The following is a 60,948-nucleotide window of genomic DNA, read 5'->3' as shown; positions in this document are numbered from 1 at the left end:
ATTGGTCACACTCTGATTCAAACAACAGAAAACTCTCAAAACACACGTTAAGCACACAACAAAATGAGGCGATTTGCACCAGCTCGAGTAAAATTAAACTTAAAACAACAACAAACATAGGCGAAACACAAAGTAACAAGAAAGATTACGCACAATTGTATCTCGTCAACGTAAACACTGGGTAGTTCGACAAAATTAGGTACACATTGAAATGTCTGCACAGTTATTCTTGAAACAGAAATTTCGTTCACTAGCCAAAATTGTTCAATTTCGGCGACGAACGTGATCAGTCCGCTCGGGGTAATTCGCTTAGTTCGCACACTCACGTCCCGCTGTTCCGTAGAGCATCGTCGCTCGTCGAGTTTGGGGGTAGTCGATCTCGTCGTTCTTCACACTTGCATAGGTTTGCTTGAAGGTTGAAGATCCCGTGAAGGTTGAAAATGTCGTGCAGGTGGATAATGCCGCGCAAGTTGAAGAATGCCGTGCAGGTGGATAATGCCCCGCAAGTTGAAGAATGCCGTGCAGGTGGATAATGCCGCGCAGGTTGAAGAATGCCGCTTCTGAAGTATGTTAGCTTATTCGGCTAACTAATATACAATGAAGGAATATTTATATATGTAGATAGAAAGACGGACTATAAATTACACTTAAGAATATGCAAGTTTAATATATACTCAATGTACAAAGCCTACTTATACACACACTAAGAACAACGTTCCGCTCAACGAACCGCACGCGCACACGCTCGGACACACACTACCGCACTGAAAAAAAAAACCGTCTCGCTCGTTTTCCGCTCTTTTTCTGGGCCCCACAAAGGGCATCTGCTCTGTATCAAAGTTGACACTCTCACAGTTACAAACACACAAATACGCTCAGAAAACACGTAAACACACAGAGAAAAGACGAACACGTGCGAGAGCCTCTCTTCCAAGAAACGCCGGGGAGTGGGAGCGGTCCAGCGTCCGAGCCTCGACCGCCCCTCCGAAGCGGGAACACTGCTTCGGGGCACAGCGCGCACCGCCGCAGCTGCCGCCCCTCGTAAAAAAAAAAGGAAAGGGACGGACGGTCCTCGCAGAAACAAATAGAAAACAATGAAAATGGCGCCCGCTAACAGAACTAGCTCTTTTATCGGCGCTACGCTATGTACAGTTTTTACAAACGCGTCGAATTCACCCCCGCGATCATAGCTGAGCGTCATACGCCGTGAAAGTATTATTTTTTCCGAGGACAGTTACCGACAGGAATGCCTTGCCTGAGAGTGTGATATCCGCAGGTGACTTTCTGAAGGCAATTCATGACGTATTTTAAGTACTGTATAGGCATATTCTCCAATTTTGTTTGTTGTGCACATTTTTTTACTCCTCACAGATTGCTCTTGCATTGTATTTTATATCTTTGTGCCCTTCCTGTTCGGACCCAAGGAAATGGTCTGCATTATTGTGTAAATAAATAAATAAACTAAATGACGGACTTCGTATCCGGAACTTAATGTATCTTACATGAACTGGCGCGACCACGAATAGTGGCACTCTCCGCGCTTTTTTTTTTATGTCAGGAGTGACACTCCTGTGCAATCTGAGGAGGCTGAAGGTGTTGGACGCAGTCTCTAGCATCGTGTTGCCTGAGCGTTCATGAACTGAGGGGCCAGCAGTGATAAAAGCTCTCTTGATGTTTTTCGAGAGCACTGGCTTTACGGGACAGTGGCAGAAATATATTGTCTAAATTAAGGGGCCCAGGTGGAGCAATTGCCGACAGACCACAGTAAGGATAATCCCACCCGTACATAAGACACCGCCACCACAGCTCTCCCAATAAGTAGTGCAGTGGATAATTAGGATAGTTTCTTGGTTCTTTCACGTAGTTATCAAACAAGTGCATATACCATTGTTTGCGTTTCTTTGTTCAATTATAATTTAAAGTAAAAGAGTGACCTGAAATCGACTGTTGCTTACTTTAGAGTGCACGCATGCGCTGAACGGGAAGCGCCAGGTAGGACCCAGACTGCCGCTCAGTGTTTAAAGCAGCCAGCAGCAGTCGTCGCCGTCGCTTGTGGATAACAAATAACGCTGTTTCAATGAATGCGAACGGTCACCGAACATGCTTCTGGATAAACTGATTCAAAATGAAGTATTCAACTCACAGGAGAAAGGAGGGACGATTAGCGAGAAGCGCCGGTCCTACGCGATGTCCGCAACCCAGCTACCAAGGGTTTCGAAGGCGCGCGGTCGCATCGGCGCTTCCTGCAGAGTGTTCACGCTGTGTAAACAAGCAAGGGTACAACCGGTACAAAATTGAGATTATTTAAGGTAACTAATGTGCAGCTTGCGTTTCATGTCATGCAAACGACCACTAGCAGTTTGCACACAGCGATGCAAGCAAGAGTACCATGGAGTGCCTTGCCTGAGAGTGGGATATCCGCAGGTGTCTTTCTGAAGGAGTGCACTCGTCCTCATCGGTGCATTCGCGGGGAAGCTTTGCGCTTACGCGGTAAATGTTCAGTGGTGTACTATGATCCTCAAGCACTCAATTATGGTGTACAAAAAATATTTCCTAAAAAAAGAAGCAAAAAGTTACCAATACACATGAAAATGTTACATTTCCGAATGACAGTCCACTATAGAAGATAAGAATTTCGTTGATCAGGGTGTATTGTGTACTGCATCATATTGTGTTTTTTTGAAGTAGCAATATCACTGTACCGCGCTGTCTAGTGCTTGGTGGCCTGCGGCTCTCTCAAGCTGACATTTATGACAGCTTCTACAACCGGCGTTGAGTGCTATATACTGTGTATGACACGAATGAAGGCATTATATTATTATTAAAATCAACATTCTCAAAACCAAAACAGTCCGGCGTTTCTCTGGAGGGGGCGAAGCAATGGCGACGGCTGTGTGTCAGAGCGCATAGTGCGGGCTGTGTTCGAGTTTGGGAGGCACCCACAAGAATTCGAATGTATTTGCGTAGCGTCACCAATTAGAATGTATCTCAGTCGAATGCTGTTAAAAAATTCGTCTAGCACCACAAGGCGGCAGTCGAGTCGAATGACATTCGGTTGGAAGGCATTCGAAACGCCCGTGTGGCAGGGGCATTACTTGTCCCGGATCGTGACGTTTTTTGTAGTTAACACTTAATCAGGTGTCGAAATAAGTCTGAAAATTAAGTTGGAGTAATTAGATTTGCGAAAAATTGTATTTTCTAGGTATTTACGCGCAAATTAATTTCTCAAAGGTACTACAGCATCTTCGCCACTGCCATCATTTCCAAATGACACTTCTTTGTCGTGTGACAGCGCGAACCGAAAGTGTCATTCGTTCAAGAAAAGTGCACTTCGAGAAAGCGTCGCTAAACATGCGTGTGATAAGGGTACTTGGCTCGTTGTGGAAAACCCGTTCGGATCCCACCGGCGGCATGTGGTTGTTTTTTCTTCTGCTTTTCTATCAATTAGCTTTAAGCGATAACATATTCAGTAATATTCTAAATTGATCAACACCACAAAATAAATATATTAATTAAAAAAAATCCCCTGTGCCCCTTGGTTTCTGTGGCTGTTGGCTTCTGTCATATTTATAACGAGCCCCTCATCCCCTTCCCTTCTTTGCTTACCCGCCGTAGCCAGTAAGCCGTGGCAGGCATAACTTAAGGCCTGCTGGCTGTTCGTTCCCCCCCTGAGCTACGTCGCGCGAAAGAGGCCCACATAGAAGTTCCGTGCAGCACGTCTCGAAGCTACGAGCGGCGCACTCGCGTTGAAGATGAGGCCAGGAAGGTACACAATGGTTAACCCCACCTGTACCGAGAAGTCAGAGTGGGGGACGAAGGAGACGACAATGCGATCGGTTCTGGAAACACGTGACACTCCTTTCATTGCCTCGGGGAAAGTCACGGCATGTCGCGACATGCTTCCGAACGCACATTTTTTTCTAGACGTTGACTGTGCCTACACCTCCTGCTGCGCGTGCGGTTGTGTCCGAGACGGTGTTCTAATGCCATCGCTAGAGTGGAACATGGATTACGCTTCTGCCGTGATATGCCTAACAGGTGCTGCGTGCCCAGTTGCCGGATTAACTACAAATCGTGTCCCAAAAACCACGTTTTCAAGTTTCACCGGGATGAAGAAGAACAGAACACCTGGATTAGGGCAATACTACGAGAGAACTTCGTTGTATCACCGCACTCCAGGGTAAGGGCCGTTTCACGTGCATGCGATTATCGCCTGCGACGCTGCGAATTCGGTCGGTCTGCGACTGGAGAGGGCCGTCGGTCTAGCCGCAGACGGCCTGCGACCAAGTTCCGTCCGGTTGGAATTCAGTCGCAGCGTCGCTCTGCGACTGACCAATGGGCAGCGCCGAGACGGCACGTGACGTGACGTCACGCGCCGTCTCGGCGTGGGGTCACGTGGGAGCTGTTCCCGCGGCGTAAGCAAAACTGTTTATTCTAATCAGAACGCACGAAATATTGCCTTGCATCTAAAAACACGCGGGTCATAACATCATCAACACATTCCGTGCAGCGGTTCCGTCCGGTTGGAATCCTTACGCAGCGTCATGTGATCGCGCTGCGACTGACCAATGGGAAGCATCGTGACGTCATGTCACTTGCGGTCACGTGTAGCAGAACGGATGCAGCGGCAAACACAAAGTGTGTGTTGGTTGTTGCGCGCGCACGTGGGCACAAGAACATTTCTGCTCCTCGAGGTGTTGAAGGCACGCGCGCGTGTTGTAATGAACTTCTCATCGATGAAGTGGAGAGGCGGCCACTTTTGTGGAACGTGAAATCGAATGAGTACAGAAAGAATGCAAACAAAACTGGGCTGTGGGAGGAGGTTAGAGACGCCTTGCGATCAATCGACCCCAACGGTGAGTACCACTTCTTTTGGTCCATTTTTATTTTAGTCTGTTTTTTCTTAGCGCTGTTAATTGTAATGTCGAAGTTCTGATCATGAGTGATTGCACCGCCCTTTGTTTGACAATAAACGATAGCCGGCTCGGAAGGTCGACGCAGGCAACATGTTCAATGCACGCAGCTGCACGTGCGGATTCTCGGCGTTTTAAACAGTGGTACTCTGCACTGCTTTGTTGAACGAGAACATAAAAACGCCAATGAACCATAGTATACTGTGCTCTGCTAAAAAAAAAATAATATCGAAAACGTCTTTTGCTCGCATATTTTTTCAGGCCTTATAATTGTTTACACACTGCGAAGGCCAACCACGTGCACAGAGTGGGCTCTCATTTCAGTAAAATTTCTAATCCTTAAAGGGGCACCGCGATGATTTCCTCAGTACCAGTTAATATCATTAAATAGATTCGCCATGCTTTCCAGAGACCAGAGCACAAAGAATTATTGAAATCGGAGCACGCAAACGAAAGTTATTCCACTCTGAAAATTCAAAATGAAAAGCTCAGGAGAAAACGCATTTCACTCGCCCATTTCACTCACCCAGTACCGAGATAGGGCGCTACCAATCAGAACCGCGCCTAGAGCACACGCAGCGGAAGCGTGCATGCAGTTGTTGCTTTGTCGGGGCTGTAGAAAGCCGCGCATTTTGACGGCGTCTTGCCCCCGTGTACGCGGCTAGAGTGTACTAGAAAGGTCCCCTTTCTAGTACACTCTAACGCGGCGCCGTAGTGAGGGCAGGGGCGACTAATAACAAAGGAAGCTCCCCGAAGTTTCTTTTTTAGTCGGACTGGAAGGCTGTCGGCAGTAGCCCCCCTCCTCCCCAAACTCGACTCCCGTCTCCTGTCCGGCCTTTCTCTCCACAATTTTGGGCAAGGTGTGTCGACTGGCTTTTTTTTTTCGCTGCCATCTTGGTATGGTAGCACGGTCACGGCCGGTCCCGACGCGTGCGCTTTCTGGTTTGAGCCAACGTTTTTTGAACAGCGCTGGCCGCCACGAAGGTTTGAAGCGGAATGGAAAGTGTCGCCCCTAGCTGTATTCTTGTTAGTTTTCGTTCGCTTTCCCTGCTTCTTTCCAGTTTTTGTGGCATCCGAAAAGCTTTCAGTACTCAGAGACATAATATTTTAGATCCATTTCGCAAGTATAAAGGAACAATATGCAAACTGGACGCCCAACCAATGAGAAAGGCAGCGCCCTATCTGGATGCCACCTCATTTCCGCTGCCGCAAATGGCCGCCGCGTTGCGACACCATCGGCTGGAAACAAGCATTTCTAGCGAAGATTAAAATATCAAATATTGTGATTTCAGTGATCTCATTGCGCGTTCAAGACTCACAATGTCCCTTACTCTGCATACAAAAAATAAAGACCCCATGCTTTATGTACGTCGCAGGGCACCTTTAAACAAGAAAACTGACACTAAGCGTAATGACACCCAGTCTTGTTCACGAATTGGGACTACACGCCTGTGCCCGGTTAAGTACCGTAAATTTTGCCGCTCAGCGCGAGACGAATGCCTCCGAGTTTGTGTTACGGCTTCCGGTAGCGGCGAAATGGAAAAATAGTCGCGTGCTGTAGACTGTCGGTTCGCTATATAAAGGCACTCAAGTGACCGGAATCATTCTGGACCTTTGAAGTTACTGTGGCAGCTTTGCCAACATTTGTGTGCTCAAACGTCGAAATAGCCTTATCCCGGCACCAAACCCGTCCAAGTTTTGCCTTGTGCTGTCACTATTTATTGTGGTATGCATTTTCACTCGCTGAAGTGAAGGCACGTTCAGGGGAATATCACTGAATATTCATTCAAAATATGAAGGAACCAAGCACTCGCCGAAACCAAGAAACGGATATGGGAATGTTTCTTAGTCATACTTGGCTCATTTTGCTGCTTTTAATAGAGTGTAGTTCTGTCAGTTTTGTTTTACACAAACAACTTGGGAACGCACTAGACAATTTCTGGAGCATGTGGGAAAGCGTTCATACTTCAAATCAGATAATTAGTTTCATTTGTAGCTAACTTTCATACATTTTTCAGTTACAGTTGATTGTGTCCAGCAGAGATGGAGAAATTTGAAAGACACATATAGGAGGAAGCTCAGAGACCTCGAATGTGATTCAAGGAGTGGCGCTGGAGCGTTGCCGAAGAGCAGGTGCTGGGTGCACCTTGAAAGGATGCGATTTTTAAAAGACCAGATGGAAGTACGTCAGTAAGTATTACTCCAGTGCAACTTTCCCACCCACATTTCATTTTACTTCTTTGCGATAGTTTCAAGCGGAAACATTTAGGCATCATTTTCACAGAAAAAAATGAATGTTGCATGTACTGCTTCTCAGGGTGAGTACGAGTTCTCAGGGTGAGTTCATCCACCACAATAACTGTTCAGTGTGATGCCTCAATTTAGTTTGTGCAGTTTCATTGCAGCTGCGATTTCGTGAATGCTAGGTTTGCGACATAGTGATCAGTAGAGTCACAGGTGTATTCGCAGTGCTGCTGTGAAAATCTATCACTACATTCTCTTAGTGATCAATGTTTACGTAATGTGACCATCCTGCAGAGGACACAGCAGCATGGAGGTGGTGGCCGTGCAAGAAGCGCTCGAAGACCACCCACGACTAGGGTTTCCAGCTGCAGATTCAGCACCAGCAGGCTCTTTCCAGGACATTTTTTTGTGCCCTGAACTGCCGCAGCCCAGCACCTCTCAGTCTGTGGCTGTGGATGAAGATGAAGGCACGACGAGCCAGTCTGCAGGGAATGGCCCGCCGCAGCCCAAAAAGCGGAGGAAAGCACGGGAAGAGCTCGATGTCGTGAATGCACAGCTTGCGACTGTTCGCAGTGCATTACTGGCGCACAGGCCAGCAGATGCCGATGAACACTTCTTGCTGTCGTTAAAGCCATATGTGGCAACTGTGCCAAGCAATATGAGACACCATATGCAAATGGAACTTCTGAACATTGTAGGGCAGTACAGTCAGGGAGTATATCCCACTCACCTGATGATAAATCCAGAATAAATAAGTAATAAGGGTGTAATTACTCATTGAGATCCACCCAAGCACAGCCATACGGCTACAAAGGAAAGCTATGCAGCTTTCCTTTGTAGCCGTATGGCTGCGCTTGGGTGGATGTCAGTGAGTAATTACTCCCTTATTACTTATTTATTACGTCATTTATTTATTTATTTATTACCCTTATTACTGATTATTTATTACTTATTTTACTACTTGATGATAACGACAGAATAAATAAGTATTAAGGGTGTAATTACTCACTGACATCCACCCATGCGCAGCCATACGGCTACAAAGGAAAGCTGTATAGCTTTCCTTTGTAGCCATATGGCTGCGCTCAGGTGGATGCCAATGAGTAATTACTCCCTTATTACAAATTTACACCACCTTGGGGAATTCCCCTAAACATTTGGTACATCAGAATAAATAAGTGTGAAGAGATGCGGTATGTATGGCACCACATTTATTTCACTGTGCTGCAGTTCTGAAAAGAAAAGATGGAGCAAAGAAGCCATGGCAAGTTATTACCTTGTAGGGCTCACAGAACAATAGTATGAATGTGCTTTACTCAATGCCGTGTGTTCAGGGGGAACAGCTGAAACAGGCTTTGTTTTTTTCGCATATTATGCCTGTGTTGCAACCTATTTCAAGACAATATTATCTGCACTGGAAAAGAGAGAAAAACACAGTAGCACTTGCTCTTTTTGGTACAAAAGACGCATGAATGAGACCTGTTGACCACACGTGGCACACTGATGACAAAGACAAGCAAAACTGCGCTACCAGGACATTACAGTCACAAATATCTTGTTTCAATTGCTTAAAAAGAGAAGAGACTGCCCACTGCATTTACGTAGCATAGCCATGGTTTCTGATTATGCTATTGAGGAGCACAATGAGGTGTTGCTCACATTTAACTGGGCTGTGCTTTTTGCAGTGTTCGTTTATTTCCGAGGAATAGTGGGGGATATTTCGAGGCATTTATTTCTTTCTGACAAAAAAACAAACACTATTTTCGGTCTAATTATACAGTGCAACTTCACTGTCATCAGATGTAAGCTGCCCATGGCTCTTTGCATTGGAGCCCTTGATGAAAGTGCACATTATTAATGAAATGCTGTAAAATTCCTTTCGTTGCTTTGCTCCCACAGCAACAAAGGATAAGATGATCTGCCTGCACCGCTAGCATTCAGGACATCATTGTTGGCTAGGCAGAGCTCATAAAGAGCCCCTTTATGGTCTGCTGCCCAAGAGTTTGGTTTTTGGTGGTCGACATGCGGGTTTTGTTAACACATATACCTCATGGGCGGCTTGACAAGCTCGCATCTCCTTATAGACAGAGGCAATGACAGACTCAACACAAGTGGTACGGGAATACAAGGAATAGGCAAACACTGGATAGAGCATAGATAAAACTCCACAAGTATAATCTATATATGCATACAAATATTCACAAAACAAACAAATCGTCGCTCCCTTCACACATGTCAGACAAATAATGCGAACATGCATAAGTACACATTATATACACTATATACACAAGCACATCTACCATTGTGTTATACAGCAGTCACAATGAATGAGTACTGAGCAAGCAGACGTCTACAAAGCAACCAAAACAGGTCCCACATTTGAACGCAGGGCTCAGACAAAAATGTAGCGATGTTATTGGCATTGATCATAGCCATAGCTTAAAAAATGAAAGTTCAAGAAAGCACCATGGCATTACTCCTGATAAAAGGATCATATTGAGAAAGTGTGCACACCAGTGCTCCTTATTGCCCTTGTATAGACACGAGATTGCTGTGATGAACTCTACACTTTACAACACAGACTGCCACGGTGGCTCAGTGGTTATGGTGCTCGGCTGCTGACCCAAAAGGTGCAGGTTCGATCTCAGTCGTGGCGGTCGAATTTCGATGGGGGCAAAATTCTAGAGGCCCATGTACTGTGCGATGTCAGTGCACATTAAAGAACCCCAGGAGGCCGAAATTTACTGAGCCCTTCAATAAGGCGTCCCTTGATCACCTGAGTTGCTTTGGGACGTTAAACCCCCAATAAACCTGTTCGAAAACCTTGCTGCACAGCTGACAAAATATTATTTCCAGCAAGATAGAAACTATGTGTTCAAGTAACTTGTAACAGGAAGAGGAGATAGAAATTGGTCGATAGTTAAAGAGTTAGGTTGTCCCCCTTTTACTGGTACGATGCCGGCCATCCACCAGTACATCACTCGAAAGTATAAAACCCGAGAGAGAGATCCTCATTAAAAAGGTTTATGGGGGTTTAACGTCCCAAAGCAACTCGGGCTATGAGGGACACCATAGTGAAAGGGCTCTGGAAATTTAAACCACCTGGGGTTCTCTTAACATGCAATGACATTGCACAGTAGATGGGCCTCTAGAATTTCGCCTCCATCGAAATTTTATTGTTAACAAGATCTTATTTGTGGCCGCAACCCGGCAGATGCACGCTGCCATGGTACAGAACCGGCAGCACTAGAAAAATAAGAGCAAAAAATGTCTCGCGCTTCAGCTGCTGCCCTAGAGAAATTATGGCCAGCAGGAGGCTGCAGGCCCAGCATCGCTGAGCCTCCATCAGCTGCCAGCGCAGAGCGCCATTGTCCTTCGGTTACGTTACCGAAGTGGTCCTCGTGGTCCACGTACTGCCCATCGATGTAGTAGGCGTCCTCGGTGAGGAAGTTGTGCAATGCACATGTTGCCAACACCACAAAATCCGCATTTTCCGGCTTAAAGGCCCGTTCACACTTGCCCAAAAATTCGGCGAGCGAAGCGGATTCGCTCGTCGCAAAAACAGGGACCTGTTCTCACTTGTTCACGCGCGGGCGAGGCGGATCCCACGCGCCACTGCTGTTTCTCTCTTTTCCAAACCGCGTCGCTGCTAGCGGCATTCACAGATATAGTGAGAAAAGAGCATAAATTTACGCTGTCTACGTACCATAAGCGTATGCATGCTTACGTACGTTAAACGCAGGCACATTCTCACTTTTAGTTCAGCGTATGCTAGCACAAATGCAAAAGTAAACTCAACTGTAATGGCGCCATCTGGCTGTCAGGGCGGGAACCATTACTGTCAACAAGCCGACTCTGCTCTTAAGCCAATAAGCGGCTGATTCGTCACTCTGAATAAAAAAAAGAAAGCAAATTTATCACTTATACGTTTTCTTGGAGGCGAGGTGAGAGGAAGCGAAAGACCTGTGCCGCATTTCTGGCCAGTGAACGTACTGAAAAAGGCAGCAACAAGGAGAATTCAATCCGAAGCGGGGGGTCCGGCTAGTCCGGCTTCGAAAGGCGCCGCCATGTTTGTCGCCGCGCGGCGGAAATGGGCCCAGCCCACGGAGCCCGATCGCCCTCGCCGCGCCGCTTTCCGCGTCGCCCGGCGTCAAAAGCGGCCGAATCCGCTTCTCTCGCTGGATTTTTGGGCAAGTGTGAACGGGCCTTAAGGTTGATGAGACGCCGAAAAATGCGGAAACGCGAAGCCATCACACCAAATGCACTTTCGACGCACCTCCTGGAAATAAATAGCATATATTGATAGATGTTCTGAGAACAGCATTTCAGACCATAATTTACCTCGCCCGGCTCAGGCGATAATTGAAGACCCTTTTTTCTTCTTCCTGGCACCTGCCAGAGTAGGGCCTGAGGAAATCAGGTCGAAGCTGAAAGGCTTCGTCCCCAATAAATACGTGGGGTGCGACAACTGCAGAGCCGGGAAGTTGCTTGGGGGCTGGCAAGCCAAGAACACCTCGCTCCAGGCAATTTCCGAACCTGCATGCACTTAGTGTGCCGCCGTCACTCTGCCGACCGAAGCCACCGACGTCAACCATAATAAATTTAAGGTTACTGTCGGCAACCGCCATCAGCACAATGGAGTATGTGCCCTGCAAGGAACCAAAACAATAAGCATTATTGCTGAAACCTAACAAAGCACTGGTAGTACCTTGTAGTTGTAGTACAGGCTTCCAGAATTGGGTGGCGCCTGTATTTGTACATGCTTTCCATCCACTGCGCCCACGCAGTGGGGAAAATTCCACTTTTGGTGGAAACCATTCGCAATTTCGCACCACTTTTCAGTTGTTGGCATCTGAAATAAAAATTTGCCATGCCATCAGATGCACATTTATGAGCGGGGGTGGTGTAAGAGATCAGATTGTTACATGTAGGCAGTGATGGTATATTTATAAATTCAAGCGCTAATGGAGATTTCAAGGGTATATTGAACACAGATCTCAAGTTAACACAACAAGACTAAACATCTTTCTTGCACCAGCATTATAACGACACTGTTCATCTGCATTACACAAGTTCATTAATGCTGTTTTATTTAATACTTTCAGTGTATCTTACAGGGTCAGTCTACTCACCGAGATGAGTATATAAATAATGGCATATTCTGGTAGTTGGCACCCTATAACATCAATAACGAGGGATCTGCGCCCGGTTTAGGCGGAAATTTATATTTTATTTCGGCGTTAAAAGTCGCGTAAAAATGCATGGTGGCGACCCCAAACGTTCATTTTGTTCAAGAAAGTGGTAGTCTTTTTTTTTGTTGAAGCATAAGTGAATATACTACGTACGATTTGTATGCCCCAATGTCAGAGAAATGCACGTTTTGTTCTAGTAAACTGTAGAAGGCGTACCGCTCACTTTTTCTGTCAATCACATGAATATTTATAGTTACACGTACGCAAAACGCAGGCACATTCCCACTTTTAGTTCAGCGTATGCTAGAAGAGACGCAAAAATAAACTCAGCCTATAGTGCCATCTGGTCGTCAGGACGGGAACCATTGCTGTAAACAAACCGACTCTCCACTTAAGCCTAGGAGCGGCGGAATCGTCACTCTAATTATTAAAATAGAGCAAATTTATCTCTTATATGTTTTCTTATAGGCGAGATGAGACGAAGCGAAAGACAGGCGCCCCATTTATGGCCAGTGAACGCACTAAAAAAGGGAGCAACAACGAGACTTCAGTCCGAAGCGAGAGGTCCGACTTCGACGGGCGCCGCCATTTTGTCGCCGCGCGGCGGAAATCCAGATGGTTGCCAGATGAGACTACCATCTCATACAGATGTGTTCCCACATTAATAAATTCTATTTTAAAATGTTCTACCGCACTCCTTAGAACCACAGCTGGCTAAACGGTAATTTGAGTAAAGAGCTATCGGTTGCCGCAAAGAAAATATGGTCGATAAAATTCAGTAGACTGACCCTTTAATATCTGTATTTTTTAAAAAAGTGAATAGACATGCAATGCGTAAACACTCATAGCTGCATAGGCTTCTGGCACTTCCCATAGCAGTACCGTAGAACTCAAAACAAAACTGCTGTACGAGGCTAAACAAAAGCAGAGTAGACAGGACGAGCGTTGCATTCCGGTTTCTCAGTTAAAAGCCTGCGCTCATCTGGCACTCTTTAGTTTGTTTTTATTCACACCATGCCCACTGACCCCTCATCACACATTCCTGGGAGCTTTTGTACAACTGGAACCACTGAATTATGTCTGCAGTCATTACTTGCCAATTTCCTCACGAAATGAAGGAAGAAAGCATGGGTCATGTGGCCATCATCCCCCAAAATATGCATGCATGATAACGAAAGCATGTACAGAGGGCAAAACGCATGTCTAGAACACGTTCTTGGCGTGGTTCGGGCTGAACACGCGATACCTATAGAAAACATTTGAATAAAAATGGTCTGAATGTAAGCATGCGCAGTTAAACTCATAGAATTTCGTTTTCATTTCTTGACTTCCTGGTCGCAGCGGCTTTGGGAGGTGCGGAACGCACAGTTCGCTTGTTCTAGACATGCGTTTTGCCCTCTGTACAGTCTTCAGGTATACATGCCATAAAGCATACCTTTAAGCAGAGAGGTTGCGACACTTTCCACAGAAGCCGACATGTGAAGTGAATGATCCCGGCTACTGTGGAGATGCCTACCCTGAAGGACAAGGCCACCTCCTGCATATGCATCCCCGATGCCAAGTACCTAAAAGACAAAAGTGGAAGAGAAGGTGAAGAAAGTTAATGCAAGATTTATGGCACTGAGCAGTCCCTCCAAATTTAGAAAAACTTTCCACATTCTTTTTCTCAAAACTGTGTCGCTCCAATGAAATAGTTAGCCTACCGAAGCAATTGTCAAAAACACAGTTTTTGCCCCGATATTGCAGCTCAGTTTTACGAATGCCATGTGGCAACAAGGTAAGAGACATGACCGCTTGCCCCGTTCTGGTATGTGCGGTGACTTTTCAGACGTCTAAGTCCACAACTACTGATTGCAGGAATGACAGAGTTATTGGGATGCGAACAAGAATTTGACATCATAAATCGGCCGCAGACGTATAGACACCCCACGAACTTGTACGCAGTAAAGCCACTAACCTGAGGGTGATCGCGAGCCTCATTCGTGAAGGAAGTGGATCACGTGTCACGTAATCTTTTGTGAGTGCATCCTCCAACAGCGCATAGAGTTCCTCGAAACGCTCCGGCGCCATCCGGTAGAACTTCCGAAAGTAATCTCGGTCTCCCGAGATCAGGAGTGGCATCTGCACACCACGATTATGGCTAGACTCAGCAAGCAGCAAATATGCGAAAAAACACACAAGGCGACATTAAAAGTTCTCAACTCACGGCTGTGTAAAATTCAGACTCCGCCTTCCTGTTCTCCCAGACTGGCCGCACCCACCAACGCCTCGGCGTCGGCAGGCCCTCCAACAACTTCTGGCAATTTCCTCACTGGCGTCCCAGAACCCTCCTCGCAGCGCCGCCCGTCCTCCTCCTCTTTTTTCTTTCACGGCTGTTGCGCTCTTCGGTCTGTTCCTCCGGCGAGTCTGCCTCCGCGCACCGCCGCCGCGAATCTGCGCGTCTTCTGGACCGCGGCCTGGTCAGCGCGCCTCTCAATAGAGAGTTTTAGCTGAGCGGGTTTGTGCGCTCGCTCCGCTCAGCGAGCTAGCGGGAGCGCTACTGCGCATGCGCGAAGCGCTCAGGCGGGAGCGCGCGAGCGGAACGGCTCCTCCGCCCCGCTCCCGCGCGAGCCAAGCGGAGCCCGGAGAGGGCCGACGAGCGGGCCTCGCGCAAAGCCTTCTGGGCTCGCGCTAGCCGAACCAAACGTAAACATTCAACATGGCGGCCGCCAGCGCGGGTCTTGCCGGATACTTTTTGGCATGGCGAACAGATTGCAGGCGGTGTCGGATAACTTGCGAACGTAACTCGATCACGATCGACGCTCGCACGCGTAGAGGATGAATGCACACGATAGACAACGCTACAAATGCGTACACGCGCACGTTGCGAGGGGTGACTTGCGTGGTCTTGGCTTGGCTCTCGCAGTGGCAGACATTTAAATTTTTTTTTCTAATACGAAAGCTTCACTGCTAAAACCAAATCACTTTTGTTACCAGAAAGCATACAGCAAACGTAAACAGCTATCATTTATTTATTCACGCATATATCAGAGAGGCTTACTTATAACCATTTTCTGGCAAGTCCAGTTACCACCACTAGGAGGCGCAACGAGTCGCCTCGCTTGAGCGGACGGGGAAGACGCTGCGCTAAAACTCTACTCTTGCGCGACGCTCCGCTGTGGCTCCGCTGGGAATTGCGAGCGGAGCGGACAGTAAACCCGCTCAGCTAAAACTCTCTAATGTGCTGACGCATGAACACGTAGGTGGTGGTGGAAACGTTCATTGCCAATGATGTAAATCGTAGGGGCGCCTGGTTTGCCGCAAAAGTTTGCATGATGACGAGAATTGGTCTTGGTATCGGGCATGCAGCAGTATTGTGTATTGAGCAGTCCGGGTTTGTAGTTGTCGCCAATGTGCAGCCTGCGCTATTGTGAGGGACGGAGCGGGGGGTGCGTATTCCCTTCTTTTGTCTCGGTAATACGAGAGAATATCACGGAAGGAGACCAGGTAGTGCGCGGGCCGCGGGCGAACGGACCGTCGTGTGAATCGCCCTTTAACGCCATTTTAAGTACGTGCGCAGTCGCCTTCTTTGAGCGAGGAACGTGCCGGCCACACAAATGGCTCGAAGGGCAACGCGAGAATCGCGAGCCGGCCGCCCTAGAAGCTCGCCAGGAGCAGAACAGCTGTGAAAGAAAATACGAGCAGAATCGCTTTATTAAGGCGAAAGCCTTTAGTGCCTCATACTGCCGTGAGCAGGGAATGCTAGCAAGTGTGTTCGAGTTCCGGCGAAGAAAAAAAAAACTTTATTGAGACTGGGAATCGAACCAGGGCGTTTGGCACTTCAAGTCGCTGCCATTCCGCCACGAACACGGTTTGAGCAAGAATAAAGGCAGATCTAGTGAACGCGCGGGTTTCGTGAGTGAAATAAAACAAATGAAAAAATTGCGAGTATGAAAAGAAACAAAAATATAAGAAGTTAGATCATAAAACAGGAAAAATATTAGAGAAAAGGCACATCTAGTGAACGCACGGGTTTCGTGAGCTGAATAAAAAAATGCAAATATGAAAAGAAACAAAATAATAAAGAAATTAAACTATAAAACATGAAAAATGTTAAAGAACACAGACCGCGTGGTCCAAAGACGCGCAGATTCGCGGCGGCGGTGCGCGGAGGCAGACTCGCCGGAGGAATAGACCGAAGACCGCAACAGCCGTGAAAGAGAAGGGAGAAAAGAAGGAGCGGAGGGGGAGGGGCGGCGCTGTGAGGAGGGTTCTGGGACGCCAGCGAGGAAATTGCCCAACTTCTTCTCGAGGAGGCAGTACTCCGCGAGCAACAGGAGCCGGCGATTTTCGGCATCGAAGGAAGCGGAAAGCGCCGGCGTGTCGACGTCTTCCGCTTCACAGACGCTGTCTGGGTCCATGGCAATCAGCAACTTTTTTTTCTCGAGGAGGTAGTACTCCTCGAGTATCAAAAGGCGCACGCCTTCGGGATCGTACATTCCGACTGTCGCCATTGCCAAATTGCGGAGAGAGCCCGAGCAGCGCGAGCCCAAGCGTTATATCGACGCCTTGGTGGCCCGCGCTATTTTCACGTCTCAAGGGTTTCATTCAGCGCACCACCGTACTTTTTGAATAATTCAAAACTGTTTACTTTACTAAAAACATATGAAATGTTACCTGGTATCTAAAAGTACGCATGAATAATATAATATAAACACATTCCATGTTGCATTACAGTCGTGTTTATTCACGGGTTGCAAAGCAGACATCTAGCAACCCTGCTTGTCACGCCGACCGAATTCGTTGAGTACAGCGTTGCATGTGAAGGCACTGACCGAAAATCGCACTGCGGCGTCACCGACTAGGACGACTATTTTCGTTCTAGTCGCATCATGTGAAACGGGGCTTAGATGTTCGAAGCTTGTTCAAAGAATAGTTGCTTTTGCAAAATACGATAAGCTTAAGCGCATGTACTGTAAAAAATAGTGTATTTAAACTAAGCAGCTGGTTAGCATTGCAGGTAGCGAATGCAGCCTTTCAAGAAAACTCTCTTTCCAAGTTACAGCTGCTAAACTAAAATTACACGTCCTTCTAGGTTTGCGAGCTTCACTTCATTGAGGCTGACACCGTGCGAGAGGCCTCCGACATCGACGAGGTTACAGGGCGCACCACCACTGCACCACTTTCGCATCTGCGCCTTCGCCCAGGCGCAATCCCATCAAAGTTTCCGGGATGCCCGTCTTATACTTCTAAGCCAAGCACCTCAAGGGATCGTATTCATTTAAAATATGATCTTAGAACAAATGCATGTATCTCCAATAAAAATACACATACGCAGTTGTGAAGCTAATCGAGAGTGTTTAATTCTTCATTATCACTCTGGTTCATAAAACTAGGTGAAAAAAAGGTAAAGTTTTAAAACAATGGCAAATTCATTTCAAGTAATGCATAAAGCAAAACATCTACTGAGAAAGCGCAATGCGATAGAGGTGCTGATATCAGTGCATAAACAACCTTTGCTCGGATGGTTTGCGGCTAGTGCCTCAAAATAAATTCCGCGTAGAGTGTCTGCTATTCATTCCAGTATTTTAACAAAAGAAAAAATGTGGAGTGATAAATGGAAGCTTATTGCTGCTAGTTGATTCCAGTCGCGATTCCTTAAGCTCCGCCAAAAGTGGCGGCGACTCTGGGCTTCTGGGCCTCTTTTCGTGACGTCACGGGAGGAGCACTCAGGCCTCAGGCACGCATAACAGACACGCCGCACATGAGTGACGTCATCACCATCAATACGGCTGTCCTTCCGAGAATGGAATGGAATGGAAGCAGCTTTGGGGGGCGCCCGTCCATATTCCTCAGGTCGCTGTACAATACCCCTCACTCTTATAACAAAGCAGACCAGAATCGAGACGGCAGCGGCTAGCCCACTCCGCCGCCGACACTGGCCGAGATGCGACTGTCCAGCCTGACTTGATGTGGTGGATGCAAACATTGGCGTGTCGCCTCCGCGAGATAGGATAGGAAATCCGATGCGGCTCTGTCGTAGTCATGTAAACGCGGCTAGAGATTACACCAAAGAGAAAGACCCCACTGTCGCCGTTAATTCGCCTTCAGCTTTCGGTGAGTGAGGTTGCGGCGTTATGGAGCCTTCATCGTCAAGTTGAATCGCTCGCGCCTACATCAACATGCGAGACAGCAAAGCGTGGCGGCGGAGTCGGCAGTTCACTGCCGATGAAGTACGCGACCATCGCGACGCAGCACTCCAGCAGCAGGCTGCTGGAGTGAAATAACGTTCACCCCCCCCCCCCCCCAAGTCCCCGTCAAGAACTCAGCGACAAGCAGTGCTCTCGCAGTTACACATCATAAGAATTGCTTAGATGCCCCCATAATTTTTTGTGTGTGTTTATTTCGTGTTTTTGTTGTTATATCCTTCATTTGCAGAGAAGAGTGTATGGGCACACGGTTTGCTCTTCAAGGCGCGAGTATTGTCATCAATTAAATGCTTCTCCAACGGCACACTTGGCTATGCATTGTAGTAACTTTATGTGTGTGCCTTTTTTTCATCAGGTAAATATTCCTCGTTCCGCCCAAAGTTCGCCCTCCAAGAGGAAGAGATGAGGGCCTAATGAACGAAATCCCTTGTGGGAAGCGGCCAGCGACGCGCACTGGTGAAACGAAGAGCTGAAAAATAGAATCAGTGCAAGAACTACGTTCGGAACATCTCGAGTGAGCGCAGCGAGGCAAACGGTCAACCAGATTGCACCCACCACGAAATTACAAAATTTGCTTCGACAGCACTGCTGCCCGGCAACATGAAACCAACCCTCAAAAGCGACTCCTAATTGAGTCGTGGTACACACATAATATTATACTCAAACGTTAAGAGCCAAACTCCATGCCTTGTGCACTGCAGTGCGCACCTGCAAAGACGCGCGGAGAAAACACTGTAACGTGACAAAACTTTCAGTCCAAGTTCCAATTCTTTGCTTTAAGAACACACAAACACTGGGCGAAATTCCGAGAAACACAATTATCAAACATGCTTCATACTCCGCTGAGCGACTCGCAGATTCGAAAAGATAGAGAACAAGTGAGTGCATGGTGTGACTCACGCAACAAAAGGCCTCGCCACGCTTCATCAAGGGCCTCTTCCTTCCCTTTCGCAACCAGTGGCCCCGCATCACGGAACAGTTGCGCCATAGGGTGCGGAATCTGAACGGAAATTCTTCCTCTGATTACACTTATATAGGATTCACCGCGTCGCGAAGCGACCTAGTTGTTATAGGATACAGCTACACTTCATCGAACGCACATTATGAAGCAAGGTTAAAAAATTGCGTGTAGTCGCCCGCGCAGCGGCCATTTCACGCTGACATATTTTTCCCGACTACTGAACTGCGATTACGCTGGGCTCGAGTCCTTTCGTCGAGTCTAGCCGCCCGCGCGAGATTGCAGAGTCGCTTGCGGCAGTGGCGTGGTGAAGCGCTCCATAGCCGCCTCTGTGTGCTGCGCCTTACCATAATTGCTGAGGTAGGAACTGAAGAAGCAAACGTCAACTTTCAATATATCTCCCGGGATTTGTAACCGGCGGAAGGTGCCTCTGGTTTGGCGGGCAAATCATGTGCCTTCTGACCGGGAGGGGCAGCAGGTGCTGCCCATACCCTGCTCATACCAAGTGGTCTGTAAACGGGAGAAGAAAGGTGATGGGAAAATGATCGACACATGCAAAACCAGTTTAGAAGAAAAAGTGGGTGATTTTTCCCATTGGGCCTTGCCCCTTTGACGTCACGCTGTTGAGACCAGAAAATATCTCTTTTTTTATTGCCCATTCTAACAAATATATTAGTGGGAGCACTTCTAATTTTCATTCTTTTAACAGATAGTAGATGAGTCCTTTAGAGAGAACTCCCCGCTCCACATAAGTACCGCGGGTTGTCATTCTTTTAACAGTCTCAACTTAGTATGTATTAGCGTGGCAGGACACTTTAGTTGTTCCTTAGCTATATGTTCTTTGTCATCCTCTGATCTGCCGCGGTGGCTGAGAAGTTATGGCACTTGGCTGCTGAACCGAAAGACGCGGGTTCGATCCCGGCTATGGCAGTCGAATTTCGATCGAGGTGAAAGTCTAGAGGCCCGTGTACTGTGCGATGTCAGTGCACGTTAAAGAACTCCAGATGGTCAAAATTCCAGAGCTCTTCACTACGGCGTCCCTCATGGCCTAAGTTACTTTGGGACGTTAAACCCCTAGGAACCAAACATCGTTTTGCCTGGCTTTCCACAATAAATTTTCATTATTTTCATTCCATTTTGAGCAGGAAAATGAATTGTAAAAGAGCTATGTGCGCTAACGCAACTTATCTCCTATACTGGTAATATATATTAATTTATTTTTTTTTAAATGATTACAGCACAGCTTTAAGAGTACAGGTGCCAACGCTCCTCAAAGCAGGCCCTCAAGCCAAGGGCGTCAGCCAATTGACATACTTCGCGGCTAATGCTGTTAATCTGCGGTTAAACCTCTTGCACCTGAAAGCCTCCTGCAATGTCACTGCTGGAGGTGCGGGGGCATAACCGCGACGCCATGACAATCGGCCGCCGCCATCCGCTGGAGGGTCTGCTTTGTCGGGCATTGGCTGCTGAATTCTTGAGCTGTCGTACTGTACGCAGTCTCCCGACTGGCAGCGTAGCAAATTGCTACAGCTGCTATACTTACCATTTAAAATTACCATTATAAACTGCTTTCTTGTCGAGGCCCATACAAAAGCGCTTTTTACGACGTATGACAGAAGGGGACAAAATTAAATTCACCACTTTCCACCCAGAAAGGAAACGAAGTTCGAGGTATCTTGAGGTGTCTTTGAAACAGAAGTTTGTTACCTCAAATTCGCTCCTAATTTCTGCAGTCATATCCCACAGATAGGGTTCCGGTCATATATCATGTATGCAGATTACAGAAGTCTGAATGAGAGAACACCGAAAAGAAGTCCCCTATAGCTGTTGTAATAAAAGTACTTGTAGTTACAATGCATGAAATTGTTCCGTGATACTAATATAATTTCTAGGTCTTGAAATGAGCATTTATTGAAATCGATTGAGAAAATAAACGGTTCTTTCATTGATACTGATATATTTTCTAGGTCTTGAAACGAGCACTTTTTATTAATATCTTGTGACGAAAAAAAAGTTCTGAACACAGGTTAGAACCCCAAGTCCTAGCGCCAGTGACCATATTCCGCCAACGCTACGAATCACTGATTTGAAAGCATCACAGACGGGCGCTACAGTTGATCTTCCTACCCAGACGCCGTCTGCTTCTAGACTCATAATTCTCTATTATGACCGACGACATGTGCTAAGCTGAACAGGTTCGAATGTCTCAGAGTGAAGCTCTATCAGATCTTCTTACACCAGCATTTAGAGATCACTGCGGCGACCCGCACTGAGAGAATGCGAAAGCATTGGCGCCTCCTCGGCACTCGTTGCCGCTCTTTGTCATTTTCTTTTTGCTTGTTAATTAATTTAACTGCTGAATCAGGGTAATATTCTGATGCTTCAGTTGAAAACCGATTTATTTACCCTTATTATACCTTCTTTTATCTTGAGCATTTTTGTTTTTCAAATTTGGCGTATCTCCGTCCAGCCCCTAGGAACCCTATTGAACCGTCCAATTATTTTTGCTGCCAATAATTAACTATTTCTTCTATGTAAATAATACTTTTTGTTAGAATAATTATCGCTCATAAAATGCATTTAAATTCAAACTTTATTTTCACCTTTTTCCGATTTTCCCAATATTTTGCCTTCTACCGCTGTTTTGCCGTCCATACGCTTTATCGTCGTCCGCGCTATTTCGACGTGATTTCGACATTATTAGCTATAATTAATTAACTAATCATCCTATCCACATAATTTTTTGCGCAGCATGCTGACACCGTCCTCTATCGATGAGAACCACGCAGTCGTTTGATGCTGTCCGTTCTGAGAACGTGACAACTTCTGCGGACACGTTTAGCGGACACGTTTTGGTGACACGACACCGCCGACATAGCCTAGAAATTCTTTCGCATTAAAGACTCAAACACTGGCACCCGAGAATATTTTTTGATGCCCGCCGTGTGACTGAAGCTGCGCTCTTCCAAAGTAACAGGAATATCCAAATTTGAACGCGCTAGCTCTCATAGCCTATTCTATTACGATCACACACGCAAATAAACTTTTTGAATAATAGCACAGGGCTGACAATTCGCAAGGTTGCTCCACGACAAGCATTATGAACACCTACGAATACTTTTTGTAGCGGCGTTAATTTTCACCATGATAACTGGGTTCATTTAAAACACCCTTTCATACACTAAGTTCGAACTCTCACATCGGTTCTTTTCTATAAGGCATTAGTCACCTCACGAAAAGGTATCAAAATGGACGGGAATTCATCGCATATAACCACATCTGCAGCGTAACTAGCTACCAGGCGCACTCTTTCATGTGTTAGATAATACACATCGCTCGTTTAGTTCTGTTCTGGCCTCGGCAGAAGCCGCTGATCTTTCTCATTAGACAATTGTAGCATAGCGCAACCTGCGATCCGCTTCCGTGATCCGCCTCCGCGAGGTGCCACCGCGCGTGCGCAAAACGCCACGGGGGCGCCAGATGGCGCCACGTCCCCGTCAGCTGCGTGCGCGCCTGCCGCGTCGGGACTCGGGACCGATCAGCGCGTATACCTACGGTGCCCCACGGAAGCGGATCACTCACGGTAGCGGATGGCGCTGCACGCTTTGCTACATGCTCTGCTGTAAGCCTATAACTCTGCTGCTGGAGGCGCGCACCATCTGCATTTCCGTGCAAACCGCACCGCTCACCTTGACCGCCGTGCGCAGGTGTGCCAGGAGGCCTCGTGGAGCTCGGTGTTCTTGGGTGGAGCCACCGTTCTTTTCTGCACCAAGGATTGGGGCGACGGAGACGCGCTGCCGGCGCCATGGGTTGCGGCACTGTACGCCTCCTACCACCACCTCGTCTGGGCGCTGTGCATCGGCTGGCTGGTGTTCGCCTGCGTCTCGGACAGAGGAGGTGCGAGAACCCGTTTTACCACATCAGCGTTGGTGCAATAGTTACTGGTGCGCCTTCCCATTTAGGGTCAATGTGAAAAGCTGAAAACAGAGAAAAACTGGCTGGCGCAACTAAGTACGCTTGCTCGGAAAAGACGCAAAATTGCTTTGAAACGGTGGTTCACGCATGGATACGGAATATAGGACGCATCGCACCTTACTTCTAAGACGGAAATGTGCCCGCTTTTTTATGCGATATTGGCGATATTGGAAAGTAGGTGCCCCTCATAGCGAGCAAGATATGAGCTTTGTTTTTTGATCAAGTAATTTTGTTTTTCTTTATTTCACCTCCTCTGCGAACAGGAATTGTCGAAACAGACTTTTTGACTGATTTCCCGGCATTATATAAAGGCATCGCCGGATGCTATTGTGACGTTGTAGTGACGGCAGTCCAGCGCTCAGGAAGACAGCAACAAAACTTGCAAACGAAGCTCTTTATTTGAGCTGACTTGCGCCCGCAAAAGAACTTAAAGGGATGCTGAAGAGTTTTTCGAATTCATTAAAATGCTCACGTGTGGATGCGGGAACTCTATAAATCATAGGGGTGAAATTTTTTTACAGATTCATAACTTAGGAGCGACGTAATCGCCTTTAAAATTACGCTGTAGCTCCGCCCCCCGCGGTCCGCCGAGCGCTGCTGATGACCCTGACGATGCGAGCCAAAACCGGAAACCGCGGAGTTGTGACGTAAACACTGGTGATCCGTCGCTTCAGAGCCTCCGCGGCCGGGCTTGTTTCTGCGTGCGTGCCATCATAAGCTGCTTCGAGCTGCCTTGTGTTTCTTTATTTGTGCGTATTTATGTTTGTGGTGACGTACAGAAAGGTGTGCAGCATCGAATGAAGCGGTGGACCCATCACGCTGGCGTTCTGCGCAGCCCTCGGCTGCACGAACATCCGCGGCCGCGATGATGTGGTCTTTCATTATTTCCTTTAAAAAAAGAAGCTCTCCGCGAAGTGAGTCGCTGCTGTGAAGCGAAGGGATCTCAAGCCGTCAAAGGCAACAGTGCTATGCTCTGGCCACTTTCGTGATTAGAATTATCACCAGAGCCTGTCGGCAATGCATTCACTGGGCCTGTCAACAGTCAGCTCGACTGAAACCCGGTGCAATACCGTCTGTTTTCTGATAATTTCATCAATTTCTTGGCAGCACCAGCAGTCTTCTTCATTCCCCTCTGGAATGCAGCGGACGGAGGAACACCTGTTTTGGAAGTAGAGTGTTTACAATGACATCACTCAACTGCCAGGAGTACATTTCTAATAACGCATGTAGTCGTAAAGAATTGCCGACTGCCGCATGGCTTCATACATTAATAATAATATTATATAATTGTGCGCCAAGTGTGCTAAAGCCAGCCTTGCGATTCATCCTGCTCGGTTGCAGCACGAGTCCATCTAGTTAGTGAAAAAATCTCTTGCCGCTAGATCTGAACAACAAGCACGATAAAGGCGGCGCAAACGGATGAAAGTATTCTTACAAGGACTTGTAGCATGAACCAACTCGCCTAAACAAGGATTTTAATTTACTGCTAGCTCCCATCTTGGCCCGAAAAACGGAAGGCGCATGTTTGTCACCTAGACGAGTTTGTCGCAAAGTGCTGCGCACTTGTATGTTATGAATCGAGCCGGCATGCAGCGACCATGAAGTGGTGCAAGCATAAAATTTGCGTGCAAAAAGAGCCTGATAATTTATTGCTCATGCCAATGATCTTTGTGGATTACAAGCAGATTTGCGGCAGCACTGACAAGCGGCAAGACAAAAAATGCCGACGATCGCATCCCGCTTACATTGTATTAGGAAAATTACGTCGGGCAGTGCTATACTGGATTTGCTCGCCTCAAAATTCATCCATTGTATCTCTGAATGTAGTTTGGTAAGAAAAGTATACTTACCAAAGCCATTTCCAACACGTCGAGATGCTGACACTTCGCTTTCGTTCGAGTCAAAATCACGGCTTGCGCCAGCATCGTTTCTTTCTTGGAGAGGTTTGCTCTTTGCAATCGGTTCTAACATGTAGGGGATGACGCCAAGATACTACGGGTAATCTTCGATGTGTTCCATCGTCGCATAAGAAGCAAAATAACAACTTCGAACCGCCGAGCGCCGCGGTTCATGTGCAGCGGCGGCGGCCGAGCCGACCGAGCCAGCGCCATTGTTGACGTCACGAGGCGCCCAACCAATCACAGGCGGCAACGAGGCGCGCGAGCTCACCCGAGGCTGCTGCTGCACTTCTCGCCCAAATAAAATAGGTTTGCGCTTTTCTCTGCCTAATTTCGACGAGAAATTCGAATTCCGAGGGTGGAAAACTGTAAAGTGCATCTCTCCACTCAATTTTTCTGGGAAACCTTTCAGCATCCCTTTAATCACTCCGCGGCGGCGTAAGCAACAGACGTGCTCGTCAGTCGTCGAACTACGAATGCCCGCCGCTCGCGGCATCGCTCAATTTAAAGCCGGCAAGGAAACTTCGAGATAGCAGGTCAAGATCATCTACAGTAATCTGGAAAAACTTAGATGCAGCTCTTGATGGCTGTGATCAATCGAGATTAGTCCGGTCGCTTCGCGCCTCACAAACAAAAATGATAGCATTCCTTTCCTGCGTGTTTGAGCACAAACGAACGGACGCTACAATGATACGCGGCATTACCCCCCTCCCAAAGAAGCGCCGCCTCGATGCTTCAAAAATGAAAATCAACACGGAGAATGCAAACTTCGAGCCCTTTAGCGTTCATAATATGGTTTAAGGCGTACGACATGTACGACTTCCGGTCGTGTGCGTCGTCGCTGAGATGCTGTCGTGCCGTCGGTAATGACTTCACAGTCGAGATCACTGATGCGACGGAGAACCCTGTACGGACCAAAGTAGCGCCGCAGCAACTTTTCACTCAATCTATGGCGGCGAATTGGCGTCCATATCTAAACACGATCACCCGGCTTGTAATATGCGTGTCTCGCCGGCGCAGGTTGTAGCGTCGGGCGTCGGTGTGCTGCTCGTCTTTAATTCGAAGCCGCGCAAGTCTTCGGGCTTCCTCGGCGCGATGAAGGTAGGCGGCGACGTCGAGGCTGTCTTCATCTGAAACTTGCGGGAGCATTGCGTCGAGTGTTGTCGTGGGCTTCCTGCCTTATACAAGCTGGAATGGGGTAAACCTGGTTGTCTCCTGGACGGCAGTGTTATAGGCGAAGATCACGTAGGGCAGAATGGTGTCCCACGTCTTGTATTCGGCGTCGATGTACATGGAGAGCATGTCTGCGATGGTTTTGCTCAGACGCTCTGTGGGTCGGTTGGTTTGCGGATGATAGGCAGTTGTCCTCCGATGGTTTGTCTGACTGTAGATTAAAATGACTTGCGTCAGCTTCGCTGTAAACACCGTTCCTCTGTCTGTGATGAGCACTTCTGGGGCACCGTGTCGCAGCAGAAATCGTTCGAGAAAAAATTCTGCGACTTCTGTTCCGATACCATTAGGCAATGCTTTTGCTTCGGCGTAGCGGGTCATGTGGTCGGTGGCCGCGATGATGCACTTGTTACCTGATGAACAGGTCGGAAAGGGGGCGAGGAGGTCCATCCCTATTTGCTGAAAGGGCTTAGTTGGAGGTGGTATGGGGTTCAGGAGTCCGGCTGGTCTAATCGGAGGCGTTTTGCGTCGCTGACACTCACGGCATGTTTTCATGTAATGGGAAACGTCAGCAGCTAGCCGCAGCCAATAGTACTTCTCCTCAATGCCGTGCAACGTGCGAGCATTACCGAGATGCGCTGCAGTCGGCTCATTATGACATGCCTACATAATATCTTGCCTGAGATTTTTGGGCACGACAAGAAGATGCACTATCCTATTGGCGCGAAGTTCTTCAGGAGGACATTATTGTGAAAGACGAAGCACGCCAGCTGGCGCTTGAACCCTCGGGGAGCGATGCGGTCTTGCCTTTATGATAATTTACTAGGCTTTGCAACTCAGGATCCGAGCGCTGCTGCTGCGTGAAACTGCTGGCGCTTACCGGTCCTAAGAAAGCGCCGTCGTCTTCCTCTTCCTGAGCTGCGTCGACGGGGACTCGTGACAAGCAGTCGGCGTCGGAATGCTTGCGGCCAGATTTGTAGCCTACAGTTATGTCGTATTCTTGAAGCCAGCACAGAGCATGGTGATCACTCACAACCTTGAACGGTCGTCCGTAGAGGTATAGGTCGAAATTTCGACATTACCCAAATAATGGCGAGACATTCTTTCTCGGTCGTCCGATAGTTGGCTTCGGCTTTCGACAGTGAACGGCTAGCGTACGCGATAACTTTCTCCTGTTTAGCATTTTTCTGAACGAGGATCGCTCCTAAGCCCACACTGCTTGCATCTGTATGAATTTCGTTTTCGGCGTTTTCGTTTTCGGCTCTAACGAGCAATTCGGCCGGAAGGATCTTTCAAATTGGCAAGCCAGCACAGAGCATGGTGATCACTCACAACCTTGAACGGTCGTCCGTACAGGTATAGGTCGAAATTTCGACATTACCCAAATAATGGCGAGACATTCTTTCTCGGTCGTCCAATAGTTGGCTTCGGCTTTCGACAGTGAACGGCTAGCGTACGCGATAACTTTCTCCTGTTTAGCATTTTTCTGAACGAGGATCGCTCCTAAGCCCACACTGCTTGCATCTGTATGAATTTCGTTTTCGGCGTTTTCATCAGAGTGTCTGAGCATAGGAGGGGACTGTAAGCTGCGCTTCAGCTCTTTGAAAGCTTCCACCCACTTCCAGCGTTTGCCATTTAAAAGGCACGTCAGCCTTGGGAAGTTGGGTCAAAGGTTCAGCGATGCGCGAAGAGTTCTTGACGAATCGCCGGAAATGAGCGCACAATCCAAGGAATCTGCGTATAGCTTTCCTGTCATGAGGCTGTGGAAACTCGGCGATCGCAGCCGTCTTCTGGAGTGCGGGCGAACTCCACCCTTGCTTACCACGTGACCAAGGAACAGCAGCTCCTCGTAGGCGAAGTGACACTTCTCTGGTTTCAGCGTTAGGCCTGAAGACTTGATTGTTTCTAGCACTGTCCGAAGCCTTCTGAGGTGGTCTTCAAAGCTTGAGGAGAAGACAACAACGTCAGCTAAGTTGACTAGACAATTTTGGCACTTCAAGCCTGCGAGCACCGTATCTGGAACGTCGCTGGGGCAGAGCAGAGGCCTTGAACTCGAAGAGTCCATTTGGTGTGATGAACGCAGTCTTCTCGCGATCTCTTTTGTCGACTTCAATTTGCCAGTAGCCGCTCTTCAGGTCCATTGATGAAAAGTACTTAGCGTTGTACAGCCGATCCAATGTGTCGTCGATGCGGGGGAGGACCCGGGGTAGACATCCTCCTTAGTAATGCTGTTCAGGCGGCGGTAAATTATCGACGCAAAAGCGAAGGGTGCCGTCTTTCTTTTTCACTAGGACGACAGATGCTGCCCAGGGGCTCCTTGATGAATGGATGACGTTGTCACGAAGCATTTCCTCAACTTGCGTGCGGATCGCTTGGCGTTCTAGCGGAGATACGCGGTAGGGGCTCTGCCGCAGTGTCGGGCGTGTTCGTCTGTGACAATGCGGTGCTTGGCAAGCCGGGGTCGTCGCACATAGGATGCTGATGAGAAGCAATCGTTGTACCTTTGAAGAAGACTGCGTATTTGGTCTTGTCTGCTGCGTAATGCTGGGTTGATATCAAACGTGGGTTGTTGGCCTCGGTCACATGGTTCTACGGGTTGGTCGGAGAGGGCAAATATGTCTCTGATGTCTGCCAGCTCGTCGAAAAAAGCAATCGTCGTACCTTTGTTTAGATGCCGGTATTCTCCGGTGAAGTTGGTTAGCAGCATCTAGGCTTGGCCACTTCGGATTTGGGCGGCTTCCCTTGCGACGCCCAGTCCTCGATCCAGGAGTTCCCCTCGACGACACCTTCGGCATTTTCAATGACTCCTATGCAGGCGACGACACTTGATCGGGGAGGCACGCTCAATGCTTCCTCGAGTACGTTTAAGGGACAGTGAGGAGAGCTCTATCAATAATTTTTTACAGCAAAATCCGATAGTTTGGCATTTCATGGCTTTGTTGCCACTTGGCCGGCAGCGAAAGATGCATTTATTTCTAAGAAATTTGGATTCGAAGTTGAAAAAGTTTTTCCCGCCGCTCTGATTCAAACTTGGGATTCTCCTATGACGACACAGGACTAAGTGACGTGAAACATGACGTGCACATGACGTAGCGCAGACTCCGTGATTTCTGACGGCCAGCAGTGCGGCCTGGCAACAGCCGAAAAAGAAGCTACCGCGGGCTGCACGTTGAAGGCATCTATCGGCTATTGCGGTCGTCGCTACCGTCGCTTCGTTTACTTTTGCACCGGCGTTTTGCCAGCGTTACGATGGATCCCGTTCTCGAAGTCGTCAAGGAAGTTCTAGCAAATAGACACCTTTAGCATACCGTGTACCTTGTTACCGCTAGCGGAATACCGGGAGCCCGCCTACTGCCGGTGAGCACGCGCTTATTGGTCCCGATGCTGCAGGCGCGCGCGTAGCTACCGGATACGTGGCGCCATGTGGCGACGTCAAGGAGATTTGCGCATGCATTGGCTGCGCCTCACTGATTCGTGGCTTCTCGTGTTCTTGTGTTTCTAGAACCATTGGTTCTAGCAACACTGTTTTGTCCTATGACGTCATCACGCTTGTACTTGCGAGTTTGGCCTGTGGCGGCGATACCTGTATTTTGGTTCGTGCTCTTTTCTACGTTGCAGGAGCTTTGTTGTCAGTATGAGTGGCGTTTTTGTAATCAGGAGCTGTTATTCTGTCGATACAAGCCAGCTTCAATTTCTCCTCAGTGTCCCTTTAAGGCCACGTGATGAGTCGCGCTCGTCACAGCAGGTGTGGCTTTGTCCGTGAAAAGCTTGATCGACTTAGATCGAAGGTCGGTGATCGCCGGATGTTCATTCAGGAAGCCCGTTCCCAAAATCACGCCTCGCGAGCATTGCTATAGGACCTGGAAGGTTGTAGCATAGGCTCGCCCATTTACTGTAACTCTCGCTGTGCAGCGTCCTGACGGCGTAATAAGGTCACACCCTGCGGTGCGGATCAGCGCACCATCCCAAATTGTTGTTACTTTCCTGAGTCGGACAGCGAGTGGCCCGCTCATGACGGAGTAGTCAGCTCCCGTGTCGACCAAGGCAGTAACCGCGTGACCGTCGGCCGTAACTTCAATGTCACTTGTTCGCATTCTCCTATTGCACGTTGTCTTCGGTGTCCGATCTCGGCTTCGTCGAGTAGTGAGGCTTCGGTGGGCGTACTCCGACGTTAATTATCTCGGAAGCGGTAAAAGCTTCAAGTATGGTCGCGTCGTCGTCGTCGGTGTTGTCGTCGTAGTTGAGGCATGGTCTTGCGTTTTCGTCGATGGAGGATCTATAATGTTCTTGAGCTTAGAAGCAACCTTACCTCTAAGGCTGCTTTATTCACTTTAACCTTCGGGGGCTGGGGGAGCATCCACACACGGCGTAACGTCGGCTAGGAGAAAAAAGCGCGGTGACGATGGCGACGGGGAACGTGATAGGCGGCTCAGCGATAAGCATTCTTCCGGACACTAAAACTCCTCGATTTCGGCTGATCGCTGGCCGTGGTCGGGGTCGTGGGGTGGCGTAAGAGAACCCTCGGATGCCCATTCTTCTGTATGGGCAGTGCCGGAGGATGTGACCGGCTTCGCCACAGTGGAAGGATAGTGGGCGGCGCTTGTCGGGAGTTCTCCACTCGTCGCATTTCCTCGGCCGTGTGCGACGCTCGTGGGACGGGCGGGTTGGGGCGAGAGGGCGGCGGTCGAGTGCAGCTGGCTGAGAGCGATAGGGACTTGGGTCCTGTCGTCGAGGTGCAGGACGGCGCACTGCTGCGGCGTAATTCATGGCTGGGGACTGCAGAGGCTGCGTGGTTGTCGGTGTCACACCCAAGGCCTGTTGAACCTTATCCCGGATGACGTCCATGAGCGATCTAATCTGCGGCTGTGTTCCCGTTTACAGCAATCGTCGGAGCTCTTCTTTTTTTTTATTCGTGAAGTCTGCCTTGAGGCATAATTTGAGAAAAGGGGGAGTGGAATGTAGTTTACAGAAAGTTAAAAGAAGGAGTGCAGACCAGTTTCGGCGAGGTACTCGCATAGGCTGCTGGTGAAGTGATTGTCCATAGTCCACCTCACATAGTCCCCGTCGCGGTTCCACCACAGGCCGACCTCCCTGAGGAGCCGTTTTCTAATAGGGGCCGTCGCTGGGCAAGTCCACAACAGGTGCCGCACATCACAAATGTCCGGTGCAGCGCCGCAGTGAGGGCACCTGTCAGTTGCTGGCAGATATTTATCACCCCACCGATAACGGACAGATGGGGTCAGGGCCGCCCCTGCCCGAATCCGGCGCACTGATACCTCCTCCTGCCGAGTTAGACTACGGGGGAGAGGGTGCGAACACGGAGGAATTAGAGCGCGTGTTCGCTGGCGCAGAGCTTGTGAATCGGAGACATGGGACAGGAACGGATCTGGGGGAAGAGGGGAAGGTGACGGGTCGGCTGATGTGTCAATGTGAGTCATAGCATCTACTTGAATGTTATATGTGGATCGTGAGCATGACCGCGAATCCAGTGTATGCGTACAGGACATGGGTATTTTGCGCAGAGCAGGTGAATTGAGTGTGTAATCTGGAATGTGCGTCGAACAGCCTTAAGCTGTTTAAGGGCGGCGAGGGAGTTTGTATAAATATGAACTGCATTGAATGTGGGAACGAGCGGAAGGGAAGCAATGGCATTGTAAATGGCTTGAAGTTCCAATGCCAGGGGAGTACATGTATCTGCGGTGTACGTCGCACGAGAGTTGAGATGCGGATGGGAGGGACTATATACAGCAGTAACTCCCCGCTCTGCAGTATGTGATGCATCGGTGTACAATATGCACCCTTCAGGCAGATGCGAGGCTGATACCGACGGGGAAACAGTGGGGCGATTGTCTGTGAGCTGACAATACGACCACGGAGGGAGCGTCTTTAAACGATGAAGTTGTAGAGACTGTTTGCGAGCTCTGTTTGCCACCCGCTGGTCGATGAGTTCACTGAGAGTATTAATTTGGGCGAACTCCTGAAGCACGGGTATGGGTGTCAAACGAGGCAAAAATATTATTGCGCGCATAGCCTCACGATTGATAGCTTCAAGGGAGTCCCACTGTCTGCGGGTGAGACGTTGAAATTGTGCCTGATATATTATCCGTGGCTGAAGGATAGAGCGCACAAGCTGGCGGGCCGTATGAGCACGTGGGCCACCAGATCGCATAGCTATGCGACGAATCAGACCTATAGTAGCGTGAGCTGATTTACGTGTGGCTGTCAGCCAAGGGGTGCCAATCCCAGAGGTATGAAGGAGGAGGCCAAGAATACGAATAGTTTCTACCTGAGGAATCGGAGAACTATCTACTGTAAAGTTTAAAGGGACTGCTTTCCGTAAGCCGGCTTTGTTTCCAATGCGAATGAAACATGACTTAGTAGGCGAGAGGGTTAGACCCAGAGGTGGGAGGCGAGATGTCAAGACATCTAGCGCATGTTGGAGGGCCGACTGATGGATAGACGCACCTGGGTGACAGCACCACAAGGTTATGTCATCGGCGTACGCAAGCACACGGATAGAAGGGATGGTCTCTAGGGCTCTAACAAGAGGAATAAAAGCCACATTGAATAATGTGGGGGCGAGAACGGAGCCCTGGGGCAGTCCTCTATTGGAAGTGAAGTTACCAAAGGGCTTTCCATGGACCCGTACACTGAAGGTTCGATTTGTTAAAAAGGCGTGAATGGATAAGAGAAACCGGTGAGGGAGACCAAGAGTTTGAAGGGAGGCAAGAATGGCAGAGTGAAGGATGTTATCATATGCCTTTGTTATGTCTGTAGCGATCACCGTTCGAACGAGGTGACTCTGCGGAGAGTGGTGAAGCACGTCAGTAGCCAAAGTAGCAAGACCATCGTCCGTTCCAATTTGGGGACGGAAACCTATTTGGGAATCTGGGTAACAATCGTGTGATTCTAGCCACCACGACAAGCGTGCGGCGAGAATGCGTTCGTAAAGCTTGCAGATGGTAGGCGTGAGAGAAATTGGACGAAGGGCCGAAAGAGATACTGGAGGCTGACCTGACTTGGGTATTGGGACCACAATAGAATGCTTCCACTTTCCAGGGATGACACCAGAACGCCACACTTGGTTGAAAGTATCCAGTAGGGTTTGCAAAGCAGACCCATCCAAGTTACGGAATAAAGAGTTTGGTACGCCGTCGTGCCCGGGAGAAGTGGTAGTTTTGAGGCGTTCAATGGAGGCTAGCAATTCTGCCATGGTTAAATCAGAAGTAACCTCATCGGAAGGCTCTGTAACCGATAAGACTGGAGGAGATGTAGGGGTGCAGTCATGGTGTGGAAAAAACTGACGGGCCGCTTGTTGTGCAAATGTATCTTCGTCCACATTCAGCGCGAGGCGAATGCTTTCAGTGTAATCTGCAACCTGAGAAGGGCTCTCCATGGCGTGAAACACTCTCCAAAGATGTCGATTGCCCTGTGTAGAGGACAGACGGGCACACCATGCAGCCCAGCGTTTCCTGCCTAGTTGCTTTGCATAACGCCGCGCTCGGGCGGTAGCTCGGTGAAGAGAGGGAAGAGCCAAGGGGTCCTCAGGGTTGCGAGAAGCATAATGATCGGCCTGGCGACGAAGAGCCCACAGATTCAGGAGGTGTATGTCCGGGTTTGGGTCGCCTTCATTTACAGTACTGGTAATAGTGTGAGTTGCAAGAACATCAGAGAGGGTAGACACTGCTGAAGACGGGTTGAATGTTGATAAACGATTGTCAGCGCGTACAGAGTCCCATGATGTTATGCGTACGCTGCGGCGTTCTTTCCGTAGACGCGAAGGAGTGAGGGAGATAAAAATAGGGCAGTGATCACTACCCCAAGAATCTGATTCAACATCCCAACGAGGGTTACCGGGCCCTAACCTCCCACTGGTTATCGTTGTTAGTGGTGTCCAGGCACCTTGCTGAGAAAACGCGCTGCTGGCAGTCATACCGGTGGGCTCTGGCATCAAGTTTTTTTTCCATGATGGATGCCTCTTCTACGAATTCCGCGACGGTTTGGGTGGGTTCCGTAGCTTTTACTTTTCTTCTTTCTTCATGCTCGCGTCGGCACACCGGAAGAGACGCTTCATCTCCTCAGTGTACACTGCAACGCTCTCCTTTGGGTGTTGTATGCGAGGCTGTAGCAGCTGCTGGGCTCTCTCCTTTCTCACGACGTTTCTCAAAGTATTGAGAAGCTGCTCCTTGGAGGTTTCCCAGTTCGTAAGGCCAGCTTCCTCTTTCTCAAACCAGATTCTTGCTGGTCCCTCCAAGGCGAAGAAGACGTACCTAATTTTCATGGCATCGTCCCAGTTGTTAAAGATAGCTACGCGGTCGAACAGTTCCAGCCATTCTTCGGGGTCGGCACCAGGCGAAGCGTCGAAGCTTGGTTGCACCCGGGGCTGCTTCAACCTGATTGCAGTCGACGTCTGGGGCAAGCTCATGGCGGATGTTGCTCTTTGCTTTCGCTTCTGGGTAGGGTCCGGCAGAGACTCGAACTCAGGTGCGTCCCCTAGCAGACGTCGGCCTACGCGGTGGACTGGAGTCAGGTCCTGCGGTGAATGACTCAGAGGGCTGGCGGCACGACTTGCAGGGAGTGTCCGGTACATGGAAGGCTACCCGGCACCTCCACCAGATGTCAGATTGTAATGACGACAGTCCAGCGGTCAGGAAGACAGCAGCAAGAGTTGCAAACAAAGCTCTTTATTTGGGCTGACATGCGCCCGCAAAAGAACTTAACAGCACGGCAGCGGCATAAGCAGGAAACGCGTTCGTCAGTCGTCGAACTACGAATGCTGCCGCTCGCCGCATCGCTCAATTTAAAGCGGGCAAGGAAACTTTGAGATAACAGGTCAAGATCATCTACAGTAATCTGGAAAAACGTGGATGCAGCTCTTCATGGTTGTGATCAATGAACGTTAGCCTGGTCGCTTCTCGCGTCACGAACAAAAATGATAACGGCCGTTTTTTGCGGCCTTGAGCTCGAACGAACGAACGAACGGTGTCGACCGGTCGACCGGCGCACAATGCACACGCACACGCACGCACGCACGCACGCGCACACACACACACACACACACACACACACACACACACACACACACACACACACACACACACACACACACACACACACACACACACACACACACACACACACACACACACATGTATTAGAGATGCCAACAGCCACTGAAACCAAGGGACCGAGGGGATTTTTTTAATTTATTTACTTTTTGTGGTGTTGATCAATTTAGAAAATTACTGAATCTGTTATCGCTTAAAGATAATTGATTAGAAAAGCAGAAGAAAAAACAACCACATGCCGCCGGTGGGATCCGAACCCACGACACACACTCTCTGATGACACCCTTTGCTGACAGGTCCTGTACACGCCACTCGTGAGACGACAAGAAATGCTTATGCATTAAAACTGATTCGTTTCCTGGTGCCTTAATCCACTTGATCATCGCCGCAGTCTATCGCGTTGCCTGTTTTGATCTTCGGCTAAGGAGGAACCGGAACCCAGTGAAGTTTTCATTCATTCGTTCATTCATTTCACTCATTCATTTCTGTTACTTGCGATAGCCTAACACGATGTGCGTTTGGATACCGTCGTCTTTGTTATATTTCATCAATTCTTTCTGCGTCGGGAATGTTTTGAGAGTATACCAACAAGGAAACCTCGTTTTAAGGTTAGGAAAGGCGTAGTAAGAGCGCAATTTCTCAGAGGACGCCTTAACTGCACCGTGAGAGAATGCATGAAGATGCGAGTGAAATACAAAAGATAGAAGGTTTGGTTTGGTTTATTGGTGTGTAACGTCCCAAAGCGACCCAGGCCATGAGGGACGCCGTAGTGAAGGGCTCCGGAAATTTCGACAGCCCGGGGTTCTTTAACGTGCGCTGACATCGCACAGTACACGGGCCTCTAGAATTTCGCCTCCATCGAAATTCAGCTTCCGCGGCCGGATCGAACCCGCATCTTTCGGGTCAGCAGCAGCGCGCCGTAACCACTGAGCCACCGCGGCGGGGCAAAAGATAGAAGGAGGTGCCGGAGTACAGGAATCAGGATTATTTTGGGCCACCTGGTGTTCTTTACGTGCACTGACTTCACGCAGCCCAGAAGACTATTGCATTTCGCTTCCGTAAAAACATGGCTGCCGCGGTCGGGATTTCATTTTGAGTCCTAGGGCTCAACTTCCCAGCGGTTCAACCCCTGAGTAAGCGCGGCAAGCTCCGCTGTAGAACGGCCGAATGATATGGCGCTTCAAACAGTGAGAGGAATGTTGCGAAGGGAGCGAGAGAAATTTCCACCATCACACTGGCGTCGCTACAGGTGCCTCTGAGGGCAGCGAGAAGACAACGATCGCGATTTATTCGGAAACACAATTTTCCAGTTATTCAGCTCCTGCCCTCGATTACACACTGATATTCTTAGCTGAATTTTTTGCACTCGGATTGGTTCTTCACAAAATACCCTGGAATGTGTAGCAGGTCTCGCAGACAGCATCTGTTTTAATATCTTCCGAAACCCCAGAGAATGCTCTCTTGAGCTGCTTCCTTGGACTGACTTCACGCGAAGGCGCAATGGTTCACAAATATAACACTAGAAGTGCTACTGCGGGAACGTTTCACACTCTTGCGTGCCCCTGATGCCACCAACTCGATATTAACTGGCTTTGTAATTATAGTGGCAGAAAACGGCTAAATGTATGCCATGCTTAATGTCCATAATTCTCTTGTAGCAATCGTCTATATTCTTTGAGTCAGTTTCTTTCATTCCGGTTTGCACCTGTTCTAAAAATCTGCTAAAGGTTTCTTTCAGTTCAACTGTTTCTGTTCATTCGCCGCAACAAGGGCCAATTTGACACGGCGGCTCGATGAGGCGCAGGAAACGCTAGGCACAGGTGCACGTACAAAAGTAATAGGAACGCAAGGAATGGTGGTATTACTGCTGGCGTTTCTACATTAACGCCGCCAATCATGGGAAAACAAGGAAGCAAATGCAATTGTTTCATTATAAAAGCAATGACACGGTACCAGTCGCACTCACAGTGGACATCTGAATCGCGTAGCGAGGGAAGGGATGACGGAGGAGTGAGATGAGGGAAGAAGAACGAGGCATCCTAAGGAGCGGCTGCGGACAAATTCCGACCCCCTCCCCCCCTGAGGTCTTTAACTTGCACTTGCATACCACAGCACACAGGATTCCTTTGCATTTCGCCTCCACTAATACGCGGCCTCCATGGACGGGACTTGAGTGCCGCCACCTGGTGATCAGAAACCGAACGTCACGGCCACTCAGTACAGCTGGCGCTTGAAGAAAACAGTGCATTCTGACACCTGCGCCCTCCACGGGCTTCCTCGCTTGTCGTTCGTCTTCATTCTATGGACTGCGTAGGCAGCATCGTGCAGTTCTTATTGGATAGCTAGGCCACTCTCTCTGCTCCGCGCCACCCATCGCTGTGGCCATTGTTAGTGGCGTACCATCCGCAGGAAATGAAACGCAAACAAGACAACTGAGCCACAAACAGCAAAATAATAAGCTCTTAGCCAGGGGAAGCTTAGTAGTAGTGGAGGGTAATTTCATCTAGAAAGCGAGAAGACACTTCTTGGGAAGTGTTAATCAACCTCGCTTGTATCTGCTCTCCAAACTCTAATATATCGGTGTTTTTATGTAGGCACCTTAGTGTTCTTGTTCGCGTTTCATTGATTACTAATAGTACACGACTCGACGATGCTAAACGAGGGGTCACTATACCCGGCGGTGAGAGCTATCGGTGGGCGATCGGAACTTCCGCCGATTACCGCTTCCCGTGGGCAAGGGGTCGCCGTATCGCAAATCGTCGAGTTCGGGGCGACGTCCAGGGCGCTCCCCGCAACTCAAGGGCGACAGCACAAACGAACGTAGCGCATTGGAGCCGCTATATTGGGAAAGTGGCGCCATATTCAGTTTGGTGCAACGCGGCGGCAACACTGGTCAGTACAGTCTGCTGCAGCACTCCTGGACGGCTAGGTGGCTATTTGCATGCTCCCTATGATGGCGTTCTTTAGAATACGAAATCATTACGTGGCGTACGGTCGCGCGCTTTCGTTGTTTATTTGCACCCTGTTTGCGCGTCGTCGAGTACGCGACATCACACCTGTCTGCGCCGTTCCGCCGGAAAATCAACTTCATATCTCTCGGCGCTGTGTGTTTATTTCATCGCAAACATTCCTTCGGTACGGCTGCGGAGATAGCGGCGAGACTTTTACCGCTTTTGTAAAGTCTTCTGCGGCCTTCGCGAGCTTCCAATTTAGTTTCTACCAAGCTGAACATGTGATCGCTGCGTTGTAACCGTTGTATTCTCTTGTAAGACAGTAAGCAGTTCTGCAGTGGCTCATCATCTGTGTTCAATCTGTAATTGATTTTTTTTACTCTACTAACACCTGGGTGCCACGAGACACACCTATGACGAAGGCTCCGGTTCAGTTTCGACCACCTGTGGTTCATTGCCGTGCGGTGAAATGCGAGTACAGACTCGTGTGTGCGTTTCCTCTCCGTCGAAAAGTAGACTCCGCGGCCTGCACCGAATCCATGGGCTTGTACTCCGCAGCCTAATGTCGCTTTGCCTCTCCGCCAAGCCTAAACCGCAGAAGACATTCGCCCAAAGTGAACGTCTTTTATAAGCCTGAGCCCATGTAATCACAGACATTCGCGTGGTACTTATATCTTTTGTTCGGTGCCGTTAACCTGACATTTCAAGCAGAGCCGCAATGCCGTCGCTGTCAGTACATGCGGATTGGGATTTCGGAGTGTCTTCGCTGCGTCATGAAAGTGTTCGCGCATCATTGTGACTGCTGGCAGAACAATTGGCATTTATTTCCTGATTAATGGCTTCACTGATAATTGTGCGAGCAAGAACAGTGTTCGGACATGGCCATCACGGCTTCAAGCCAGCCTTTACCTGGCAAATGATGCGACTGGCACTGCAGAGGTCCTGCATTGCACAGTTATCTCGTACAAGAGTGGTGTATTTTTTTCAATGTGTAATTGCGACCTAACGAATGAACTTAATCTTAATCGGAATGGAAGAAACATGCAGCGGCGGACAACATTTTTGCATTCAAATACAATAAGGAAGGAACGTTGCATTAAGCTTTGTTACATTATTCTCGCTGACCGTCTTGTCCTGTATCAATGCCGGACGGGGCGAAACGCAATTTTTTTTAAAATAGCCCTATTAAGTTAGAAAAACGCTTTTTCGGCCAATTAATGTCCGCGGTGGAGTACATCAGAATACAGCTGGCACATGCTAACTATAGCGGGCTGGTTAAATAATAATGAATAGTTGACTTTTTACTATTACTCTTAGGCTCGTTAACTATTGAAAGGCGTGTAGCCCACCATAATTAATATTCATATCAGTTTTCAGAATTTCGAAAACGCGGGTACACTCGCCGGTGTGGCATAAGAAATTTTGGCTATTTCGATGAGTTACGTGCACTACAGAAGTTGCTTTGCCTGCAAGCTTCTCGAAAGTGCATGTATTTTGGCATGATGTCGGCAAAATTTGTTGGGCCACAACGCCGAGGGTACCCGCGTTTTCGAAATTCTAACAACTGATATGGATATTGCTCACGACAGGCTACACGCCCCTCTATGGTTTAGGATCCTAACAGTAAGGGTTAGAAACTAACTATTCAAAATTAGTTAACCAGCTTGCTAGTTAGCCCTTAGATACTCTGCGGAAAAAAGCGCTCTTCTAACTCAAAAAGCCTACTTTTAAAAATTGTGTGAACTCTGAGGTGGAACACCCGATATATGTATATATATATGTGTGTGTGTGTGTGTGTGTGTGTGTGTGTGTGTGTGTGTGTGTGTGTGTGTGTGTGTGTGTGTGTTTAATAAGGGAGTAATTACTCATTGACATCCACCCGAGCGCATCATACGGATACAAAGAAAGCTATACAGCTTTCTCAGAAACTTCGGAGTTAAAGAAAAATTCGTCCTGGTTCGGGGTTCGAACCCGGGACCACCGCTTCACCGGAGCACTCGCTCTACCAATTGAGCTCACCGGGACGGCAAGCTTATAGTAGGGCGAGAGCGAATTGATCAGTAACTCGAAGTAGGAACAGTGTTGACCAAATGTTTTAGGGGATTCCCCCAAGGTGGAGTAGATTTGTAATAAGGAAGTAATGACTCATTGACGTCCACCCGAGCGCACCCATATGGCAGCCGGATGGCTGCGCTCGGGTTGCCGTCTTATGCTCGGGTGGTGCTTATGTTTGCAACGCTGTCCCGAACAGGGTTCGGCGTTTTGAGGTGGTGGCGAGATACGCGCCAGGAACTGCTTATGCGTCATCGAAAGTAAGCGGGCGCTGGTTTTCAAGGAGGTGAAGCGCTGCTCGCATGGAGCGCTTTTTTACGCGAAACCTCGCCTCGAGCGATAGGCATGTGGCCGTGCCGGCGAACTTGCACCGTCACGCGCTGAAGCAGCGGTCGCCCTAGCGCCCATGCGAGAGCTGCTGGTGTATACCTCGGAACCATCGCAAAACGCCGAACCCCATTCGTTCGGGACAGCGTTGCAAAGATAAGCTATGTCTTTGCTTGATCGGTCGTCCGGGAGCGCTGAAACTGCTTCCCTATCACGTGGTTCTTTTTGTATTTCGCAGGCTTTCTTTTGAGGCAAATAAAAGAAGCTGTATCAGTGGTACTTGGTTGCAAATACGGCGACCAGTTATTTTTCTATGGGATCTACAATTCCTGCCTTCACACTTTCTTCCTAAAGACAATAATTAAAAAGTTAGTTAATCAGTCTCTGCTAATTAATTACGTTTGCATAATAAAAAAATACCGCAGACTAGGACAGGCGACTGGCAACAACCCTCAGTTGGTCTCACGAAGCTTGGACACTTCGTCTTTATTAAAACCTTGGTTACATTTAGCTGGGACACCCTGTATATATAGCACAAAAAAACTAACGTGCTTGGCTCCTAGAGGCGAAATGCGAAATTGAAAACGCTAGATTTATGGAAGCATATATTGCGAGTCGACGTTTCGGACAGAGCCTGCAATTAAACGATGCGGGAGAGAAGATCAGCTCAAAAGAAAAAAAAAACAAAATGCAAGAAAACGGAACTGGAAAGGAGTGAATAAGTGTCGTCGCCCGCCACCCACGTGTGGGATCGCGGGGAAAAAAGAAATCAAGCAGAACTTTTTTCTGGGCTGGTTCGTTCATTGTGACTAGAGTGAAGCAGCGCGAAAGAAGCCCGAAGGCGAAACGAAGGAGGGACATAAAAGAGCGCTTCACGTAACGAGGAGACGTAGAATTCTACGTTCAGAGCTGGGAGAAAAGGACAGAAAAAAAGGGCGGGAGGGAAGAATGGACGGTGGCTTGGGTCGCAACGCAGCGGCAGCGAGTAAAGTGCATAGAAACAGAGCGTGGCCGAAGCACAGAATAGATTTGAGACGCACTCACGTGTTGTCGACGTAAGCGAGTAAACAAAATAAAACGATACAAATGTGGAAAACGCGGGGTACTTCCCCTTATGGAACTCCTTCGGCACGATGAATCAAGGCGGGCAGAGTGGAATTTAACTAGAGACACGTGAGCTGTAGATGCTCACAAATGCACACACCCACAAAAACAAAAACAAAAAAGCCGTGTTGCGACCCGGGTAGCATGGCCGGACCGGTGATGGGACGAGGAGGATGGGAGACTGGGTTAGGAGGAAGGCAAAGAAAAGTATATAATTATTTACATTATTTACAAAAGAGCGACTGAGAGTGACTCTCAGTGGAAAGGAACTTCTTCGCCAACCGGAGCCGACGGGAGTTAACAGGCGTCTCCCTCGGCCACACTCACAGTCGAGTTAAATAGGGTTCGCATTCCCCAGATCCCTGACTGGGGAATAAAGTTCGAAGAGCACTGTCCAAATCGGATGGACAGAAGTGGACGCTGGTGTTACCACCCACGGCAGGGGCGATGCTGGCTGTTCCGCTCTCTCGCAGATCAGTCGATGGGAAGGGGTAAAGGCTCAGTAATCAAACACGGCTGGAAACGAATCTCCCGCAGTCTACCAGTAGGCGAATGAACGTGCTTCCCCGCCGGATGTCCAGAACACGAGACCTCTGTCGAGGACACAGCCGTCCTCAATTAACAGCAACAGCTTGACTGTGTGTAGCACCACTCCGTCGTCCGGCGACCCGAGGGTAGACTCGGCTTGAATGGCGCCGCCACGTCGCCGCTGCTTCCGCTGCTGTTTGCCGCTGTCAATGCCCTCGTGAGCCCCCTTCACATCTTCGGCCTTCGCCGCTGCTGCCGTGATGGTCACCTCCGCTCAAGGAAGTCCGCTGCCCTAATCCACTTAGGCTAGGAGGGGGCACATCAAGCACTACACTGCACCGCCGCCGTCGCGAGGTTGTCAGCCTTGTCGACTGTCTTCGGTTGCTGCTTGCTCGGGCCCACGTGGCCGGAAGTACGACCATGACAGCTCGTCCGCCGCCATGTAGAGGCCTCGAAAGGGGTTACAGCTCCTCGCTGTCCTCTGAAGAGGCCGCATCAACTAGGCAGGTCGTCTGTTTCCTGGGTGATCCATGGGTCGGTGTCTGCAGGCCAGCGGTCTCAGGTAGAGCATTAATGATCAAGTCTGCATAATGCCCCACCCCGGCAAGGCAAGAGCACCACCCCCTCCCTAGTCGTGCCAGGTAAAACAAAGAACAAGGTCTTAAGCTGTGCTGCTAGATTAACTCTCCTTTTGGCTCCCCCCTCCCCCTTAGGCGGTCTGGTTGGGTGAGCTGCGGACGTGACCTATGCGGGTGATTCACTGGCACCGTATCTTTCAATTTGGAATCAGGTTTTATGGTGGAAGAAATTACAGCTGCCGTTACGGTCCATAGACGCACGGCCCCAATAGATCAGTTGAGAGGATAGTAGAGCTGAACTACTATTCATGTAATCTCAAGCACTAATCTATACATAACAAACAACATACAGAACCAACCAACTGCAGCTATAGACCATTTCATCTAAGGCGCCGCCATTTTGGGGAGGTGGCGCCGTCTATGTTCTGTTCTTGTCCCTAGCGCCATGCTGGTGTGCGCGCGCGCATTTGTGCTGCGCCCACGGTGCAGTACGGCGGCGTCGCAAATTGGCGCTTCGGAGTTTCTGATTTTGTGTGTGTGTGTATGTGTGCGTGCGTGCGTGCGTGCGTGCGTGCGTGCGTGCGTGCGGGCGGGCGGGCGGGCGGGCGGGCGGGCGGGCGCGCTAGAAAAGCGCCTGGGTGACGGGAAAAGCTTTTCGAGAAACACTGCCACGGTTTGTTTTAATGATGTCCGGAACTTCATCGGATTATGGGGCAGGAGGCACTTCCACCGTCGTTCCGATGATTGACCCAGGCAAACGAAATTTGTTTACGAGTCGTTTGTTTCCTCTAGTGCACAGCAACGGCCGCACCGCTATCTACGACGGTGGTCGAAGAAGCGACACAGGCAGCCGCCAAGCTTCTTTTATGCGATCCGAATGAGTTCGATAGACTACGATTACCAGTCAGCATAACAAAGTCACTTCATCAATGTTTACGTTAGCCGCACTTCACTTTTGCTTAAGTGTGCGTGGTGCGCAGACGCGAACTGTATTGTTGGACCACTCACGGTGATGAATTTCTTTCGTGGAAGCTGACCCGTACACACTTCACACATTTAGGCAGGTACTACAGTGCACTTCTCAGCGAGGTACGCGTCGTGCCAGATTCAGGCGTTTTATGCCTGGTGTCCTCTGTGCGTTTCAGCTGGTTACCACTTCGAGATAAATGCTCGCCTACGAGCAGGTCTAGGTGGTAGGTGCGAGAATGTTTACTAAGCTAGAGCGCGCAGGCACCGAACGAAAGCACTGTCTACGCTAGCTGACCTCGCGTATGTCACCATTGCTTGCTTGGGGGCCACCGAGCGAGCGCGAGCAATGGTCGTTCTCGCTGCCCCGCCACTCTTTTTCGCGTACGTGTCCACTCTTCACTCGTCGAAAGTGAAGTGTTGCGGCCCTAAATAAATGTCCGCACTAAACAGAGAAAGTTAGATGAGAGGTTGCATGGGTATTTGCCACGCGGCAAAAGAAATTCGCCACGCCACCCGCAGCTCGATTTTGCTTTGGTGAGCAAGCGCGTTTGCGGTCGTCGTTAAGCACGCTACGCGTCTTCAAACAAGTTTTGCAGACTTAGGTATCTTGACGACTGGTGCAGTGAGCACGCTCTTTTGCTTCTGCCAAGGCCCGGTTGTTCGCGGTAACAACACTGCTGCAACCACACTGCTTACTCGGCAGTGCTGTAATATCGCATATCATTTGCTGTCATATTTATCATCCAACAAAAACTTCGGAGAGGTCTTTGTTCTGCTTATCTGAGCTATCTACTTCCACTGCTCAGATTTTGTGACCATCATATTTGTCTGCAGGTCACAAGCTGTACAGGCATCCAAGTGTTGTCACTGACTGAAGTGGCCACACGTCCGGATGCCACACATCATTTTTTATTTGCTGGAGAAGGAAGCATGTGACATTAAGGAGGCACAAAATCTTCTCTGTTAATGCTAGCCAGCCAAAGACATCGCTCGCCTTCATCTGACGGAAAGCGGTGCAGATGGAACAGGTCGCAGCCGCACTGACGCCGCGGCTGTTCATGCTGTGCACATGGCTCTGCGGCTAGTTTTTTCCGCTTGCGGTAGTTGTTGGTGCAGCCAACAACAGCGCAGAGGTATCCTGATGACCTCGGCTCACGATTCATGTTCATAGTCAGCGTGAAAACACGTAAAAGCTGTTTTCTCGTGCAAAAGACAGCAGGACACGAACGTCACTCAACGCGTAGCTCGCCGCCCGCGCATACCAGGAGGAGAGAAGCAGGAGAAGCGGCGGCGCGCGCGCGCCGGTTCGAGGCTATTGTCCTCCTGGCGCCGAAAACGGTCTATACATTACGAAACCTCAAAGGCTGTCATAAAAAAAATCTCTTTTACACAGAGATTTAACAAGCGTCTTTAAGCTACATTACTCGAGCCAGAAATAAAAGCTCAAAACATCGTTTAGGGTGTTCTACAAGAGTGAATGGATAATAAAAAAAACAAACCGCAAATACAAGACACATGTATTCCTGGAATACCCCTACTTCAGCCGCGCCCGGCGTGGTCGGGCGGCTGTTCTACCAGCTAACGTTTCCCAAAAGCTGCAGGGCTGATTAGTTCCGTCTCTTTGCGACTGGCGTGCAAAGCCTGGGCAGCGCTGGAAAAGTTTTACGCGAGAGGGGTGCTTCCTCCTGTCTAGGCTCCCTGCATGTCTCGTCTTTATCTGACCCTCGCGCGCTCTGCGGCGCCCTTGATGGTGGTGACGATGGCTTTTCAAGTAAGGCACAAAAAATATTACTTTTCGCGCTTCAAAGCTTTAATGTTCAGTTAATGTACAGTAGATTCCAAACTGCAAGCAATTTTTTATGATTATCAAGGAGCTTTGTGCAATATTGGCGATTACAAAAAAGGCTTCGCAAGACGAGACAAGCCAGGAGCAGTACTTCACTTTTTGAAGCATCATGCTGACCCACGGCGATAACGTTTCTAGTTTCTGCGCATCTGACACAATCTGATTGGCAAAAAGTGGTGGCGACATACATGCGCAAATAAGTTTACATGAACAAGAGGGCAAAAAATAATTAGCTGCGTTCAACAAAACGCCATTTTTATTGCCGACGTTGTATTCTAATTTCGAAACGCTGCTACCGAGGCTATACACTTCGCCCCTCGGGAAAAGTGAAGTGAGTTCCCCAAACTCACTTCTTGCCGAGTGCGTTCAGCAGCGAGTGTCACTAAAGTTCATCGTGTGACACGATGCGAATGACACTACAGGCGAGTGTCACTCGTTCAAAATGACACTAAACTTGCTCGTCTGACAGGGGTTTAGTCGATCTGGTCTTCACGCGACTCCTGTGAGCTCTTGAGTGCCGCGGTGGCAACTCGGAGAAGTTACGCGCGGTCCTGAATTGCAAGCTGACAAAAGCAGCTTTTAGCCCAGGTGTCCCACCAGAATTTTTTTTTCTGGAAATAAACTGAAACTGAAACTGAAAAGCCCAACCTGCACTTTTTGCTTTGCGACACCACACAATTCGGTTTTCGTTGCACGGCGCCGCTTTTTGGAAGCTGCCCCAGCGGATCTGTTGCGCGCGCCTTCTGTTATCGCGGTGCCGTCACGTGTTAAGCTGCCGGCCCACGGCGCAGCGTCAAAAGCTGACTCAGTAATTCCCGGAGGCTCGTAGTAGTAGTAGTGGATTTTATTTTGCATTGAATATGGAAGGTAAAAGAATTTTTTCTACCCCGGCATCTGCTATCGCTGCTGGAAGCACCTGAGCTGGGGCAGCGGAATTAAAGGATAGCAGGCAGTGTGTAGAAGTGAAAAGAAAGAGGGGAGGGGATAGTAGAAAGGACAGAGGGAGAAGTACACTGATAATAATTGTTTACATATATGTTAGGAGAAGGTAAGTGACGCCAACCAAGTAAAATACAGGAAAAACACGACGTTTCGGGACCGGCTCGGCCCCTTCTTCACGGTGTGACTACGGGCGAGCGCAGCTTGGCTTTTTAAGCCCCTGTGTGGAGGACCTGCGGGTCAATGGCCGCAGCCCATGGACGTAGGATGAGGGGAGAGTCCCCAGGGAACGATTAACATTCTCTCGTGTTTGCTGTATGTGCCACGACTCGAGTAGAAGCCTCCTGCGTGGGTTAGCTTCCGTTTCCAATACAATGGTACTGTCGAAGTCAATTGGGTGGTCACACCCTTCACAGTGTTCGGCCACGGCGCTGCGTTGACGATTCATGTGACGGACGTCCGCTTTGTGTTGGTTCATCCTTTCCGCGAAGTTCTTCGTTTCCCCTATGTACGACGCCGGGCAGACGGAACACGGAATTTTGTACACGACGCCCTGGGCCTTTTCTCTGGGCTGCCGGTTTTTTGGGCGGGGGAGAAGGCGACCGATAGTGCTGGTCGGTTTGTGCGTTGTCAGCACCCCTTCTTTTCCGAGAATGCGACCGAGCGTCTCGCTCACGCCTCTCACGTATATACATATATACATGATAAATATAAATATATACAGGTCGCACGCGCGGGAAGGTCTGGTAGAACACACGGAGACTCGTCGCGTGCGGAATTTTCCTCGCATAGCAAAACCACCTGAGTCCTGCTGGCAGTGCTAGGTGACAACCTCTCTAAAAATTCGGACGCCTCAGCGATTCTGTCTGTGCTTGGTTCGTTACACCCCTGTCACACGGGCGTTTCGAAGGCCCTCGAACCGATAGTCTATCGCCTCAAAGGCGATCGAGCGCTGCTACACGGGCGGTTTGGATAGCCATCGAGTCAATAGTATATCGAGCCAACGGAGCAACGCGGAACTCTATCGAGGTTTAGAGGGCCTTCGAGCATTGCCCAGTGTTGCTAGCATTGCTTCGAACGACAAACATGGCGGCGTCCTTCAAAGCCGGACCCCTCGCTTCGGACTGAATTCTCGTTGTTGCTTCCTTTTTCAGTCTGTTCACTGGTCATAAATGGGGCACCGGTCTTTCGCTTTGTCTCGCCTTGCCTATAAGAAAACGTATAAGTGATAAATTTGCTTTATTTTGTATTTAGAGTGACCATTCTGCCGCTGCTAGGCTTAAGAGGACAGTCCGTTTGTTGGCAGCAATAGTTCCCGTCCTGACAACCAGATGGCACCACTATAGGCTGTGTTTATTTTTGCTAAATGAGCAAAATGAGCAAAAAAAAAGCTAAATGAGCACCTTGCCACACTCACCACTCCCTCCTCCACCGCCCAGGTCGCCCCTTTGGCTGATCTTCTCGAAACCACCACACAGGCACACCACACTCGCTTGGTTCAGCTAGAGACATCGGTTCTGCAGATTCTTACCACCCTCCAAACACAATCCAAACAATTAGAATCCTTCACTTCTACGCTCCAATCCCTGCATGAGTCACTGCCCCCGGCCAAAAAGAAGGAACGCGTACCCTCACGAAGTTCTACCTCTACACTATCATAATGGTTTTTGGCGAGGGCCTCGAGATATTGCAGTGAAACTGCCGAAATCTGTGCCATAATAAGACCCCCCTCCACCAGTATCTACTCGCCCGCCCCTCCCTGCCCCATTTTCTCCTTCTCCAGGAAACCCGGACGGCCCGCACTGTCCCAGGCTACCGCGTCTACCATGCCGCTACGGCCACACCACTTGCGTCTATTTATGTACGTAGCGACGTGCTCGTGGAGCCACTTGATATCCCCTCCGTCCTTCTTAAATATTTAGTTGGTGTGGTCTATTACCACCCTTCTTCCCGCGTCTCACTCGCCCTTTTGTCTTTCTACAACCCCCCTGTTACCTCCTCTTTATTTTCCGCCCTGGGCAAGTTCCTTCACTCTCTTCCTTCTAACTCCCATCTCCTCTTTGGTGGCGACTTTAATGCCCCTCACACACTCTGGGCTACCCTCAAACCCGGCCGCCTCCTCCACTGTCTGGCCCAGGAACGCCACCTCACCCTTCTCAAAACTCCTGGCTCCCCTACTCGAGCGGGCACTGCCTCACAGCGCCCCACGACACCCGATCTCACTTTCTCTCGGGGTTCACTTTCATTTCACTGGCAAATGACAGCCGAAACTCTTCTCAGTGACCACTATCTTGTCCACATTTCCACCTCTCTTTCCCACATCCCTCGATGTCATCCGGTCACTCATACTGACTGGCACGCCTTCCGCGCTAATCTCGCCTCTGACTCCTTTCAATCCTACGACGACTGGACGTCGCGCATCACTGCAGCGCTCACGTCCAGTAGCCGTCGTGTTCGGTCTTGTCACCCAGTCCCAGACCCAGATCCTCACCTACTCCGTTTATGGCGTCGCCGTAAACGTCACAATGCCCAACTTTCTTCCCGGATCACTGCTCTGCGGGCCGAGATCGTCGCCCACTGCGCCTCACTCGAGCACACTCGTTGGAGTGCTCTTTGTGACCGTCTTGACTCTGCATTGCACTCGCCATCCACATGGTCTCTCTTCAAATCCCTCCTTGGCACTAAGCCTGCACTTGCTCCAACTTTAGCTAAAGCCCTCACTCAAGGAACTCCCTCCGATGTTTTTGATCAGCTCGCCTCTCTCTATCTCCCGCCCCCTCTGGCACCCTCCTACCCGGTGTACTGCGGTGGACCTAACCCCGATCTGGACCAATCCTTCACTCTCCGGGAGCTCGAATCGGCTCTGGCTCCTAATGCTACACGCTCGGCTCCCGGTGAGGATGCCATTACATACACCACACTTCGCAACCTTCCTGACTGCGCCAAAGAATTCCTCCTTAAAACCTACAATGATGCATGGGACAGCGGCTGCCTGCCCAGCTCCTGGACCTCCTCCCTCATTTCTATGATTCCAAAGCCGGGCAAACCTCCCTCTCTCTCTAACCTCCGCCCAATCTCCCTGACATCATGTGTTGGTAAGACCCTTGAGCGAATGGCCCTGACTCGCCTCTCTAATTTTCTCGAGACGAGGGAGTTCTTCCCTCATTCTCTCATCGGCTTCCGACGCCACGTCTGTGCACAGGACATGTTTCTGGTTCTCCAGCACACGTTTCTGTCACCTACCCCCACTCAAATTCACGCACTTGTGACCGTCGATGTTCGCAAGGCCTTCGACGGTGTTTGCCACGACCACATCCTTTCCCAACTCGCCTCCCTAGACTGTGGCTCCCGCATGTACTGTTATATCCGCTCATTCCTCTCTAAACGTGTCGCTCGCTTTCGAGTCGACACCTATCTGTCCGACCCCCACAACCTCACCCGAGGCACTCCTCAAGGTGCTGTTCTCTCTCCTACCCTTTTCAATCTTGCTATGGCCCCTCTCGCCTCCCAGCTAGCTGAAATTCCCGACCTGCATCATATATTTTACGCCGATGACATCACTCTCTGGTGTTCGTCTGGCTCTCCCGGTCACGTACAGGACACCCTGCAACGTGGCCTAGATCTCATCGACTCCTTTCTCACCACTGCTGGCCTCTCTCCTGCTCCTGAAAAATCCGAGCTCCTTCTCCTCAACCATTCCTCATACCAGCGCTCACACAACCAATTCGTCTCTCTCCACCTTTCTGGCTCTCCCATTCCTGTCGTCACGCAGTGCAAAGTTCTTGGCTTTCTTTTGCATGCAGCCAAGAACGTGCAAGCCCTCCACCGTGCTGTCACCACCTGCCACTCCGTAACTCGCCTCCTGCGGCGCGTGGTCACTCGGCGCTCAGGTCTCCACGAGGCTCATGCGTGCCGAGTTGCCCACGCGCTGGCCCTCAACAAGGTCTTGTACTTTGCACCCTACGTTTCCTTCAATCAGACTCAACTTAACGCTCTTGAGACTGCCCTTGTGGGCCTCTACAAGGCAGCTCTCAACCTCCCTATCACTACCTCTACTGCAAAGATCTTTGCAACAGGCCTCTTTCATCCTCTCCGTTCTCTGCTCTCTCTCCATCATGAGTCGCAGATTGCCCGGCTTTCCCTTACCCGTCAGGGTCAGTGGTTACTGACTCAAGCGGGTATCTCGCCCATTCCCTGCGCCCCGTTTACCTCTCCTATTCCCACCCCGGCTCCCAATCTTCGGATCCTCCCCCTTCCGTCCAACATGTCCCCCGTTCTGCACGCCGGCCGTCGTCATGCGGCCGCACAGCACAATTCCCCTCTCTTTGATACCCAGGGTGTAGCTTACACGGATGCCTCCTTCGTGGCTCCTCGAGGTTCCTGCGGCTACGCCCTGTACCACCCTCACCTCCTCGCTCCTGAAACTCACACCAGCGGGCCGTTTCTACGCCCTCCGGATGCATTGTCCCTCGAGGTCCTCGCCATTGCGCATGCCCTCCAGTCATTTGCCCTCCTTCCCTCTCTTCAAGAGTACACAGTCTATTCAGACTCACAAGCCGCTATACACCACATACAGAAACGCACCCTAACCCCTTCTCTTCAACAGGAGGTCGAACGAGCGGTCTCCGCATTGCAGCCTTCCATTGTTTTCCTCCGCTGGGTCCCTGGGCATTCAGGGATTGACGGCAATGAGCTGGCTCTTCAGCTCGCCCGTGACACACTTTTCCGGGCACCGTTGATCCCCTGGCCCAAGCCCTCGGAGGACGGTGGGAGACTCACCCTTCGCCGCACCATAAAAGAGGTCTACCTCGAGCTCCGCCTCGACAAACGCCTTTACCCTCTCCCTCATCCATCACTCACAGTGCCGGAGGCTCGCCTTCTTCGGCACATTCAAATGAATGCAATCATCACCCCGTCTCGCCTCTTTCTCTATCGCTATCGATCGGACCCTTCCTGTCCCAACTGCCCCTGTATCTATGCGGACCTTGCCCATTGCCTCTTCTATTGCCCGGCTGCTCAGCAGTCGGGTTCCTACCCCCCACCTTCTTTATCCATCACCACCTGGCTCGACTGGCTTGGCGCTGAAGGGGAGGAAGAACAGCGACTTCTGGTCGCCCAGGCGGTCGACATGCTCGGCCTGTAAATTTTGGCCGAATAAACGTCTTCTACTACTACTATTTTTGCGTCTGTGCTGGCCTACGCTGAACTGAATGCGGGAATGCGCTTGTGTTTAGCGTACGTAAACACGCATAAGCTTGTGGTTCGTAGACAGCGTAAATTTATGCTCTTTTTTGCACTGTATCTGCGTACGCCGCGAGCGGCGACGTGGTGTGCAAAACCGAGAAACAGCAGTGATGCGGCGGTTCCACCTCACCCCGGCGTCAACAAATGAGAACAGGTCCTAGTTTTTGCGGCGAGCGAAGCCGCTTCGCGCGCCGGATTTTTGGACAAGTGTGAACGCGCCTTATGACTGCAAAAAAATTATATTTCAGCATTTAGTTTGGTTTCGTAAAAATATTTTTATTTGCGCGAAACCAAACGTAGCGATTGTGGCGCCACACGAGCTCGGTGGAAGACGCGAAAACGATATCAATGGCCATTGAGATTTGCAGTGTAGGAGCACCACAACTCCCTCGAGTTCGATAACGATTGAAAATCTCGATGGCCCTCGACTCGATGGCCATTGAAACTGGCCGTGTGACGGGGGTATTACTCCCTGGGCTCAACTGGGCCGCGATCTCGTGGTCCTTGGAACGCGTCAGCTCGTGCACGGAGTGGTCGCCATAACTCAGGCCCCTCTTCTTTAGCTCGTCCTCCCAGCGGTTTGAAAAAAGGTAGGGACACTGCTCCGGCAAGGTCACTGACACCGCCGCTTCGGTATGCAGCACCCCAAACCGGCCCTCAATGGTGACGCACGCGACCGGCAGACAGACACTGCCCTCCTGGGCCACCTGCCGGATCCACGCGTTTTCCCCAGTGAAATCTTTTGGTGAAACGAACGAAGGGTGCATTACATTCATTGTGGCGGCGGAGTCGCGCAGGACGCGACACCGTCGCTCATTCTGTCCTTTCGCGCATGTACGGCTCTAGTAGGCGCATATTTTACTCGTCGAGAGCAGTGAGCGAAAAAACCAGCCTAGTCCTTCGACAGCCACTCGCGATATGCCCTGGCTCGTTACAGCGGAAACAGACTGCCGGTATAGGGAACCCAAGCTCAAGTTTGGGAGCGCGACGCCAGCGCCGCAGCGGCGAGCAGCGGAAACTCGGGGCGGCGCCGTAGCAGACGCCCTGCTAGCTTTGTGTGCACGTGCGACGGGAGAGTCGCGCGAGGCGCAATCTTCGCGCTGACAGACGTGGTCTCGGCGAAGCAAAAAGGAGGTAGTACGAAGGCCGTAATGTAAAAACCAAAGCGTATGTACACGGTGATCCACTCTTACCGCGAACACGCGAGTATGCGGCCGCGCTCTTCGGAGAGCCAGTGAGTCTGTCCCTACCATGCACGAAAAAAGTGACAGACGACGCGCAGGCAAGTCGCTCGCTGCTCGATTTTCCAGCCTTGCGACTGGGAGTCGCAAGCCGCTGAACTAATCGGCGAGACAGTGGAGCTTTTGGCAATGACGCCGTCCGCGGACAGTAGAGCTTTCGGCAACGACGTCGCCCGCGGCCACGCCGGGCGACGAGCTGCGCTGCTCCCTCGCTGCCGTAGTCGTCGCTAAGCCTAATCATTTCGCACCGATGCTGTGGCTGAGGGCACTTCGGAACTGGCCAGCGCTGTAATAAAGGTGCTACTCGCGTCACCGTTTTACTATGTTCACCGTCACATAATAAAACAAAGACGTGACCGATTTCCGTGATGCCTTTAACTGCGGAGCCAGGTGACAACAGGCGAGCAGCACTGGGCATCAGCAAAGCGGCTTTGGAAAAGAAATATGCTTGTATCGCAGTTATCGCTTCTACCAGCAGCTCGGTATTGGCCAACGATCCTCAAAAATGATTCATTTTTGACGTTGCTCTACTCCAGGGTTTGGTATGAACGCGAACAAACAATATTAGCGTATTTTTCTGACGGCGGCGGCAGGCAAACAGGTCGGCAGGCCGGCCCTAAAAAGCGCGCCGCTGTCGCTGTCATCATGACGCTTATACGACTGCGGTGCACATCAATACCGTCACGACATCCTCCTGGTCACCGTAGTGCATTGAGAATCGCACCGAGCGCGAGTGCAGGAGACGCGGTCAAAGCAGACGAAATTCTCGAAAGCGCGCAAGCAATGTTATTCCGGAGAGTTTTCGTTTCAAGCAAGAAGGCGACCCGGAGGTCGCACTTGCAAGTGTGAACAATGGTGGTCAAATGTTTAGGGGGTTCCCCCAAGGTGGAGTAGAATGTTGACGAACTGTTGCCTGGTCGCATGTCCTTTCGACTCGCACGTAAGTGAATCGCCCTGCGCATCGCATGCAACAACTGACAACTACGATCAACAAGTGTCTCGCTTTATTTCTCACAGCTGATAGTACTTCGCATATTTCGAGCATATAATTATACCGTGGACTTACCTCTAGTTGCATGTTATACAGTACGACGTTAATACTCACTCGAGAAACGCATTTTACAGTCAAATGGGCCTCCTCATCGTCGACCGTCTGCTCCACACAGTAGACGCGACTAATCAGTTTCCCCCCTTTAATTAAGTTTGCATTGCAGTACTGCGCGTCAGTCTGAACGATCTTATTGTGGCTCATGCAGGCGACACATCGCGACAGCGCGGGCGCGCGCACGTGCAAGGAAGCGCGCGTGCAAAGAAGCGTGGTGAAAGCAGCGCGAGCAGCGAGCAGCGCCCCAGTTTTTACTTTTCTCCCATAGATGGCGCTGCACATCAGGCGCAGCAGCGCCACCCGGCGATGCTTTGGGAGCCTATTCTCGCCTCGAAGGCTTTAGCACGATCCTTCTCTTTTTTTTCTTTGTCCGCGTCATTTCTACGGACGGAGTCTTTTTCGCGGTTCTCCTCATCTGCCCCTTTCTCTACCCTCGGCGGGGCCGCTCTATTCTCGTTCCGCACTGAGCGCCTCCCGAACTCCCTTTAGGGCTTTGTTGCTGCCCATAAGCTTTCCTTTCCTGTTTCGCGCCTGACCTGGAACTCTTCTGCGAGTTCGGCGGCGCGCTCTAAGCTTTTCTTTTCGGGCCTGTCTTGCACCTAGAGCCGCGTTTCCTCATTTAGACAATTGTAAAATTGTTCTAGACAGATTTCTGCCACAACTTTGTCACGGTCCTCATAAACCTCGGCGCCATTGAGCCATTCGATCAGATTTGCCTTAAGATAGTAGGCAAAATCTGGGAATGACTCAGACGGCCGCTTCCCCGTGGTTCTGAACCGTCGAAGGAAGGCGTCGTCTACCAGGCGGTACTTTTTCAGCAAGGTGGCTTTCACTTTACCGTAATCATCCGCCTTTTAGCCGAGCAAGCACGTCGGCAGCCTCACATGGCAGAACCGTCGAAAGGTATTGAGGCCAAGTTGGGCGAAGAAATTTATGGTTTTCGCACGTGCGCTCAAAGTTTACAATGAACAGCCCGACATCTTCGCCCATTTTGAAAGGTGACAGAAGGTCTTTCATTTTGGGCGGCTTCGATGACTGACTGCTCACAGCAGAGGCCGTGCCGGCATTTGCTGCTTCTGCCTGAGCTGCAGCTAGCTTCACCTCAAGTCGCTTCCTTTCTAGCTCCACCTCATCTTTCCTCTTTTGTTCCTCTAACTCCTCTTTTCTTATTCGCTCCTGCAATTCCAATTCTTCTTGTCTTTTTCGTTCCTCCAATTCCTCTTTTCTTTTTCGTTCCTCCAATTCCTCTTTTCTTTTTTGTTCCTGTAACTCCTCTTTTCTTTTTATTTCCTCCCAGTGCTCCACTATCTCCTCGTCCTCAAAACCGAGGTCCTCTATCGCACTGACAACCTGCAGTTTCTTCATTGTTTCCCCGCAATGAGTCCCTAATTCTCCAGATAAGGAGATCAGGTCCATCTTACGCAGCTTTCGCCAGTCCATGACTGCCCTTAAAGGTGCACTGAAGAGGATTCTGAACATGTCTTTTTGCCGCGGGAACTCGATCCACTCGTTCCTAGCATTCTTAGAAACAGTGACTTATTGCCCTGTGTGGCCGATTTCCCCAATTAAAACGAATTAACGTCCGGCTCCCGCCTTTTTTTTTTAATTCTGCCTCGTACGGTGGGCGGAGTCGACCAACGCGTGGAGCGCCTTTCACTCAGTCCCGTGGAGGCTTTGCTTTCGCTTTATTTTGTTTTTTAGGTTTCCATGAATAAATAGTTTCATTCGCAGATAATATAGCCGCAAAATAAGCCCGAAGAAATAAAAATACGCGCGGACTATTGGCTACTACGGACTACTACGTATTACTCCGTCGATGGCAGAGCGGCAAGCCGCCACGGGACTGGGTGAAAGGATCTCCACGCGTTGGTCGACTCCGCCCATCGTACGAGGCAGAATTAAAAAAAAGGCGGGAGCCGGACGTTAATTCGATTTAATTGGTGAAATCGGCCACACAGGGCAGTAAATCGCAATTTCTAAGAAAACTCGGAACGTGTAGATCGAGTTCACGCGGCAAAAAGACAAGTTCAGATTCCTCTTCAGTGCACCTTTAAGTGCTCGCTAATAATGTGATCGCTAGTCTCTTAAGGATGTTGGTGTGAAGCAAGGTTCAAATCCGAACAGGCTACTTCAACCAATGTGCACTACCAGGAAGAGCAGCACAAATTAAGACCTGGCAATACTCAAGGAGAGAAGGCAATGCACTCACCAAAACCGGAGCCAGGACACCACGCAGACGATCTCACCGCTGCCAACCAGTTGTTGCGACCCGGGTAGCATGGCCGAACCTATGATGGGACGAGGAGGATGGGAGACTGGGTTAGGAAGAAGGCAAGGAAATCTTTATACAATTATTTATATTATTTACAAAAGAGCCACTGGGAGTGACTCTCAGTGGAAGGGAACTTCTTCGCCAACTGGAGTCGACGGGAGTTAACAGGCGTCTCCCTCGGTCGCACTCAATGCCGAGTTAAATAGGGTTCGGATTCCCCAGATCCCTGACTGGGGAATAAGCTACGAAGAGCACTGTCCAAATCGGATGGACAGAAGTGGACGCTGGTGTTACCACCCACGGCAGGGGCGATGCTGGCTGTTCCGCTCTCGCAGCTCGGTCGATGGGAGGGGGTAAAGGATGCGTAATCAAACACGGCTGGAAATGAATCTCCCGCAGTCTACCAGCACGTGAACGAACGTGCTTCCCCGCCGGATGTCCAGATCGAACCAGCCAGAACACGAGACCTCTGTCGAGGACGCAGCCGTCCTCAATTAACAGCAACAGCTTGACTGTGCGTAGCACCACTCCGTCGTCCGGCGACCCGAGGGTAGACTCGGCTTGACTGGCGCCGCCACGTCGCCGCTGCTTCCGCTGCTGTTTGCCGCTCTCAATGCCCTCGTGAGCCCCCTTAGCATCTTCGGCCTTCGCCGCTGCTGCCGTGGTCACCTCCGCTCAAGGAAGTCCGCTGCCCTAATCCACTTAGGCTAAGAGGAGGGCATCACAAGCACTACACTGCACCGCCGCCGTCGCGAGGTTGTCGGCCTTGTCGACTGTCTTCGGTTGCTGCTTGCTCGGGCCCACGTGGCCGAAAGTACGATCATGACTGCCGGAAATGTACGCGACTTTATGGAAGAAAGTAGCGCGGGCCAGTATGAATGGCGGAAGTTGTTAATTAACCCTTTCAGCCCTGATTTTTTTTTTTGCTACTTCGGGAATTTTTCTAAACTGTTATTTTGCTTCACTGCCACCCAAAGAACACACTAGTGCAAAAAATTTCTCTAGAACTACCTTGGTTTTAAAGATGGCGCCGTGTCCTACATATAGGACACCAGGGCTTAGTGGTTGCAAGAACAAAAAAAGCAAAGTTTGACGTTACTCTTTATTTCAAGACTTTCACAAAAATTCAAATATTGAGAATAAACATGCTGGTTGCCTTGAGGTCAGCTAATACTGGACGTCGATTAATCCGTGTTAAAAGTTTTGAAACAGCTGGAATGAGTTCAGTGGATAAACCTTGATAAACGACGAAGTCGTAAGTAATCCTCGAGGCGGCGCACAGCATGAAAACTTTCACTTCCCACGTATTTGGTTTCCTTTTGATGTATTGTTTTATGTCTCGCTGTCCTTTAAAGGGGTAGAGACACCAAATTTTTGTGTTGTATCTCTGGGTTGAAAATAATGCGTAGCGATTCAGTGAGCATGCAACACCGTCTTAGAAGCATGAACTCGCATTATATAATTAATAATCGTATTATTTGTAGCCAACAGTTTCGGTTTCGGTTCGTAGTTGCCAGGTTTTGCCAGGCTCTTTCATGACGTCAAAAACCAGACAATGCGTTGTCACGTGGGTCCGGAAAGCCGTGACGTCGTGTAGGCATGTCGTCTGCTTGACACGCACGTGGTGCGCGTAAACACGGAGAGCCGGGCGGAGGGCAAGTCGAACAGCTCCGAGTCGGAAAGAAGAGTTTTATTTCGGCGAAGACACCGATTATGAGGAATCGCGGGATGACGCAGACGAGGAAGAAGACGCCGCGGTTCGAACCCCGACAACCACTTCATTTTTGATCCGCTGGCCAGCGATTCCGAAGAGGAGGCAGGCGTCAGGCCCGACGCAGCTCAGATTGTGCCAGCGAACACCGAGCGTGTAGGCAACGTCAAATGGTAAAGGCGCGTTCACACTACGCCGACGATCGGCCGATTTCAGTCTGGCGATGGTCGGCGGCAGCGATTTTCGTGCCGTCGGCGCGTCTGTCACACTGCGCAGACGCCGACCGAGCACCGGTCGTCGCCTGACGAGCGCATCGCCGTCGCGTCGCCGAGATAGCAGCCGTCGGCCGACCCGTGTGTCACACTCTGCCGACAACAGCGCCGACCTCACGCCGACGTTGTCCCATCCCGACAGCTCGACGCTGCTTCTTCGTGCGCGCTGCTCGTCTGCTAGCTCCGTTGATGAAGGCGTCGTGGAAATCGAACTTATCTTCTATTATGGGACGAGTTCGCACTAAAGCGATGTGAAGAGTAGGCCTTTTATTATAGCACAGTCGACTTCCAGAGCGCCGTCAACTGCGGAAGCGAGACCACCTAGGCCTAGCGACGATTAGGGCAGCCTGGGACCAGCGCGCAGTTCAGGCGCGTTCACACAGGCCGACGGGACCCCGAGGTCGACGCGACAGCGACGCCGACGATCGCGTCGGCCAACCTGGTCGTTCCCCGACTAGCCAGTCACACTGCACCGACGACGACGACGACGCCCCAACGACCAAGCGTCGTCCTAGTGTGACAACGCCGCCGACCAAAACGAGACCCGTTGGCCAACGACATATCGGTGGCCGAGCGAAAACATTCGCCGACCAAAAACAAGTAGCGAGCTCAGAGCGCGAAGTGCAATCATTATTTAGACAAATAATGCACGCGCAGCAACATTCATCAAGCCATATGGCCACTAGGCCGACGCGCCGCACTGATCGTCGCTTGCGAACTGCCGCCCCACTGCAAGCAGGGACACGGAGCGGTGAGCATCGCTGCGCCGCTCTACCCAAGCTCCGCCCGCAACCGGTGTCGCACTTCGCCGCCGTACAGCAGTCCCCCAGAAAGACTGCTCGAGCAGCGACAAAGCATGCCTGCTTATGTTTCGAGCTTTCGGCAACGGCATCGCTCGCGGGCGCTCCGGGCGACGAACTCTTCTGCTGCCTGGTTGCCGTGGTCGTCGCTAGGCCTATAGCCTCTTCCGCATCGAAGTCGCAGCGGCCGGCGCTTCGGAAGTCGCCTGCGCTATAATAAAAGGCCTACTCTACACATCGCTTTACTGTCAACAGCATCATCTCACAATAAAATAATAGTATGGTAAATCTCCACGACGTCTTCAGCAGCGAAGCGAGCGGGCGCCAGGCGAGCCGGACCGCAACGTCGGGCCAGCGGCAGCTGCGAGGCGGTTGTGGCGAAAAGTTTGCTCGTATCACAGTCGTTACCTTTGCCAGCAGCTCAGTATTCGTCAGCGATCCTCAAAAATGACACATTTTTCACATTTCTTATCCCAGGGTTTATATATTTACGTCAAGAACACACTTTAGCTCCTTTTTATGACGCCGGCGGACGGGATCCAGGCTGGCCGGCCGGCATGCTCGGCGTACTTCACGTTCGCACAAGAAAATACATAACATCCATGATACTAGAGAATGCTTCCTACATTAGAGCACGGGCAATATGCCTCTGCACAAGTGGATGTTTCGGCAACGACATCGCCTGCGGCAACGCCGGGCGTAAAGCACCATCGCACTCGCGAGCGTGCAGAAAAAAAAAGACTCGTGAGCACTCGTAACCAAGGTTGCTAGGCCGCGAAACCGCAAAACTTGGTCCCGTACGTCAGAAAACTGTGCAATGACGTAGGCAATACTTGCTTGTGTTTTCTTCTCTGTTCCTACGTCACATTGATGCACTAGCGATGGCTCAGACTTCAAGAGTGAGCATTTTCACAAACTTTAAAATGAAATTAAAATATGTTCTAGACCTCCCTTAAATTTAATATTTCGCTCTTATGGTCCTCACATACAAAGGAAACGTATGGCAGTCTTTTGTACAACCTTGGAATTTGATGTCTCTACCCCTTTAAACGGAATGATTTGCTCATCGTTGCAGAGATGCTCCTCGAAAGAGAGGTTTAGGCAGACATCTTTCATGAAATGTGTCCATATCTGTTGTGACCTTCCAGAAAGGATAATTGGTGGTGTGGTCTTATTACAAAGCTTGTACGCGCATTGCGCGCGCCGTGCTTCCATGGAACACAAACGGACGCTCGGGATAGAAAGAGCGTTTATTCATCCCGATCAGCCAGCTTACATAGCGTGACCGGGCGAGGGTAAGGGGAGGAAGGGACGAGGGAAAGCGTGAGGAGCATGCGCTTGGCGTTCGCCGTTGTGAGGCATAGCGTTCGCAGTAGTGAAGGCATACCGTTCGCCGTAGTGAA

The 60,948-nt window shown here is 50.0% G+C and overlaps 3 pseudogenes; 1 reads left to right on the top strand and 2 right to left on the bottom strand.

Annotated features, from left to right (window-relative positions):
- Positions 1-458: 458 nt before the first annotated feature.
- On the top strand, positions 459-7,786 carry LOC149357398 (uncharacterized; annotated as a pseudogene).
- A 2,550-nt stretch (positions 7,787-10,336) lies between these two features.
- Positions 10,337-52,920, bottom strand: LOC149357397 (uncharacterized; annotated as a pseudogene).
- A 1,851-nt stretch (positions 52,921-54,771) lies between these two features.
- Positions 54,772-55,930, bottom strand: LOC149357396 (uncharacterized; annotated as a pseudogene).
- Positions 55,931-60,948: the final 5,018 nt, after the last annotated feature.

This window comes from Amblyomma mixtum, chromosome 3, assembly GCF_055824585.1.
Source record: "Amblyomma mixtum isolate Tamu chromosome 3, ASM5582458v1, whole genome shotgun sequence".
Lineage (NCBI taxonomy): Eukaryota > Metazoa > Arthropoda > Arachnida > Ixodida > Ixodidae > Amblyomma > Amblyomma mixtum.
The sequence above is the reverse complement of the archived record's forward strand: the minus strand, read 5'-3'. Positions and strand labels throughout refer to the sequence as shown.